General features: G+C 42.8%; 1 protein-coding gene across 1 annotated transcript; it reads right to left on the bottom strand.

Moving 5' to 3' along the window:
• Positions 1–46,100: 46,100 nt before the first annotated feature.
• Positions 46,101–70,104, bottom strand: LOC145352246 (prostaglandin D2 receptor-like). The gene is made up of 2 exons (XM_080201988.1): positions 68,940–70,104; positions 46,101–48,730 (listed from the first exon to the last, which is right to left on the bottom strand). The coding sequence occupies exons 1-2, from the start codon at positions 69,720–69,722 to the stop codon at positions 48,533–48,535; spliced, it is 981 nt and encodes a 326-aa protein (XP_080058114.1). The 5' UTR covers positions 69,723–70,104; the 3' UTR covers positions 46,101–48,532.
• Between the last annotated feature and the right edge of the window lie 576 nt (positions 70,105–70,680).

Below are 70,680 nucleotides of genomic sequence, written 5' to 3'. Positions count from 1 at the left end.
GCAATGATGGATTGGCAATAAATGCTGGCCTTACCAGGGATGCTCAAGGTCTTACAAACAAAACAAAATACGAAGCCCACAGTACTAGATTGGGAATAAAAGTTTTGAGGATGGAGCTAAGGTTAGTGAAGAACAAAAACAACAATGGACAATACTTAAAATATTTGTTTTCACTAATAAAAAAAACAAATTAACCAAAAATGAGGACCGTGGAGGAAAACGGAGTTTTAATGAAATAATATTTGCATAAACAGTAAAGAGGTGGATGGATAAGAAGGAATCTGACATTAGGAAAGACATAAAAAGACAATCAGCAAGGCAAAGGGGAAATATGAATTTACAGTACTAAAGAAAATTTAAGAATGTAAAGCAGTCCTTCACATTAAGTTGCAAAAGGAGAATTAACATAGGCTACTAATGGATAAGCAGGATAAGCTCACAGAATACAGAAATGATACTGAAATGGCAGAGGTAGCCAGGAGATAATTCAATTTTCACTGAAGATATTAATGAAGAAATGGCAATAGCCAAAAGAATAATATAGCAATTAAAATAGAAAGAAAGGAGATACCAGCCAACACATCACATAAAATACTGCAGATTCTGGAAAATTTGAATTAATAACATAAAATGCTGAACTACTCAACGGGTCTGCCAGCATCTGTGGAGAAAAACGAAATAAACAAAGATTCTGTTCCATTCTTCCAGCTTTGCATCCATTATAATGATCTTGAACCTAGAAGTAGGGCAGTCAAGAAAATTTGTAATTTCTTTGGAATCTGTAGTTGATTTTAAGAATGAAAATTACCTTTAAAGCATTTACAACAATTATAAATGATCAATTGTAATTTTGTGAATAATAAGAAATACTGGGCAATGTGACCCCTTGATATGAAAGCATCATTAACTGAAAGGAAGTTAATACACGAAAATCACGAGTTTGACTCAAAGAAGAGCTGGAGAAAGATGGCAATCAGCACACAGATGTAGGAGTTCTCGGAAGCACTGTGCCCATGGATTACAAAGGTCAAGACTTGGAAGGATAGCTTCCTTGTAGACAGCTCAGGAGCACTAGGGAACTGGGTATTTTTTCAGAAATGAACTGGAGTGTATGGATTGAAAAGGACTTGGGAAAGTTACACCATCAGGACTGTCATAACCTGAGGGAGAGAGGGTTTGGAAAAGTGTGCATTGATGATAATCATACCTGTGAAATCCTGGGAGTGAAAGTTGTTGTCAAATAGGACTCCAACCCTGTTGAATAAAGAACAACATATTGTAGAACTATGTAGCTACATAATGTCATAAAGGAGTGTGCTTGTGGTTGTGTAAGAAGCATCTTTGTTGTATTGACTATTTAAAGTGAAATTTACCTTTTTATTTGAAACATCACATGTTTTTTAACTACTGTTTAATTCATATTAGTTCTGATTCATATTCAAAAGCTACAAAAAGTGAATCTTGTTGGTAATTTCTCCATATCGGGGTCATTTGGTAATTCTGGTTGTTCTGATTTACAGTTTCCCCAGAGGGTTTGTAACACAATTGCATCTGTTCGTAGAAACGTATGATGTAGAGTAGAAGTAGCCTATTTGGCCGCTTGAATCTACTCCATAGAACAATCTTTTCGTGTACCAGTCCTTCAAATTTGTCTTTCTTTTCCAGACTGATTCCTGGGAAGGCAGGACTGACGTGTGAGGAGAGATTGAGTTGATTAGAATTATATTCTCTAGACTTAAGAAGAATGAGGGGAAATATTATAGAAACTTAGAAAATACTAACAGGATTAGACAGGGAAGGTTGGTGAACGCAGGAAGGATGTTCTCGATGGTGGGGAAGTCCAGATCCAGGGGTCATGGTAAACCTTTAGGACGGAAATGAAAAATTTACTTATCCAGAGAGTTCCAAGCCTGTGGAATTTACTACCACAGAAAGCAGTTTTGACCAGAACATTGTATGTTTTCAAGGAGTTGGGGCAAAGGGGATCAAAAGATATGGGGAGAAGACATCAGGCTATTTAGTTGGATGATGTTTCAGGTGTTTCTAATGTGTCGGTGTGGACTCGATAGGCTGAAGGGCCTCTTCTGTATTGTATGGCTGTATGATCCTGTGATCAAGCATGATCATGTTGAATGGCAGAGCAGGCTCGAAGGGCCAAATGACCTACTTCTGCTCCTATTTTCTATGTTTCATGTTTTTCCTCAATGTGTCCATTTACTTTCAACCCTCTCACCGCTAGAATCACCACCTCCCTTACCACCAACCTCTGTATTAAAAGGATCATCCTCTGTCATTTCTGCCATCCCTACCAAGATGCCACCAACAACTCATCTTCATGTGTTTTCCTCTTTCAGCATTCACAGACCCGGCACCCTCTCCCTTTCCAATGGCATTTTTCAATTGAAGCACGGAAAATGCAATTTCTGCCCTTTTACCTCCTTTCTTCTCACTGTCCAAAATTCCAACTACTATTTCCATGAGCAACAGTGATTTACTTGTAATTCATTCAATTTAATATACTATATTTGCTGCTCACAATCTGTCATCCTCTACTAGGGGAAAACAAATGCAAGCTTGGTGACTGACAATAGTTCAGCGTGACCCTGAGCCTCCTGTTGCTTACCATTTTAATTCTTTACCTTGCTCCCAATTTGCTCTTTCTGCTACTGTTCCCCAGTGAAGCTCAAAGTAAGCTCTGGGAACAGCACCTCTTCTTTTGACTTGACACTTTACGGTCTTCTGGACTCAACATTGAGTTCAACAATTTCAGATCATAATCTCTGCACCATTTTATTTGTTTTTTTGCTTGTTTGGTTTTTTCTTTTTCTTAATCCCCTTGCACCCAGATGGTGGCTGTCCTGCCATTCACACCTCAATTACACATTGTTTGTCTCTTTGGCATTCCTTTCGGTTTTGTATGATGAAACCTGTTGTGATTCAATTCATCCGGTCCTCCACCTTATGACAGACCTTTTTGTTCTTTCCACTCTCCCAACTTTCACCTGCTCAAAGCTCATTACATTTCTAACTTCCCTCAGTCCTGTCGAAAGTTTGCAGATCTGAACCTTTAACTCTGTTTCTCTCCACAAATGCTGCCAAACTTACTGAAGACTTCCAACTTTTTCTGTTCTTTATTTCAGATATCCAGCAACCACAGCATTTTGTTTTCATATTAGTTGCTAGTTTGTTCTTTTGTCTGCTCATTAATTTTGTATTTTTTTGGCCAATTGTCTAATTTCTCTAACTGTTTTTGGTTTTTAGAACAGTTTTAATTTAGCCATTGGTGGCTTGGCAAGACTGCCTTTGGAGCTGGAGTGTGAGGGGTAACAGCAAAGAAATCAACAATAGCAGCTGGGAGTAAGTGGAGTAGGACATTGGACTGAGAAACAATGTGTCAGTTGTTTTCAACCACAAAGGAAATTTTCAGTCCAACTTTATGGATGTTGCTGTCACTTAACTCCAAATATAAAAACCAACACGAAATGTTGAATAAAAGCAAACACATCCTATAACTCAGTCCCATTAGTCCAATACTTCATAGATATAATTAAAAATAACACATTTACCCAAAAGTAGTAACATGTGAAGGTCTTTGTCCGAGAAGCAGTAATAGTAATGAAAAGATTGTAGTTTAAAATGGTTAGGGAGTCGTTAATTGCATTTAAAGATGTTTGAAGAGGGCATTTAAAAGTTTGTATCACTTGTAAATAGATCAGTTGTAACTTTTGGATAATAAGAATGAAAAGAATATTTTAGGATACAAAGTCTATGAGAGACCATAAAAGTTCATAAAAAGTCCAGTATCAACGGGAAGGAAGTTACATATGGAAGCCGTGAGTCACAAAAGCAAAGTAGACAAGCTGGAGAGTGGAAAGTGATCAATGAACTGAGTCAGAGTCGGATTTCTGAGCTGTCAAAAGTATGCTGCTGATGTTTGTCTCACTTCCAAGCAATTGAATGCCTTGAATCAGTCACATGGTGTGAAGGTAAAGGTGGTCCTAGTGGATCCTCACTATCATGAGCGATGGAAGTGGAGAATGAAGACAATCAGGAAAGAAGTGCACCACACAGGGAAATTTGAAGAGATAGAAGCCTGCTTACACAGAAGCTGCTGCCTGTGGCAAATCAGCGAAGTCCTTGAAGGAAATGGACTGGAATTCAACTTGGATGAATTGTTTGGCTCAAAATGGTCCCTACAGACGTAGTAGACTGCCTACAAATCAGCAAGGTTGTCTCTGTTGTATTTTCTAATCCAAATGGTTCATAACCACTTTTAGTTTTCTTGGTTTATGTTTAATTTATGTTGATTCTGATTTACGTTAAAGTAAAACTTACAAAAAGTAAAATCTTGTTGGTAATTCCTTAATTTAGGGGTTGTTTGGTAAATTTGGTTCTTTTAGTTTAGTGCCCCAGACGATCATAACAGTTACACCTTGGAGCCTGCTGTTTATTTACCCTGTTCCTGCAATGTTTCCTCCGGACATGGAAAGTTGCTAGGTTTCCATTGAAGATGTTTCATACGACAGTGGTGGGAAACCTCAAGCAGCTTTGGACCTTCAGGGCTTGGCAGCATCTTGGTGTTGATCTGGGCAGCCTCCCCCAGCTTATTCTGCTGCATTAACAGGAGAATAGCAGTGGATGGCAGAGGAACAGGTAAACTGTTATCCTGAGAGAAAACGACAAGTGTTTGTTGGGGCCAAAACTACTGTCTTGGGACTGTGACTTAACATTTCTGTGTTTCTGCCTGAGACAAAGTGCAGGAGTGATTGTCACTCTGGAAGACTGGCTCCCTGAGCGAATGTGGTAGCTGTCTGAAAATCAGTTACCTTGGCAGCAGTTACCTTGAAATCTATCAAATCTATTGTTCGAGACCATTGCGTGCATATTTGCTGGCAGGCAACCTAGTGCACCTGGTATATACGTCAGCCTTCTTCAATAGACCGGGCCTATGAAGTGAAAATCTGAGCCTTGGATGAGATTTACTCACATTGTCTGTACCTTTAAGACTTGGTTACTTGTAAAGACTCGCATTCCAACCACCATTTTGTAAATTAAGTTTGTGTCTTTATATGCCCTGTTTGTGAACAGAACTCCCACTTACCTGTCAAAGGAGCAGCCCTCCACAAGCTAGTGGCTTTTGCTACCAAATAAACCTGTTGGACTTTAACCTGGTGTTGTGAGACTTCTCACTGTCTTTAGGACTTGAGCAGAGGTGGTGCTACCGAGCCATTCTTGGTGATGGACATTTAAGCCCCCACCCAGAGTACATTTTGTACCCTTGACACCCTCAGGGCACAAACAGGAGTGTGAGATGGGATACTGTCCATATTGGGCGGCAGTATGGCACAGTGGTTAGCAACTGCTGCATTGCAGCGTGAGAGACCCAGCTGCTTTTCCATGTGGTAGCAAACAGCAGGAGTGCACCAAAGAGTGAAAGCTTGGAGTTACATAAGTGGTGAGTTGGTTGAAGCAGGAGCTGTTTCCCTTCTGTTTTTCTATCCTTTAGGATTGGTCCGTGCTCTCTGACAGGGAAAGAAGTCAACTGTTTGGTGAGAATCTGGTAATAAGTAAGTTCTCCTCTTTTGCTTGGGTTTAAAACAGTGCATAACTTGGTGGTTATCTAACAAAATATATAAAAAGGCACCATAAGTAGTTAATTAAGTGATTATTTAAAACATTTTAAGGTAGCAGGGCAGGTGATCTGTCAAAGCTGCAACATGTGGAAGCTCCTAGATAACATCGTGATCCAGGGCAAACATGTCTACAGAGGATAATCCAAAATGTAAATTTTGAATACAGTATGGCCTATCAGCAGTTCAGTCGTGCAATTTTTAAATTAACCTTAATTGTAGTTTATTTTACAGTAAAATGCTTCCTCTGCATTTCCTCTCTTTTACTTAAAATATTTTACTTCAATTTAATCTTAAACACCTCTATTTAATAGATGGACTGGGACTGGCAGTGAGGGCAGAACAGAATAGAAATTAGTGGGGAAAGATTGTTCATACTGCAGTCAATTCTTGCAATGAAGACAGATGAAAGACATGACAGGAGAAGATGAGACAAATAGCTACTGAAAAGTCCAAGCTGTGCCAGTGCATTGTCACAATGTTTATAGAAAGTTCCATTCTGTAGCATGTTCCCATATGAATAAAACCTGAGTTACATGGAACTTCAGTGGAACCAGCTGTGTTTTAAAATAAGCTATCATAGGACAGCGAAAATTATTCAAATCTGAGTTCTGGAGTGGAGCTGGTCAAGGAAATGCAGAGGGTTATATTTTCCAAATCACAAAAATAACTGGAAGATATCAGTTTGACTAAATTGCATTAAATATGTTTACACTTTGCCAGAGCAACAGTTTATCATTCCCAAGGGAATGTTTATGATTTCCCCTAAGTTCCCAAACTTTATGGATGCCACACCCCAGAGCATTCATCTGATGGTGTAGGCCTATCAGCCTAAATTTCATTTTTGAATACTCTTAATGCCCAAACATTGTACAAAATGTGTAAAATATAATGTACAATGAATGGAATTTTCCATCCCCCCCCAGTAGTTGGTTTAATGGGCAGGGGATTGACAGGAGCTGAAAAATCAGTTTCCCACTGGAGTAAATGATGACAGGATCTTGCACTCCTCCTTACATGGCAGCTCACAATTCCCAGCTGAGGATTGTGTACAACTGATTTGTGTCCCATGAATGAGATGCAATGAAGACCTGATTGGAATGATGCCCCACTCCCAACCTATCCAATTGTCCATTTTTGCCATTGGAAAATCATGCTGGTCCAGAACATATCTGGATCAAGGTGGTATGTACATATTGGCGTGGGCAGCTCGAGGAGTTCTGAAGAGAGGATTGAGACCTCCAGCAACCAAACTGTGGAACACCATGTTGTTTCAAACAGATTTCATATTTGAATACTCTAATGCCCAAACATTGTACAAAATGTGCTGCAGCATCCAGGAGGTGGTTCCTCTTGGGCAGCAACTTCTAACAAGGATCCGATCTTCAAGCAGCACGTTCTTCCCCCAGGTGTGGATCTTTGAGCAGCAACTTACCGGAGAGGTGGATCTTCGAGCAGCAGCCTCCACCAAGGTGGCTATCTTTCAGCAGCAATTTCTCCTAGGGTGTGGGATCTTCCAGTAGCAGCTTTATGTCAGTGAACTAACATTGGGAAAACTTAATGATTTTGCATTTTGATTAATAGATTAATTGACAGCAGCTGAAACAACCTAAGTAGCAAACCTACTGTCCTATATAGTAGTTATACCATTCAACTCTTGGTAGGCAGAAATATTCCTGATGTCAAGTTACTGTCAGAGGTGACACTGCCTTCTGAGGTACAGTTTGAAATCATCAACTTTGGTGTTGTTGGTTTGCCTCCTTTGGTGAATATGAGTGAGCTATAAATTTTAAAGTATATTTAACTCATTTGGTTCTCATGAGATCCCATTTGGATTGAACTTATCAACTAATATAAACTATTTTGAAAAATATAATTCTAATAGCTTTTCTTGAATTTACCTTTCCAGGATATCTGTAACTGCACCTAGCACTTGCGGTAAAGCTGAGAACAGTTAACAATTCCAGACAAATCTGTAAAACCTGGAAGTTCAGTTTGTTGGCAGCTGATGACCTTTACTCCAATAGGAATTTTATCACATGTAAGTTTCATTAGGTTTCTTCAGTTGGATGAAGATTTCTGTTTTTCTTGAGAGATAAATCTATGTAATGAAGTGGCAAATAGTCATTACATTATATCATTTAGGAAATCTGTACAGCAATGACCATGATCACAAAATTGAGGGCAGAATCTATCTTGAGTGATGCTTCAATATAAACGTATAAAGAAAATAACAACGGTTTCAATTTGGACTCTAATTACTATCATTCCTCACACACTTAAATATAACAAAAATAATTTCCGCAGAATTACTGATATGGAGCTTCCCTGAAATAATTTTGAATGTATCTGCTTATTAATACAAGAATTGAGTGTTGGAGTTTGGGCTGTTTTGTTTCCTCTGTTTAACATTTAATTTCCTGGAATTCTCTGCTTCAAACAATGTCCACTCCTGACTGTTTGAAACAACAGACTAGCAGGGAGTCAATTCAATTTTAAATGTGAAAAATTGTTTCATGCCTGCTCAACATTGATGTCAGTCTTCCTCTCCTATCCATGGCAGTTTGAAGGATTCCCACTTGGGAAATCTATTGGTGTCAATAATGCTGCCAAAAATCAAAGTTGCATAATTAAGGACAACATGTACAAAGATTCATGAAAAAATTAGGAGGTTAAACGACAACAGCAACAAACACTTGTGTTTATATAGCATCTTCAGCAGAAATGTTACCAGAAAATATGAGCAGAAGAGCCAAAGAAGATGATATTAGGATTGGCAATTAAAAGCTCAATCTAAAAGGCTTTAAATGCATTTAGGAGAGGGGGGTGGCAAAGCAGTGAAGTTCAGAGAGACCATCTTAGAGTTTAGTGACCGGATGGCTGAAGACACACTACAAATGGTGGGATGAAAGGAGTGGGAAATGCACAAGAGTGCAGAGTTAAGAAAACTGATTTCTTAGAGGGCTGTTGGTTTGCAGGAGGTTACAGAAATCAAAAGTTAAAAAGGCCATAAAGGAATTTGAACACAACATAATTTTAAATTTGAGACTGGGAGTTCCTATTCAGTCTATGAGCTCAGGGATGATAGTTGAGTTTCTCTATGTGGGTTAGGATTCAGGAAGCATAGTTCTACATGATCTGAATTTTATGGAGGTTTTATGGAAGTTATGGAATACCAGTCTAAACAGGATCACATCAGCACAACTTTATTTGAAGGGGAAAAAGGCATATCTGTGAGATTTAGCAGTTGATGTGTCAAGGCATGAGTGGAGGTGGGTATAGTTACGATGTTGGACATGGGTAGGCTTTGTGATGGGATTTGGAAACCCAGGAAGGCTGCAGATGGTCTGATGCACCCTAACAATGGCCAAGGAAACTGGTGAAAGTAAGGTTACAAGATTTAGTTAAATAAATTTTTTTAAAATTTTCTTTAAAGGGTTTCACAGCAATTAAATACTCTTTAAATGTACCACTATTGTAGTGTGGTAAACACTTCTGCCAATTAGTGCACTGTCAGATCAAACAAACAGCAAGGAGATAATCTGTACAATAAATATTGAATGAGGGATAAATACTGGCCAGGAGACATAGAATTCCACTTGTCTTTGATCATACCATGAGTTCTACTGTATCCACCCGAGATTACAGACAGGGTCTCAGTTTATAATCTTATGTGAAAACTGGCATCTCTGATGCTGCAGTGCTGTCTCAGTATTGCAATAAAGTGCCAGCCTAGAAGTGTCCATTCAAGTCCTGGAGTGGGACTTAAACTGCAACTTTTTGAGTCAGATCTGAGAGTGCTACCACTGATCTGAGGCTGATACTGGAATATGTTCCCAGCTATTGTTCCAATGGTATATTTTGCAACGCTTATGTAACGAACAGTTTTTGCAACACTTTCTCAAAATAATTATATGATTTAAAAAAATACATATTTTTATTGGGATGTGAGTGTCACTGGTTAGGCCAGCATTTATTGCCCATCCCTAATAGCCCTTGAAAAAGTTGTGGTGAGCTGCCTTCTTGAACTGCTGCAGTCCATGTGGTGCAAGTACACCAAGAGTGCAGTTAGGACAGGAGTGTGAAGATTTTGACCCAGTGACAGTGAAGAAATGGCAATGTTGTTCCAAATCAGGATGGTGTGTACCTTGGAGGAGAAATTGTAGGCAGCGGTTTTCCTTTGCATCTTGATCTTCTAAATGATAGAGGTTGTGGGTTTGAAAAGTGCTGCCAAAGTGCGTCTTATAGATGGTGTTGGATTTCTTGAATTTTGTCGGAGCCGCAATCATCCAGGCAGTTGTAGAGTATTGAATCATACCTCTGACTTGTGCCTTGTAGATGGTGGAGGAGTCTGGAGGTAAGTTACTCACTGCAGAATTCCCAGCTTCTGATCTGTTCTTGTAGCAGCAGTATTTATATAGCTGGTCCAGTTCAGTTTCTGATCAATGGTAACATCCATGATATTGACAGTGGGGGATTCAGCGATTGTAATGTGATTGAATATCAAGATGAATGTTTCCCTGAGATTTTGCGGACCCAACTTGTTCAGCTTCAGCCACATGTGAGGCCTCATAATTATAGCCTTTGATCTGGTGTGAAAAATAAGTTGTAGTGAGACCTTAAGGTAAATCGGTGGTGTTCATGTAGGAATAATAAAACACTTGTGCAGCATTTTTGTGTGCAGGTCTAGCTAGTCTCAACCCATTAGCAATAAATAGGTTAAAACTTGCATAAAGATCAGATGATGCAATCATTTTATATAGGAACTTTGCAGATCAGTTGATCTTGCTGCAGCTGTACCATAAACTGGACCGTAGCACTGTGTTGTGCGCTGATTTATAATATGCTGAAATTATAAAATAAAAAATAAAAATTCTGCAGGTGCTGGGAATCAGAAACAAAAGAGGAAATGACATAAACACAGAAGAATTTAGGACCATCTAGGCAAAAAAATCCTAATATTTGAGGCGTAACCCTTCAGAAGAAAGAAAAAAATTGTGGGAAAATAGCTAATAAGACATAGAACAGGGAAAGGGCGAGGATCATATACACAAAGATGTTTTAAAACTAACATGCAAAGTGATTAAGATAGATGGCAAAGATGGTAATGATTGAAGTGATAAAGTAAGACAGAAGGAGTCATCATGAGAGAAATAAAAGATACTTGTAGCACTGTATGTGATAGTAATGTATAAATATTACAGAGAAATTATGTACGTGTGTAAAACCTCAGCACAGTAAACAGACAAATAAGCATGGGGAGCATGTTGATGTCAGCAGGTCTTACTTAATCTGCCTGCCTTTCAGTCTCTTCAGTGGTTTTTTGGTGGAAATCTCTGACTATACATATGACCCCTGTGACTTGCCTGGGCTTGCAAAATCTCACTAACAGTCCTGTCTGGAGACAACACACATCTCTTTAACCTGTGCTTAACCCTCTCTCCACTCACACTGTCTGTACCTTTAAGACTTGATTACCTGTAAAGACTCGCATTCCAATGATTATTTTGTAAATTGAGTTTGTGTCTTTATATGTCCTATTTGTGAACAGAACTCCCACTCACCTGGTGAAGGAGCAGCACTCCGAAAGCTTGTGGCTTGTGCTATCAAATAAATCTGTTGAACTTTAACCTGGTGTTGTGAGACTTATATATAAATATTTCCATAGTGATTGGACTCTTAGGCAATATTGTAAGATCTTAACCTCACTGTCTTTTAGAGTGCACTGTTGTTTTGGTACTGTGGAATTTCTCCCACGATATAAAGAAGATATTTCAAATCACTGGAATTCTTAGGAATTATTGCAGCACTGCTTATTGAAGGGACCATGGACTAAATTTTCATGGGAGATTCTCCTGCTTGTCCACCCTGCAGTTCTCTCTCATTGTAAATAGCTGAATGTTCAGAGAAGCAGTATTAGTGTGGATTTACAAAAGCATAGGACTTTGAATATACTATTTAGGTAATATTGCCAATGTTAGTTGCTGGGAAAACAGCTAACTTAATGCCTCCGAATGAGAAAGAGGAGGCCAACAACATTGCAGAATAGATCTGACTTAAAATGTTAAAATCAGGGCAAAAGAGCTCCTGTACCATTTTGTCTATGTTTTCTTTGTGTTTAGCAAGGTACCTGGGCTACTAGGTGAACAAGCCGTCCAGACTGACAGATGGCAGCAACTCTAGGTGAAACTGCAATGGTTTTGCTAAGATTGTTTCCTGGAAAGATAGGTCTTCCCAGCAGCTAACATAACTGAATCTTGGGGTTGTCTCCTGGTGTTAGGATTATTCACCAGAATTCTGTTTGTACTCTGCCCAAAGCAAAAGTGAAACTAAGCCTGGATCACTTAACACATTTCTCTTTTAACAATGTCATACTGTTATCCCTTAAAGGCATATTACATTGCCCCCTTAATGGGATTAAAGGCAGATCAGTCTCCAGGATCAGATGGCCTGCACCCTAGGGTATAAAAAGAGATGGCAGTGGAGATAGTGGATGCATTAGTTGTGAAAATTCAAAATTCCTTACATTCAGGTAAGGTCCCATTGAATTGGAAACTAATGTGATGCCTGTATTCAAAAAGGGTGAAAGGCAAAAAGTAGGAAACTATAGGCCAGTTTGCTTGACCTCTGTGATGGGGAAGCTGCTGGAATCAGTCATTAAGGAGGAGATGAATGAGCATTTAGAAAGACAAAGCTTAATCCACCTTTGTCAGGTTTTATGGTAAGTAAGTACCATGATGGTAAATCATGCTTGACAAGCTTGCTTGAGTTCTTTGTGGACATAACCAGCAAGGTGGATAGTTGGGGACTTGTGGATGTGATATATCTGCACTTTCAGAAAGTATTTGACAAGGTACTGCATAAAAGACTGATCCAGAAGGTGAGATCACAGACCATTGGGAATAGAATACTAGATTGGATTGTGGATTGGCTGACTGACAGAGAATCGGGATAAATGGGTCCATCTTTGACTGGTGAAGTGTAACCAGTAGGGTGCTGCAGAGGTCAGTCCTTAGACCTCAACTGTTTACAATCTATATAAATAATATACAAGCAGAGACCAAGTATCAGATACTAAAATAGGTTTGAGGACAGGCAGTGAAGAAGATATAAATATTTTGCAGACAGATATAGATAGGCTAAGAGAAGGTGCCAAAATTTGTCAGGTGGAGTTTAATGTGGATAAGCGTGAGGTTATCCATTTTGGCAGAAAAAATAGAAAGACAAATTAATTACTAAATGGAAAGTCGATTCAAAATGCATCTAGGCAGAGGGATCTGGGTGTCTGTGTTCATGAATCGCAGAAAGTCAGTATGCAGGTGCAGTGCATAATAAAAAAGGCAAATGGGATGTTGGCATTTATTGTAAAGGAATTGGAGTATAAGAGTAGAGAAGTGTGTTGCAATTGTATAGGGTATTGGTGAGACCGCATCTGGAGTATTATGTACAGTTTTGGTCCCCCTTTTTTGGGAAAGGATGTGGTAACATTGGAGACAGTTCAGAGGAGATTTGCCAGATTGATTCTGGGAATGAAAGAGTTGACCTATGAGGAGATATTAAATGTTTGGTCTTATACTTGGAGTTTAGAAGGATGAGAGGGGATCTAATCAAGGTATATAAAATTTTAAAAGGGATTGATAAAATAAATGTAGGCCAAATGTTTCCTCCTATGGAGCAATTTAGAACAAGAGGTCACAGGTGCAGGTTGAGAGGCAGTAGATTTAAAACTGAGATGAGGAGGGACTACATCCCAAAGAGGAGGATGCATTTGTGGAACTTGCTGCCCTATTGCACATTGGAATGTCAATTGTTGAAAAGTTTCAAGAAGGAAATAAATATATTTCCAATAAAAAAGGGATGAGAGGATTTGGGGAATAGGTAGGGAGAAGGATTTGAGACCAGGGAGAGGTCAGCTACAATCTAATTGAATGGCAGAGCAGATTTGAAGGGTTGAATTTGTCAATATCTGCTCCTTTTTCCTATGTTCCTTTCTTTTTAAAGATACCCACCCCCTCCCAAAAGAAGTGTAACTATTTACAAGATGTTTTCATTTTTAGTTGCCATTCTATAAGTGTGTGGAACTGGTGAATCTGAATTTCTAAAGTGTAATTGTAATTTACTGATACACCCAGATCTTGCAATGGTAATCTTGTCTGATATTTCTTTAATTGCTCACAGTGATCCTCGGACAAATCCGAGGATTTGTCATTCTTGGATATTGCTCCTGATTAAGAGCTTGTCTAGATGCAATAGGACTGTACAGTGTTTGAACAGCTGGAATTAATCAGATTTGTCCTTGGCTATGCCTCACCATTGAGTCTTAGTGTATAATGACTTCATAGGATCTCTGTTCTGAACAAATCCTTGTCCACTTGGCTGGATGCCATGTATTTTCTGTGGGATCCTGTATACAAACTTCTTGTTCCAATTGTAAACTTGGCAATTTCGTACCTGCATTTTTATCATGGATGTTGGTCTTCTTCTCTAGCAGATATGCTCTCTATCTTCTGAGAGAATATAATGGGTAAGAGCAAGTAAATAAGTGTGCACTAATTTGTCAAACATGAGTTCTGCCAGTATTGGACTTAGAGGTGTTGTTCTCAAGTATAACATTGCAATGTGTATATCTTGTTTGGTTTACCTACATATGAGGGACTTCACCGTGTGAGTCATTTGTTCAGCTTGGCCATTAGATCTAGTGTACTGAGGAGAACCAGTGGTGTGATCAATATTCCATTTTTCACATATATCTTGAAGTAGCTTGCCAATAAATTGCATACTGTTATCCATAATGATCTCTCTAGGCACATCAATTAATCTGAAAATAGGACTTGGAGTGTGCATGACAATTGTTCTTGATGTACTGTGTAAAACTGGGCAGAATTGTGAGTTGTGAAGAGGATGAAAAGAGGCTTCAAGGTGAATTAGACCAATTGAGTGAGTGGGCAAGCACATGGCAGATGCACTACAATGTGTCTAAATGTGAAGTAATACACTTTCTGTGTGAAAAACAGAAAGAATATTATCTAATTGGTGATATATTGGGAAGTATGAATGTACAAAGGGAACTTTGTACATTAATTTGTATAAGGACACAAAGGGTGTCCTTATACATCTGTCAGTGGAAGTGGAGAAACAAGAGTAGCAAGCAGTTAGGGAGGTAAATGGTATGTTGGTCTTCATCGCAAGAGGATTTGAGTTCAGAAGTAGAGATACCTTATTACACTTATACAGGACCTTGGTGAGACCACACCTGGAGTAGTGCATACAGTTTTGGCCTCCCTACTTAAAAAGGATATACTTGCCATAGAGGGAGTCCAGTGGATGTTCACTAAGCTGATACTTGGGTTTAGTGAGGCTGTACTATGAGAAGAGTTTGGTTCGACTGAGCTTGTATTCACTAAAGTTTAGAAGAGTGAGAGGAGATCGAATTGAAATTTATAAAATTTTAACATGGTTGGATAGGTTAGATGCAGGGAGGATGTTTTCCCTGATTGGGAATCTAGAACTGGGAGACACAGCCTCAGGATGCAGGGTAGACCACTTAGAACTGAGATTAGGAAAATTGCCCACAAATCACTGAATGTATTCAAGAAAGTGATAGATAATTTTTTAGGTTTTAATGGCATCAAGGGGTATGGGGAGAAAGTGGGAATATGGCATTGAGATAGGTGATCAACCATGTTCATATTGAAGGGCTGAATGGCCTGCTCCTGCTCCTAGTTTCTGTGTTTCTATGTCTAATAGTGGGGTATTTGGTAAAGTAGTTGATGATGATGAAGTCTGCCATGGACGTGAAAGGGGTCAGACGATATTTTGGATCAAAGATGGTAGAAACTTTGTGTGCAATCAATGGTGCTTTGTGATGACTTGTCATATGCTCTTTATATGCCCCGCACTTAGTGATAACTTCAATGCCATTGTTTATTCCCAAAAATAGACTGTTTATCTTGAGTCTTCTCGTGTGGCCTATGCCTATGTGCAAGTTTTATCTATTTGTTTATTATTAGTGTCACAAGTGGGCTTACATTAACTCTGCAATGAAGTTACTGTGAAAATCCCCTAGTCGCCACACTCCGGTACCTGTTCAGGTACGCTGAGGGAGAATTTAGCATGGCCAAGGCATCTAACCAGCACGTCTTTTGGACTGTGGGAGAAAACTGGAGCACCCGGAGGAAACCCATGCAGACATGGAGAGAATGTGCAAACTCCACACAGACAGTGACACAAGCTGGGAATTGAACCTGGGTCCCTGGCACTGTGAGGCAGCAGTGCTAACCACTGTGCCACCATGCTGCCTGTGATGAAGTTTGGTCAAGAATATCAGGTCGCAAAGATTCCGATAAGAGAAAATCGTCTCACATGTCTATGGACGTGCTGAATTGAACCAGGCCACCTCTGATGATGGTTTTCCAGTTTCTGTAGTGTATAATCTTTTACAGTTCCTTTCTGAAGCTGCTGGCATTTGTGTTGTGCAAAATCTACCAGATTGGAGAAAATCCTCAAGTTCGATGGCAATGAAGTCAATTTGTAGATCTAACGATACTCCTGTTGCTAATTAACTTCTGCTTTTGCTGGTTTAGGCAATCAACTAAGTGTATCTGATGTGACCATCAAGGTTTGTATCTAATCTCTCAATTGTAACTTTAAATCTTTATCAAGAGACCTTGCAATCTTGGTGGTACAATAATTTTTGCAAAATCATCTCCAGTGGCTTGTGGTTAGTCTCTACCACAAATGCATGGTAGCAAACACAAAGTTAATGTTTCCCTCTCGATTTTAGAGTAGTTGGATGGAGTTCTGTTCAGAGATTTTGAATAAAATGCAATTAGTTTTCTTTTTTGTCAGATGCATGCCCCCAAAGTTTTCTGTTGGGCATCTAACTCCAGAGCAGTTGTCTCCATAAAATCATAAAATTGCAATATCTATGCTTCTGATAATGACTGTTTCAGTGCTTTTGAAGAGGTGCTTCTGATGCCACAATGCATGGAGACAGAAAATAAATGAAACCTTATCTTGAATTGGCATGGATTTAATATCCTCTATTTTAATTGGACCAGGACATCTGCTAGCACTGGAATTATAGGCCGGTTAGTCTAACGTCGGTTGTAGGTAAAATGTTAGAATCCGTCATCAAGGAGGAAATAGCGAGGCATCTTGAGAGAAAGTGCTTGCTAGAGCAGATGCAGCACGGTTTCGTTAAAGGGAAGTCGTGTCTGACGAACTTACTGGAGTTCTATGAGGATGTGTCTAGGGCGGTGGATAGAGGAGAGCCGGTGGATGTGGTCTTTCTTGATTTTCAGAAGGCGTTTGACAAGGTACCTCACAAGAGGTTATTGCAGAAGGTCAGGGGACATGGAGTTGGGGGTAGGGTGTTAGCATGGATAGAGGATTGGTTGTCAAATAGGAGGCAGAGAGTGGGGGTCAATGGGTGCTATTCGGATTGGCGGATGGTGACTAGTGGAGTGCCCCAGGGGTCGGTGCTGGGGCCTCAGCTATTTACCATTTATATAGATCTGGAGGAGGGAACCGAGTGTATGGTGTCGAAATTTGCTGATGACACCAAGATTGGTGGAATGGCAAATTGTGCGGAGGGTGTGGAAAGTCTGCAGAAGGAACTAGATAGGCTGGGCGAATGGGCCAGGAACTGGCAAATGGAATTTAATGTTGGCAAGTGCGAGGTGGTCCACTTTGGTAGGAATAATGGTAGGAAGGACTATTACTTAAGTGGTGAAAAACTGCAGCAGGCGACAGTGCAGAGGGACCTCGGGGTCCTTGTGCATGAGTCGCAAAAACCCAGCTTGCAGGTGCAGCAGGTGGTCAGGAAGGCGAATGGGATGCTGGCCTTCATAGCAAGGGGGATTGAATATAAAAGTAGGGAGGTCTTGCTGCAGCTGTATAGGGCATTGGTGAGGCCGCAGCTGGAGTACTGTGTGCAGTTTTGGTTGCCGTACTTACGCAAGGATATTTTGGCCTTGGAGGGAGTGCAGAGGAGGTTTACTAGGCTGATGCCGGAGTTGAGGGGGTTGAGCTATGAGGAGAGGCTGAATAAATTAGGCTTGTACTCGTTAGAGTTTAGAAGAATGAGGGGAGATCTCATTGAGACATATAAGATGATGAATGGGATGGATAGGATAGAGGTGGAGAGACTCTTCCTGCTCAGAAAGGATAGTAGGACTAGGGGGCACAGCCTCAAGATAAAGGGGGGGCGGTTTAGAACGGAGTTGAGGAGGAACTTCTTCACTCAAAGGGTGGTGAATCTCTGGAATTCTCTGCCCATTGAAGTGGTGGAGGCTACCTCGCTAAATATTTTTAAGACGCGGGTTGATGGGTTTTTGATAAGCGAGGGGATTAAGGGTTATGGGGAGAGGGCAGGAATGTGGAACTGAGCCACGACAGATCAGCCATGATCTTATTGAATGGCGGGGCAGGCTCGAAGGGCTAGATGGCCTACTCCTGCTCCTATTTCTTATGTTCTTATGTTCTAAACCTCCTCTGCACTCCCTCCAAGGCCAAAATATCCTTGTGTAAGTGCGGCAACCAAAACTGCACACAGTACTCCAGCTGCAGCCTCACCAGTGCCCTGTACAGTTGCAGCAAGACCTCCCTACTTTTATATTCAATCCCCCTCGCTATGAAGGCCAGCATCCCATTTGCCTTCCTGACCACCTGCTGCACCTGCAGGCTGGGTTTTTGCGACTCATGCACAAGGACCCTGAGGTCCCTCTGCACCGTTGCATGCTGCAGTTTTTCGCCATTTAAGTAATAATCCTTCCTACCATTATTCCTACCAAAGTGGACAACTTCACACTTGCCAACATTAAATTCCATTTGCCAGTTCCTGGCCCATTTGCCCAGCCTATCTAGATCCTTCTGCAGACTTTCCACACCCTCCGCACAATTTGCCGTTCCACCAATCTTGGTGTCATCAGCAAATTTCGACACCATACACTCGGTTCCCTCCTCCAGATCATCTATATAAATGGTAAACAGCTGAGGCCCCAGCACCGATCCCTGGGGCACTCTACTAGTCACCAACCGCCAATCTGAATAGCACCCATTGACCCCCACTCTCTGCCTCCTATTTGACAGCCAATCCCCTCTCCATGCTAACACCCTACCCCCAACTCCATGCCCCCTAACCTTCTGTAATAACCTCTTGTGCGGCACCTTATCAATCACCTTCTGAAAATCAAGAAACACCACATCTACCGGCTCTCCTCTATCCACCGCCCTAGACACATCCTCATAGAACTCCAATAAATTCGTCAGACACGACTTCCCCTTAACGAAACCGTGCTGCGTCTGATCTATCAAACAATTCTCCTCAAGATGCCTCGCTATTTTCTCCTTGGTCACGGATTCCAGCATTTTACCTACAACAGACGTTAAACTAACCGGCCTGTAATTCCCTGCCTTTTGCCTGCCACCCTTCTTAAACAACGGCGTAACATTAGCTGTTTTCCAATTTTCCGGCACTTCCCCGGAATCCAGCGAGGTTTGGAAAATAATCATCAAGGCATCCACTATCACCTCCGCCATTTCTTTCAGAACCCTTGGATGCATTCCATCCGGTCCTGGGGACTTGTCCACAATCAGTCCCTCCAGTCTGTCGAGCACTGCCTCTCTAGTAACAATAATGTCATTCAGGCTCTCCAGTCCTACCATCTTTCCATCGCTCTTCTAATATGGGTATTTTGTAAGAACTGTGTTTCAAATCTGTACTTCCATTTAAATGTCATGGATCAAGACATAGTCCTTCTTTATGATACGTGTGATTGAGCTTCAGTAATTGGTGCGACCCTGTACTCTTCTAATGATTCTGCTTTCTCCATCTTGTCTAATTTGACTTTCAGTTTGTCTTGTATGTGGAATCTGCACTTCTGTGACAAATCAATTGATGCATTGTCTATTTGCATTGTTCTACAAATGTAATGTTGCAGCTCCCTTGAAATTGCAAATTTTGTCAAAACATTCTGGATAATTCAATGTTAGGTCATGAATTGAGGTGGTAGGGGTAGTTTCTGATGGTGAATCACCTAATGATGCCTTACTGATTTCATGGATTGTTACTAGTGTAAGGTTATGACATGCTGGCCAACCTGTAATTGCTAGGCCTTTCTAAGATGTAGGACATTTGTGACATCGAGTAGGGTTGATTGTGCAAGCATTTCAGGACTATGGATCCTGCACATGGAGCAAATGAACCATTGGATGCTGGATGTTTGGTAGTAGTGGGTTTCACCATGGCCTTCCACGTCAGTGGATACAGGTTTTTTAGAATTCAGAGGTAGTGTGATGGTACTTCACATCTTGTGTCAATCTTGACCAATACTGAATAGTTACCAACTTTGTTAGGGCACACATTTCAGACAGTATGATGGCATTCATGTTTTCCACGAGATTGACAGTGTGAAGCATGTGTTTAATGCTCTTCATCTTGTTGTGCACATCATCATTTTTCTTTGTCAGTCACCTCATGTATATGTTTCTGATGGGAGACTGGATGGCCATTCTTCTTGCTTGAAGGTACCCATTGCATATGGTCTGTTTGGATCAGTGCATGCCTTTTTTTAGCTGCATCAGCTTTTGCTCCACGGCTCAGCTGCTGCCAGTGTCACTCCGTGAGAGGTAATCAGAATTCAGCCTCAGAACTTCGATGAGATATGATGAGATCCTCAAATTGAAGCATCCGCTTCAATTTCCATAACACCTTATCCCTTTTTTCCCTGAGCCCCAATCCCAGTCTGAATTCCTCTTCCCGAACATCCGGTCCCAATATCTTTGTCCTCTATCTCCCCTTCAACTCTGCCACCATACCCCACCTCTGAGCTACAATTTCCTGACAACCCTTTCTGTCCATTTCCTGCTACTCCTTCTTCTCATTGAATCCCAATTTGCTGCCTGCCCTTCCCTCCCAGCAGCCTCTGCCACAGTTCTAATAACAGTCATTCCTGAGTGTTGGGGTGGAGGCAGAAGTAGGGATATGGATGTGGAGGTGTGGGAAGCTGCCTCTCCATGCTGACAGATAGGGTGCTTTTATCATGGAGTGGTGCATAATCTACAGCCACAAGTCTGTGAGGAGTGGCACCAGGCTGGTAGAATGGCTATACCTATTTGACAGACTAAATGAATGGAAACAAATAAATTAAATAAACTAACTATTGTTTCTAATTTATTATTTAGAATATATTGCTGATAGTTGGATTTTTTTAAACTGGGAGGGCAATTCCCCCAGCCTGCTGCACTGCTTTTGTAACATTAGTGGGCCAGGAGACGCTAGTGGAGTCCGTTTCACGGGCTTCCCTCTGGGCACCTTGGCCTCCACATATCTCTGGCAGCCGGATTTCTGGCAACATCAACTCCGTGCTGGAAATCAGCGTGAACTGCATAATAAATGCACATCTTGCATTAAATTTAAGTAGCATTAGCGGGCCTGGGACTGAAATCTCAACACTATGCTGCCAGCCTGTCTAGCAAGAAAGACCCCACCCACTAATTTTCAATGGGATTTATGTTAGTGCTCTCTGCAGTGCGCAGAGTATGGGAAATTAATTTTGAAAATCCCATTGAAAAAACCAGTGGGATTTTCTCCAGTTTTTATGAAAATTTGACACTTGGAATTATTTTGAGAGAATCGCCTCCTATATCAAGAATTAAGCATCTCCCCACCAAAATAATTGTAGAGATCAAACAGCATATGAATTACTACTAAAGATGACAACAAAGTGAATGGGAGATACCCCAAGAAAATACTATGGATTAAATTGGCTTTCCCAGCCAGTGAAACTTCATTCAATCTCAGTAACGTCAGAGGCCTAATTCACCAGAATATTACCAGAGTGCCCCAAGGGTTAGAATATGCATCTAGGATTAGAACCTAGGCTTGGATTTCCTGGAATATTGATGGTGGGGTTGGGGTTATTTAACTGGGGGGATTTTAGGCTTTTGAAAGGATTTGTCAGAGTAGACAAGGATAAAGCTTTTCTGCTTGCAGGAGATTCTAGAGATGTGGAGAAACATTGCTTCACAAGGGTGGGAAGAGAAATATGGAACTCTCCCACAAATTTCATTAATAATTTTAATTAAATTCTTCAAAGCTGCTGCATCTCACTGGTATCACTTGGCCAAAAGTATGCCAGAAACCCCATTTGTGGATTTCCATTGTCCTTCCAGCAGAATGATGCTGAACGAGGGAGACATCACCAACAAATTTCCCAGTCTACAACTTAGAAGCATAAATCTAAAGATTTCAAATTAAGGTTAATTCTGTGACTAGCAGGCACTCAAAGCATTTACTATAAAATATTAAAGAAGTTAAAATGGAATTAAAATTCCATATCTAGCTGGGCTATTTAAAGACATTTAATGGAAATGTTAAGAGCCCGATTGTCAGTTAGTTTGTTAAGATTTTCCAAAAAACGAAAATAAAGGAAATAAACAGTCTAATAAATTACTACTTACCATGTTTTCTAGCTTGTCAGTGACAAAAGTGGTATAAAAATGATAAAAGGCCAGGAAGGGAAAAGGTGTAATGTAAGAATATAAGAACTTAAGATACAATGGAGAGGCTTGGTTTAGGATGGGAATAGAGGGATATGGTCCCCAAAAAGGTAGGAGGTTTTAGTTCAGAAGGGACAGTAGGACTAGGAGGCACAGCCTCAAGATAAAGGGGGGGCGGTTTAGAACGGAGTTGAGGAGGAACTTCTTCACTCAAAGGGTGGTGAATCTCTGGAATTCTGTGCCCGTTGAGGTGGTGGAGGCTGCCTCGCTAAATATATTTAAGACACAGGTAGATAGGTTTTTGGTAGGCAAGAGAATTAAGGGTTATGGGGAGAAAGCAGGAAAGTGGAACTGAGCCTCGACAGATCAGCCATGATCTTATTGAATGGCGGGGTAGGCTCGAAGGGCTAGATGGCCTACTTCTGCTCCTATTTCTTATGTTCTTATGTTTACAACGTCGCAGAAAACATTTACACTCTAAAACTATCAGGTCATATTTCAAGGGCATTAGTACCACTTCAAACCAGCTCATACTGTATGATTGAAACATTTAAAATGTATCTGGGACATAAAATTGATTGGATGGTAAAATTGGCCTTAATGGAAAAGTGGGAGTGGCTGTATGATGTGGTGGGTTTCAATCCCACAGTGATGTTGGGTTTGGAGGCAGGCATGCTGACAAACTTGTGCAGCTGACTGGCATGCTGGTTTCCAAACATAGCCTCATTTCCTGCAATTTTGCTGGAGGCTTCTGAAGTTGTAGCAACTTGCCCAAAACTGGGAGGTCATCAATTGAGGCAGGCAATGAGTCACTTGAAAGCTTGTTGCTGGGCCGTGTGATACCAGTGAAGGTGACTCATGTGAAATATGCTGGCTCAGCAGTATTCTCAAGGTGAAGAGGCAGCTGCACAGCAGGGAACTAGTCAGAGAATTGTGAGTAATTCCTATTCTGTGTAAATGGTGGAAGGAGCAGAAAGGAATTCATGTTTTAGCACATTTTTTTCAATGTAGTTGGAGAGCACACATACTGTTTCAGGTGGAAGTACTGGGGCAATTGCAGGATAAGTGGCGGATCCACAGCCTTCCTGGGAAATGAGTGACAAGTGAAGTTGTCCTGAGACCATTCTTAAACCTGGGACTCAGCTACGCTGAGTTGACTACCTGTTGCAATGAGCAGCTGTGTAGCTGCAATACACACATTTGGAGCAGAGAGACACAGAGGTGATGCTTGAGGGGTAGGGAAGGCACAAAGATGAAATGCCCTCCATAGTGGATACTGCCAAAGAATAAACTCCCTGAACATACTGAAGCAGCAGTGCTTTCAGAGATGGTGACTGTGAAGGCAATTGTGCCCTTGTGGAGAAGGTTCTCAGACTTCACTGGTTGTCTACGCACACTTTGCCAGTAGCTGTGAAAGTTACAGTGGCGCTGAACACAGCGTACCCATGCCCACCACTCTGGTGTGATGATGTTGCAGGATATAGAAGGACTTTGGGGTGGGGGAGGGAAATGGAACATACATGCGTAGACACAGACCCCTAGCGACTGAACTGCCTGCTGATCAGGGCTTCTGTAGCCACACTTGTATGCCTCAGTGGAGCTACCAGCCTTCTAACATCTGGATGGTGTTGCTTGGTGTGCTCCTCTTCTTTTTCCTTCTCTTCCTCTTCCTCCTGCTGGGCGGTCCCCTCCCCAGTGACACCTGGCTGGTCGGCCTCCACATCCTCTTCACCTCTCTGCTGTGCCAGGTTGTTCTGGGCACAGCACACCACCATAATGCAGGAAGAGATCAGAGGGCTGTATTGTAGGGCCCCGCCAGAGTGGTCCAGGAAGCGGACTCACATTTTGAGGAACCCTATGCACCTCGCCATTATTAAGTGGATGGCTACATGGGCCTCATTATAGTGGGTCTCCACCTCAGTCACAGGCCTCCGTACAGCCATCATCAGCCATATCCAAAGCGCGTAACCCGTATTCCCCATGAGCTACCTCCGCAGCCTGGGCTCCTCCTCAAATGCGTTTGGTATGTCAGAGCTCCTGGCAATGAAGCTGTCACGTATGCTGCCAGGATGTCTCTCACAGCCATGCATAATGTTCATATTGTGGTCACATGTCACTTGCACATTCAGATCTGTTGACGAATCTTCATGGATTCTGCAGCAGGGCCTTGAGGGTGATGCAGGTGCAGTCAATGCACCCCCCCATACATTAGACATCCCTGCAATGGCCAAGAACCCTACAGCTGGGCTTCCTGGTGGGCCTGGTCCAGGGTAAATTTAATGTACTGCCCAGCCTGGGCATACAGGGCTCCTATGACCTACTTGACATGGGTGTGCACAGCTGACTGGGAAATGCCACATACTTCTCTGCCTGGGGTCTGGAAGGAGCCAGTTGCATAAAAGTTCAGATTGGCTGTCAATTTGACAGCCACCGAAAGAGGGTGCCCCCACCTCACAAAGAACCAGCAACATTGCAAATCAGGAATCAAAAAAACAGGCTCAATATTTGCCTGTTTGGCCTCTCTCTGCCCCGGGGCGTCAGGTCCTGCAACAGATGGCACGAGTGTTCCACTGCCATTGGTGGCACACAGTGTCCGACATCTGTTCAAATGACACTCGTGTTTGGAACTGCCAGGGACTCCACTCTCTCCTCCTCCCTCTGGCGAATGGTGACCACCTCGTACTTCTGATAATCATCTCCCTGTACTCGTGCAAGTGATAAGGCCTGGGCCTCCTGTGCCCGCAATTCTCCCTCCTGCTCCTTCCCAGCTCCAGCAGCAACCAAAGAACAGCAAATCAATTGGTTGTACTGCAAAAGCCATCTCATCTCTCTGAAAGGGGAGGGGTAGGTTGGAGATGGAGAGGAACACATATCGAGGCTAAGGAGCACTGCTTGCCCCTAGTCCAGTGACAGTCACTGTCCATACTGCCCATTCCCCCACCCACATGCTCCACAGAATCACAGACTCCCATTACTCCACCTACATACTCCCCAGAATGACAAACTCCCTCCATTCCCCAACTTAATGCTCCCCAGAATCACAGACCACCCCCCCCAGTCCTCCACATACATGCTCTCCAGAATCACAGACCCCCATTCCCCCATCCACATGCTCCCAGAAACACACATTCCCCATTCACCTACCCATATACTCCCCAGAAAAGTAGACTCCTCATTCCCCTAGCCACTTATTCCCCAGAATCACAGCTTCTTGAAAAGTTCAGAGGCTGCAGGAGTGCAATTTGCAAGGGCTTTGTGCACATCCTTCAGCAGAAAGAGTGCTGATACACTAGGACCCAGCAACATCCACAAGTCCCGAGGTCGGTGCTGAGACCTGGGTCCGTGCAGCAAATAGGACATTGGATGCCCTCTGACCAACAGCTCCCCACCCCCCAAACACTTGTAGAGCACCCCTCCCAATCCAAGAAACTAAATGGCTGCAACAAAAGGACCCCTGTAAGAAGCAGAGAGCCATTGGACACTAGTCATTTATCTCCTCACTAACCCTTCCTGATGGCGTGCCTGAATTGGGCTTTTATGGAGCATGTCTGTTTCACACCAATTCCGGGTTGGCAAATGCGGTGGTAAAGGGAGAAGTCCCGGTAAAGTTGGGCGTGCAGCTCATTAAGTCTATTGAAATGCATGCAAATACATTTTGGGCCTTGGTCAGCGGGGAATCAACACGGAGATGGGCACAGATTGCGCTATTTGCCTCATACCTGACTTTACCAAGTTTTTGCAAACAAATATGGGTGCAACTCGATGGTAAAATCGGGCCACTCGCTGTCTCACTCTCTCCTACACTTACTCATTTGCCCACACTCACTCACTTGTTCATTCTCTCACTCGCTGGCTCTCTACCTCATATTTGCTAGCTCGCTCACTTCTTCTCTAACTTCACTCACTCACTTTTCCACACTCATTTGTTCACTCTCTCTCGCACACTCACTCGCTTGCGTGTTCTCCTACACTCATTCATCTCTCTCCCACACTTAGTTGTTTGCTCTCACCCACGCTCATTCACTTGCAGTCTCCCACACTCAATTGCATGCTCTCATAGTCACTCGCTCGCATGCTCCACACACTGCTCTGGAGAGGGAATATGTAGGCTTACAGGACAAAAGGATATGGCAGTGTTGCAAGGCTGCTCTTTAGCTAATGATCTCCAGAGTGTGACAAGAAGGGATAGAGAGTACAAGCATTAAAAAAATGCAGTAAGTAAGGTCAAAAGGGGAAAAAATGGTAAAAAGGCAAAATTAATGATTCTTTACTTAAATGTACCTAGCATTCAGCACAACACAAATGAATTCAAGACACAAATTGAGGGTAATGGTATGTTCTAATAGCCAGTACAGAGACACCCCCTAACAGTAGCTACATTATGGGATAGAGGTTATATCAGGAGATAATGAAAGCATGTTCAAAAAGCAGTACATTAATCATGAGTGACTTTAATCTTTATGTGGATTGGGAAAATCAAATTGGGAAAACCAGACAGGGATCAGACTATTTTAGATCTGGTAATGTGCAATGAAACAGTTTTAATAAATCTCAGTGCAAAATATCCCTATGAGAAAATGACCTTGGTAGAATTTAACATTCAATTTGAGAGTGAGAAACTTGGGTCAGAAACAAATGTGTTAAACTTAAATAAGGGTAATGACTGAAGGCAGAGTTAGACTGAGAAAAGAGGTGAGCAGAATACATATATAAAGAGCAAGAGGGTAGCCAGAGAGAAGGTTGGCCCACTCAAGGACAGGGGAGGGAATCTATGTATGGAGAATGAGGTATTAAGTGAGCACTTTGCATCTGTATCTCCCAAAGAGAAGGACTCGGTGAATGTTGAGTCTGGGGAAGGAAGAGTGTGTAGATGGTTTGGGTCATGTTGAGCTCAAAAAGGAGAAGGTATTGGAGGTCTTGAGAAACATTAAGGTGGACAAGTCCCCAGGGCCTGATGGGATATATCTCAGAATACTGAGAGAGGGAAGGGAGGAAATTGCTGGGGCCTTGAGAGAAATCTTTGTATCCTCACTGGCAACAGGGGAGGTCCCAGAGGATTGGACTATAGTCAATGTCATTCCTTTGTTTAAGAAGGGTAGCAAGGATAATCCAGGTAATTACAGGCCGATGAGCCTTCATCAGTGGCGATGATTCTTCGAGTCAGGATTTACTCCCACTTGGAAATAAGTGAATGTATTAGCAAGAGGCAGTGTGGTTTTGCAAAGGGGAGGTCATGTCTGACTAACTTGATTGAGTTTTTTGAGGAAGTGATGAAGATGATTGATGAGGGTAGGGCAATTGATATTGTCTACTTTGACTTCAGTAAGGCCTTTGACACAATCCCTCGTGGCAGACTGGTACAGAAGGTAAAGTTGCATGGGATCAGAGGTGAGCTGGCAAGTTGGATACAGAAGTGGCTCGGTCATAGAAGACAGGGTAGCAGTGGAAGGGTGCGTTTCTGAATGGAGGGCTGTGACTAGTGGTGTTCCTCAGGGATCAGTGCTGGGACCTTTGCTGTTTGTATGACATATAAATGGAGCAAAATGGATCTGTTTTGATTAATAAGTTTGCAGACGACACAAAAGTTGGTGGAATTGCAGTTGGCAATGAGGACCATCAGAGGATACAGCAGGATGTGGATTGGTTGGAGACTTGGGTGTAGAGATGGCAGATAATTCAGACAAATGTGAGATAATGCATTTTGGAAGGTCTAATACAATAAATGGCAGAACCCCTTAAGAGTTACATAGGTTACTGAAAGTGACAGCGCAGTTGGAGAAGGTACTCAAGAAGGCATACGGCATGTTGGTCTTCATCAGCTGGGACATTGAGTTTAGAAATTGGCAAGTCATGTTGCAGTTTTTAGAACCTTAGTTAGGCTGGACTTGGAGTATAGAGTTCAATTCTGGTTGCCACACTACCAGAAGAATGTAGAGGCTTTGGCGAGGGTACAGAAAAGATTAACCAGGATGTTGCTTGATATGGAGGGCATTAGCTATGAGGAGAGGTTGGAGAACATAAGAATATAAGAAGTAGGAGCTGGAGTAGGCCATCTAGCCCTTCGAGCCTGCCCTGCCATTCAATACGATCATGGCTGATCTGAAGTGGCTCAGTTCCACTTTCCCGCTTTCTCCCCATAACCCTTAATTCTCTTGCCTACCAAAAACCTATCTACCCGTGTCTTAAATATATTTAGCGAGGTAGCCTCCACCACTTCAACGGGCAGAGAATTCCAGAGATTCACCACCCTCTGAGTGAAGAAGTTCCTTCTGAACTCCGTTCTAAACTGCTCCCCCCCCCCCCACTTATCTTGAGGCTGTGCCCTCTCGTCCTATTGTCCTTTCTGAGCGGGAAGAATCTCCCTACCTCTACCCTATCCATCCCCTTCTCCCCTGGAGAAACTTGGTCTGTTCTCAATGGAACGACGGAGTTGAGGGGCGACCTGATAGAAGTCTACAAGATTATGAGGGGCATATTCATAGTCGATAGAAGTTTTTTCCCAGGGTGGAAGAGTCAATTACTAGAGGGCATAGGTTTAAGGTGCGAGGGGCAATGTTTAAAAGAGGCGTACGAAGCAAGTTTTTTACACAGAGGGTGCTAGATGCCTGGAACTTGCTGCCAAGTGAGGTAGTGGAAGCAGATACAATAGTGACTTTTAAGGGGCATTTTGACAAATATATGATTAGGATAGGAAATAGTGGGATACAGTCCCTCAAAGGATAGGGAGTTTTAATTCAGTTGGGCAGCATGCTCGATGCAGGCTTGGAGGGCCAAAGGGCCTGTTCCAACTCTGTCATTCTCTTTGTTCTTTGTTCAGAAAAGACAGTTGATCAGCAAAGGCAGATATGTGTGAAAATAGTTCATGACTCACAACAAAGATATATCCCAGTGAGGAAGAAGGATTCCAGGAAGGGGATAAATCAGCTATGGTTAACCAAGAATGTTAAGGATAGTACTGAACTAGAAGAAAAACAATGTGGTAAAGATTAGTAGTAAGCCAGAGGATTGGGAAAGTTTTAAAAGCCAACAATGTGACCAAAAAAAAGACTGAGAAGATAAGCTTTTAAGATAAACTAACCAGTAACATAAAGATGGGCAAGTAAGAGCTTCTTTAAATATAAAAAGAGAGGCCAAAGTGAACATAAACTTCTTTGAGAATGATACTAGTGAAATAATAATGGGGAATCAGGAAATGGCATTGGCGTTAAATAAATTATTTGTGTCATGGTGGAAGATACTAATAACATTCCAAAAATACCAATAATCAAGTGTGTTGCCTTATAAATACTTTATACAGATACTTGGACCAGTTTATCATTCAAAACACTTTTACCCCGGTGCTCTCACTTCATGAGACGAATAAAAGATTGATTTGAACGTAGCTTTATTAAAAACACAGGTTAAAGAAACAATTCTTACACAATAAATTTATTTAACTTTTCCCCAAGTTAGGCTAATTGCCTGAGAAACAGGTACTATCCATTCTGGTGAAATTGATTGGGATGTTGGATTCAATTCACTGAGCTCGTGTCAACAGATGAACTCAGGGTTTTCTTCACATGAAGGTGAATCTTGTACACCCTTTTCTGTCGTGCCAGGTCGAGTCTTTGCCAGAGCTTGTTTTAAACTGGTTGTTTTGAGCCCCCTCTTCGAGCCCTTCTGGAATGTTCTCTAGCTTTTAGCTAATGGGGTGACAGGGTGGGGGTCACAGTATCCAATGAGGTTAGATCAGGTTACGTCCTAGTTATACATATCTTCATTCAGGATGTGGTTAATAGCAAGGAGTCTGGTTGAAATTATATAATACACAATCATAATCTATTTTTCTGTTCTTCTGCCTGATTTGATTTGATTTGGTTTATTATTGTCACATATTGGTATACAGTGAAAAATATTGTTTCTTGCGCACTATACAGACAAAGCATACTGTTCGTAGAGTACATGAGGAGAAGGGAAGGAGAGGGTGTAGAATATAGAGTTACAGTCATAGCTGAGTACCTCCTGATGGGTTTTGGGCTGTAATGACTCTCCCATTGTTAAGGTCAAGCACTTCTACTCAATGTGCAAGACAGCTCTGGATTGGTCCCTGTTGGCTTTTGACTTGTGGAAACCTTGTCTGTTTATAGAAGAAGTTTAGCTGTATATTAATTTGAAATGTTCAATTTTATGTTGGGCCTCATTGCTCAGGCCATTGTCCATTTGACCGTAAGTGCAAAAGGTGGGGAGGAAATACATACAGTAGCCATCACTAGAGGAATGGGTACCAGGGAAGCTAATGAGGCTAAAAACCAATAAGTCCTCTGGGTCTGATAGGCTGCATTCTAGGATATTGGAGGAAGTATCTCAGAAAGAGCACTGCTGGATGCACTGGTAGCAATCTGCTGAGAATCATTAACTTCATTTGTGAATTAGTACTCAGATATAGTGTGTGAAAGAAATGCAATTACGCCAACCATTTATAATAGAATGTAAAATATACAAACAAAAGTGGAACATTCACATTGACAGGCATGAAATAGGCTCCTTGCTTTAAGTCCAACATGTAGTTGGATGTGAAACGAAATCACTAAGATAAAAGCAAAATATTGTGGCTACTGGAATCTGAAATAAAAACAGAAAATGCAGGAAAATCTCAGCAGGCCTGACAGCATCTGTGAAGAGGGAATAGAGCCAACGTTTTGAGTCTGGATGATCGCTCCACAGATGTTGTCAGACCTGCTGAGATTTTCCAGCATTTTCTGTTTTTGTTGTTGAAGTGAAATCACTGAGGAATTTGGTTCCAGTCAGAATGTTTACATTCAATCCAATTACATAAATGCAGAGTTGATGGACTGACTTGCCTGCGTTCTATGATGAAAAAGCCCAGGTCAACACTGAATTGAAGCACATTCCTCTCACAGAATCCTGGCTACTCATCAGCTCTTGGAATTCTGATCAATCTTGTAACTTTAACCTAACGTGACAAGGCAATTACTATCTAGCTGTGATCAGCTATGATGTGGAGATGCTAGCTTTGGACAGGGGCAAACACAGTAAGAAGTCTCACAACACCAGGTTAAAGTCCAACAGGTTTATTTGGTAGCACAAGCCACTAGGTTTCGGAGCGCTGTTCCTTCATCAGGTGAGGAAGGAGCAGCACTCCAAAAGCTAGTGGCTTGTGCTACCAAATGAACCTGTTGGACTTTAACCTGGTGATGTGAGACTTCTTGCTGTGATCAACTAACACAGCACATGCTGGGAAATTACTAGTATTGTGGGCTCAAGTAACTATTGCTTGTTAGTTCCGCTACCAAAATACTGATTATCATCATCTAGGCATGAGTGGCAAAATAGACAAAATAAAGATTTTGAATGGAATTATGGTAGTAATATAAAAATACTTGTCTTAGATGAAACTGCATCAAGTATAGAAATCACAGAACAATTTGACAACAGGCCAAGCAGTTCTTTTCTATATCAGTAAGTGAGCTGGTTATTTTGTCCTGTATGTTGTGAAATAGTAAGAAGCTGAGAGTTGGAAATAGTAAGGATATATTCCCACTATGAAATGAACCACAAATTAGGTTGACTGTCAGTTTACAGAATCCTGCCGTTCCCTCAGTGACAGTAAAGCCTTGTGAGAGATGAAGGGCAAGGATTTCGAGCTCTCCCTGGGGTCAAGCAGAAGTACCGGGGACCAGACGTATCTTTCTCAGTCGGTGTGTTCATTTCCCGTTTCTGTTCCCACCATTAGACACTTCAGCACAGGCTGTCAGTATTCCCTTCCTCCAATACATGGCTAGCCAATCGTGCTCAAAGAGCCTTATTAATTCCAATTAAATTTAAGATGTCTGAAAGCGAGCACTTTTTGCTGGGCTGGGGGCCAACATTCCAGGCAGCTCTAGAGTCCCACCTGCCTGCTTGGATGGATGAGAGATCAACCACATGCCATCTTGGTGATGGACTTCCCCATTGACTTCCACCCAACCTCCCCACCAGCATTTGGGCTTAGTGCAAGAATTTTTTTTATTGAAGTCTTGTGTTAAATTGGTGAGAGGACAGCTCCATGTTGAAGCACATCTCTCTTCTACTTATCTGTCACCACAGCCTTTAACTCCTGCCAAGCTGGTCAACCAACCTCTGATTGGCCTTTCAGCTTTGAAAATCCATCCGCTGCACTTAATTGGATAGGGGGTTCTTCTGTGAAAATCCCTGGGGAGGCAGGCTCAGGCCCCAAAATCAGTTCCAATTCCTGTTTCCCCTCAAGGAAAAATCCAGTGCCAAGTCTCTGCCAACTCCAAACCAGCCTGCAATAATATAGACTGAGGCGTGTCTGGTAGAGGAATGGTACGTTGGAACACTGAGACAAGGCCTGAGCAGAGCCATCTAATAGAGGTGTATAAGATAATGAAGGGTATAGATAGAGTAAACCGTAGCAGGCTTTTTCCTAGATTGGAGACAAATATCACGAGGGGCCACGGGCTTAAGGTGAGGGGGGAGAGGTATAATTTGGATGTGAGAGGGAGGTTTTTCACACAGAGGGTCTTGGGGATATGGAATGCACTGCCAAATAAGGAGGTGGAGGCAGGCACGCTGGACTTGTTTAAGGTTTACTTAGATAGACACATGAGCGAAATAGGGATGGAGGGTTATAGGAGACTGTTTTAAGTAAGGATCAGAGCCTCAGGACGTTCCTGGAAATCAACTGTTACATGTGTTGATGTTTTTCTCTTTTACTCCACAGGTGCGTCGGTCCACCTTGTTGTCTAATGAGGGGCATATACACGGTGGATCGTGCGTGGGCTGCACTTGGATGTTTCGAGAGTAGCCTAGTACTTCGCGTCGTTTGTGTATGTTTAAAACTGGACCAGCAGATGGGCACCACGACAGCTCAGTGACTATCACTGTTTGCTGTGCAGATACATGGATTTGGGCCAGTGTCTGGGGGAGTTTGCGCATTCTCCCTGTGGTTGCGTGGGTTTCCTCCAGGTGCTCCGGTTTCCTCCCACACCCCAAAGATGTGCTCTTAGGCTGATTGGTGTAACAAATTGTCCCTAAATTATTCTCCCCTTAATCTGGTTTCCAATGGGGGTACCATAAGCATAGACATGGGTCAAGGATGGAGGAGGAAAAGCACATTGTTAAGATGGTGGCGCGGGCTCGTTGGGCTGAAGGGCCTGTTTTCCGTGCTGTGTTGTTCTCTTTGTTCTATGTTGTGGTTAAGTATGAATTTTGGCTAAGACGTTAAATGTGTCAGATAATTATTTTTACATCCTCTTGTCTCTTTTACAAAAGATGCATTGTACACTTTGTTAGGGCAGGGTTCAGCACTTTCTCTCAGAACTGGTATTCCCCTGTTCCCTGGCACACTGTCATCTTTCATGGCCTTAAGATGTACCTTTCAGAAACTTGGCATTCCCTGTAGACATTTAATTTTGGTGACATCCCAGAAACCCACAACCAGATGCTGGTGGCATATTGGCAGGTACACAGTGGAATTCTGGGACTGGGGATTTTCCATCTCTGCGTATTTGTACAAAAGGAAATTCATACTTATCTCAGCATAGCATTAGTGGTGCTGAACAGGCAGAGTGCTGGTTGTTCAAATACTAAAATATTCCCACAGCCCACAAAGAATTTGAATGTTTGATGTATTTTGGCAAAACAGGCTGCTTGATTGAACCATTTTAATCTCCACTAAGCCAGCACAAAAATTGAAAGCAGACATATAAGTGATGCTGAGTAAGGAGATTTTCACCATAACAGCATTCTTCCACACCCTCTAGAGGCCATATCTGGCATAATGAACTAATTTCTAGAATAAATAAAAACCTTTGGAACAAGTTTGTAGATTTGTAATCCAGTGTACCAGGGGTAGCAATCTTCATCAATTTAGGTCAACTTTCTAAGTATTTTTTTCAATCAACTATTTAGCTTCACCATAATTTATTTTTCTTTATGGTAGATTTTATAGGTGGGAATTACTACTGAGAAAAGAAATCCGAGTGATGGTGTTAGTTGAAAAATACAATTATGGAGTCAATGATCTTCGAAGTTCATAAATCTCCTCTTTAAAAATGGCAAACAAAGGAAATGCAATAACTTGAGAGAGATCACAAAGCTGCCTCTTGGTCTGAAATCCTCCCTCAAATCCCAAAAGAATTGGATCATGGGCGCTGTCGCTTCTTTGCAGCTCCCTTCTTGCTTCTACTTTTACCACATCACTACCTTTCTTGACTTGTCCAGTGCCTGCTCACTGACAAATTCCTTGTCCGACATCTAGTCCTGGATGAGCCAGTTATGTACGATGGGAACATCAAAGCCATTGTCTTCAGCACCACAAATTACATGTTCTCACCATCAGCTCCATCCATCTCTTTAGCCACCCCCTCAAGTTAAAACACAGGGGGAGACTTTACCACTTCGCCCCACCCGTCGATATATGGGGTGAGGTGTTAAAATTGTGAAAGAGCAGCAAAATCAGATTCTCGCCCGATTTGTTGCCTGTTGTGAATATCCAGTGCATTCAGCCTCCCGCTCATTTCCAGCTAGAGGCTGAATAAATTATTTAAATATATGGTAAACCAAGTTTAAATGAAATTAGGAAGTCTAGGATGCAATTGTCTGAGCTCACTTGCTTTTGTGGCATCGCCAGGAGAGGAAAGCACCTGGTGCCCACGAACGGGGACTAGTTGTGATGGCCTCATTGGTTGAACCAGAGGCCATCGAGGCCCCACAAGAGTTCGAGGGCAACGGGAGTGCCTACTGGTGCTTGAGGGTTGGACCTGAGGGGGAGGGGCCTTTTAGGGACTGGGCCTGAATGGGGAGGGACCTGAAGGGGCAGGGCCTGAAGGAGGTGGGGCCTATGGGGCGAGCTGATCGGGTAAGGTGTGGGGACCCACTGCCACTCTGCATGCAATCAGTATCAGTGGGGTGAGTCAATTGATCTGGGCAATGGGAAGGGACAATATTTCCAGGCAGGAGGACGCTCACGATTGGCACTGGCCTCAAGATAATTGTCGAGACCAGCTGCAGCAGCAGAGAGCTAATGGATCTCTCTCTCAGATTTGTCAGCTCTCTGCTGGTTGTCATTGCGCCTGTGCAGCCACATAAAAACAATTGGGATTAAAGGCAGGCAAGTCCCTGATGGCCTATATCCTAGGGTCTTAATGAAAGTGGCATTGGACATAGCGGATCCATTGGTTACAATATTCCAAAATTCCCAGGATGCAGTAAAGCTTCCAGTGGATTGCAAAAATGCTAATATAATGCTCTTATTCAGAAAGAGAGGGAGGCAGAAAGCAGGAAACTATAAACTGATTAGTTTAACATCTGATGTTGGGAAATTGTTAAGAATCCATTATTAAATAAGTAACAACAGGACTTTTGGTAAATCAAGATACAATCCATCAGAATCAGTGTGGTTATATGAAGGGTTAATTGTGTTTGACTTATTTTATAGAGTTCTCCGGGAGCAGGCACGAGGGGCTGAATTGCTTATTCCTGCTCCTAGTTCTTATGTTCTTGTGAAAGGGACAAAGGTCAGGATAGGGTGGAGTAATGGCTTGTAATCCTGTTGTACAGCATTGTTGCTCCTCTTTGCTCCACCTTAAGAAACGTAAAAAAAAAGCCTGATTTTTTTGTCAGCTGCCTCCAGGAATCCTTTTATGAGTCACTGTTGGTCTGCAGTAGACGTGGAAAAGCTGGTTGTCGGTTTCTGGTGAATCTGGGTATGGGGCCATAACGCAGAAGTGAAACCTCTGATAAGCATAATCAAACATCGTAAAACCTGTTTCAAACAAGTGCTCTGGAAATCTGAAAGTTGTTTCCAATTTGATTGTGGTAATAGGTTTGCTAGGTTATATTTAGGGTAGTAACTCCACTAAGAGGATGCTGTTGGAGGTGACAGAGGAAGAGCATTGTGCAGGGTTCCTGGATTCCTAAGCAGAACAGGAGAAACTGTTGCACCTTCACCTGTGTCCTTCTGTGTGCATCACCCTACCCTGTCACTCAGGCTAGACAAGCCCACTCCAGCACATCACTCCTCAACCCCACTTACCTTGTCTTATGCATTTTCTCACATCCCCAACTATCCATCTACCATTTCCCCCTTGTGGAAGATGGTGCTCAGCACAAGGAAGAGAAAGAGAATTGGAGGTAGGCTTCCTCAAATTACACAGTTGATGAGGAAGTGCTGAGATCAGAAGCATGTCAGTATCCCTGATCATCATCGATGGGAAGATGAGACCTGACATGTTACACATACCTGTCACATAACATTTAGTCAGCAGGGAGTGAAATATGGTGATTATCTTCATGATGGTGATTTACATTCCTACCTTGTCAGTAGTAATTAACATATTTTGTTCCTGCTAGGGCCTTCACATGCTGCAGGAGTAGATGGACCCTCTGGATAACAAAGCTTCAGAGGAGCTGATGCTTTCTGAGGATGCACCATCGCAGGACTCTAGCTTACCATGCAACAGTTCAGATACTTGTACTTCAGTGGGTCCAGTTGGACAGATGGTTGGGTTTTTGCCTGGAGTCTCTCAGATCTCAAATGAGAAAGAACAACGTAATGGTTGTAGGGACAGTTTGGAGGGTCCACTTTGTAGGGCCCAGCCCTCTCTACAAGTTCTGCTCAGGCGGACACATGTACTGTACCCCAAGAATTATTAATGAAAAGTGTAATCATTGAGAAGCAGCAGTGCTGCTCACCAGTGTACTGCTCACAGTGGAAGTGTGGCTGGCCCAGGAGAGATGGCAAAGTGAGACATAGAAGTTGGAACTCCACTTAAAGAGCTTCCACTCAGTAATCAACTTGTCACCTCCAGTTCTTGATCTGCCCCTGCACAATTTCAAGTCTTCCAAAATGTAGAAAGTAAACTTCCAACCAAAGTTCTGTGAACAAAGGGCAGCTATAGGCAGCATGGTGTAACGGTTAGCACTGCTGGCTCACAGTGCCAGGGACCCAGGTTCAATCCTGGACTTGGGTGACTGTGGAGTTTGCGCATTCTCCCCACGTCTGCGTGGGTTTCCTTCGGGTACTCCAGTTTCCTCCCACAATCCAAAGATGTATAGGTTGGGTAGATTGGCCATGGTAAATTATCCCTTAGTGTCCCAAGATGTGTAGATGGATTAGCCATGGGAAATATGTGAGGTTATGGGAATATAGTGGGGAGATGACCTGGGTAAGTATCTCTGTCAGAGTGTCAATGCAGACTTGATGGACTGAATGGCCTCTTCTGCACTGAAGGGATTCTATGAAACCACTTCCCACTAGCAGGTACAAAAAAAGAGCAATGATTTGGAACTGAGCCACGACAGATCAGCCATGATCTTATTGAATGGCGGGGCAGACTAGAAGGGCTAGATGGCCTACTCCTGCTCCTCTTTCTTATGTTCTTATGTTCTTATTTGTTATTGTAGCGTTTCCATGACTACTAATCAGCTCTCTGATTTGCTGATGTGCTGACACCTTATTCTCTCTGAAAGTTTCAGGAAACTTGGAAAATCTGTGGATACACATTAAATTTGAAAGTCATTTGAAATATTTCAATTGAGAGAGAGATATATATAAATTTACCCATGTACCCAAGTTAAACACATTGGAAGCAACTTCCTAATGCAATCACATTTTTGTCATGTTAAAATCCAAACACTTCTACAGGTTAAAATTTTTCCCTAAATTCCAAATAGGAATAAACAAGCAGCAATAGCCAGATGTTGAATAAAAATTCAATTTTAGTCTTATTCCCTATTGTCAGTCTAGCCATTAATTTGCTATGTCTTAATCTCCCTTCACAAAGTTTAGTTTATTCCTGCATTGAGAATTTCAGCCTCTTTGGCCTCTCACCTTCTCAACTCTACATTAGCTTTCTCTTGGAACACCCTCCCAAATCTTTGTGCCTAGTATGCAGATTCAGCCTGCTTCTTGCATTTATTAACAGATCTTTGGCTGCTTTGTGAAATGCATCCAACTGTCACCTACCTCATGACCAAGTGCCCCCCACCCTCCTGCTCATCTTTTCAGCTTTCACAATGAAAACTGGCTGTCTGTGCAGCTGGTGACGGAGCTGTGTGCAATGCTGGAGGAGAACTTGAGGGCATAGGGAAATGGTGGGCTGTGATGGTGAATCACAATGGCTTCCAACCTTTATACTCAGGATTATTCCAGGAATCCTCTAGGGGCAATTGTGTGATCTCCCAGTCAGAAGCCCATCTCTCTATCAAGCTGGTCACTGATGACTTATACCTGAGGCAGACCAATACACAACACTTTCAGACAGGACAAGCCAGTCAGGTTGAGAGACGGGTGGATTCAAAGACCCTCTCCCCTCCAGGTTGCCAGGAAATTATCATGACTCTTACAACCTGAGACTGGATGTTTTGGGCCACCCTCTGTCACCACAACTTCATGAAGCATTGATAACTCTGCCAAAGGGCTGAAGATCCACCATCAATGCCAAGAGCTCCCTGAAAGGAACCTCCATAAGCTCTGGCAGCCATTCCTCCATCCTTTCAAGGCTGGCCTATACTTCCCGAGGCCTCTGTTGTGAGTAAGCCCCTTGCGAGGAGTCCAGGTATTTTGGCCTATCTTGCCCACTCATTATTTCACACTGTTCATAGATAAGGTGATGGTGGAAGGTCAGTGCCTACCTCCTTCATCCATTGTGCATGGTGTTCTCCAAGACGATGGCCACAGTGAAGTACATCATGTGCTCATAAGGCAGAAACATGACTTCTCTCTTAACATGTATGGACTCCTCCATCACCTGCACATTGGTGCAAACAGTTTCTGGGAACTCTGACAAATACCCTCACATTTCATGCTGCAGCTCCAGCATCTGCCACTTTGTGATTTCCAGTACTGTGAGCTAAGTCTAAAGAGACCTAGCCACTTTGCCAGTTCTTAGCAGGTAATTGATGACTGTATCACAACCATATTCGTGTGACCATCCAGTGGTTGCTTTGCTCATTTGCAAAATCAAGCCACTCCTTCCTGGTGAGGCCTACCAGCTTCTTCCTCCTATTCCACTGTCCTCTTGCCACCTGAATGCCAACTTCCAGGAAAGCATCAACAAACCTGGCAGCCATTCGTGCTGTAAGTGCAGCCATTTCTTGCTTTCAAATTTTATTTATTCTTCCTTATAAGTGTTTGTAATAACTCCAAGGAGGCCAAAGTCCCGTTACCAAGTTACTTTATTTATACCATACATCTGTACACAGCCAACTCTCCAGTTGCTCTGTGCTGAAATGCTGGGAGTCTGACACATCTGCTTTAAATAGGGAGCATGAGGCTCCCTGATTTAGCCATCAATTAGTTCATATCATAGCCAACCTCATTAGCCTGGCTGAGGTCATCACAGTGTTAATGGGACACAAGAAACAATATTTCCCGGTTTATTATAACTACCAATATAACTTAAATTTAATTTAATCCAACACTTAAGTGTGCATTACTTAAGAAAATATTATAGAGATGGAATGTTGTAATGTTTTATTTTACATATAGCAAATGTAGTTTTTCTCCAGTTGTATACAAGGTAATATAAACAATATTATTTTGAACTTTCCTGTTATGTGAAGTGAGCTTAACCTCACACTGATCAACCTTAACTAGGTCAAGTCAAGAGATATGTATATACATTTAAAAAGGAAGTGGTTCATAAACAGTTCATGTCAACTTAGAGATATTATTGATATCATTTCTGTGATTATGGTAAAAGATAATTGAATCTACTTTTGGGCGTTGTGGTATCCAGTATGTAAAATTTTATGTTAATTTTAAAGTTTAGGAATTCATAGTAAAACTAAATGTCTGAATTCAACATTGATGCACACATCTTTAAGATGTGAAACAGACTTAGCAAGATGGCTAACAGGATGAGAGCCATACCTGAGCTACATGGATTGTTAGCTCATTGCCAAATTAGTCATGACCTTACATTTCACAGTTTCCAGAAACAAGCATGGGCCTCAGTTCACTGGTCAGTGGTTTTACCGAGCAAAGAATGACAACTAGCTCTTGGAAAACCTGTGAAAGTGTTTAAGTTGACGGGCAGAATTTAATGTTTTCAGCTGTGCCAGACTTTGTGGTAAGGGAACATTTAATAAGGCAGAAAGGTGATATGTGGGGACCCCACCATCCTTCTGCTTCCTCCTCAGTTAAGCCCATGTTGAGAAGGCCCATGGGCAACTTTCTTACACCATCACTAATTGAGGGACTCAAGGGGAAATTAATGCTAATTCTAGGGCCTCATCCCTCTTTAGTGGAGGCAGTGGGCATGGAGCCAGACCATGCAGGATGCATGACAAGAAATCCCAGGGACTCCCTCGGGGAAAGGCACTCCATGCCTGAGCCAGGGATTGTGTATCAGGTAGGAGGGGGCCGCTGAAAGCTATCTTCTGCCCTTGCTGCCAATCCCCTAATCCCTCCTTCACAAAATCCACCCTGCAAATTCTCTTCTGTCATCATTCATCTGTGACCTGCATCTGTTCACGATTCTGGGCCTCGGGTGAGTATTGTAGTGCAGCAGCCATCACTTGCCCGGTGGCCCTGCTGATCAATAGAGCTGCCGGCTTCAGATTGACTGGCAAGTCTTGATGGATGGGATACCCCCTCCCCCCGGGCCCCTAATCCTTGCTGTTTTGTCAAGTGGCATTTGATTTGATTTGATTTGATTTGATCTGATTTATTATTGTCGCATGTATTACTTTACAGTAAAAAATATTGTTTTTTGCGTGCTAGACAGACAAAGCATACCATACATTGAGAAGGAAGGGAGAGAATGCAGAATGTAGTATTACAGAACATTCTGCACTCTCTCCTTTCCTTGTATGTGGAAACAGTCGTAGTAGCCAAATCTGTAAGAGATTGAATTAAAGCATTATTGCAGAGTTGAAAAGCGAGTACAGTTTTAAAAGTATAGAACAAGATTTAAAGATAGAATTAAAAGGTATGCTGGACAAGCTTGTAAGAAGTTGCCACGCTCCGGCGTCATCTGTGACAAGTCTTCTCTAAAAGCAGCAATGTGGCTCTTGCCAGGGGTCCAGTTGATCGGCATGACCCCCATTGCTCAAAGCACCTATTTTAGCATTGTTAGCTACTACTTTAAAAACCCTTAGTAAACTCATTTGATACTGAAATAATCTCCTAAACTGTAACAGTCCCTAGGATAGTTTTCAGATCATGAGAACCTTCTGCAATGTGTTGAATGTACCAGTGCTGAATTCCTCCCACTTATCTACCAATTCATGAACATAAATTACATTTATGGGCAAAATGTCACTCATTGCCTGTCCAATGATTCAGGGGTGACATTTACTCAGAGTTTCTGAAGTGGGTCTTTGTGTGAGAAGGCTGATTCTTGTAATCAGTGATCTTTGGACACATGGGGCAGGTTGTCCAATGGCACCCTGGAATCCAGAGTACAGGTTTGTTTATTTTCCTTCTCTGCTGTCTGCCTCATCTTTACAATGTTGCGACTCAAGGCCATGGTGCAGCTTGAACGATTTTGAACAATTGCTAGCAAGCTTCTCCCAATCGTTAATGTCAAAGCACTTCAAGAAGAGCTTTAGAATGTGTTTTGTTTATCCCCTGGAATGTTGGCTATCTTAGAGTTGAGAAACTAGGACCTGATTGGAGGGATGCTTTTGGGCTATCTGGATACAGTGTCCAGGCCATCAAATTCAATTTTGTAACGATTTTGTCTGAATACTTGGGGAGCAGGTTTCAGGTAGGACTGTAGTGTTTGACACTTTTCCACTGAATCAAAAGGATGTAGTAGTGACACTGCTTTTGGAATTTCTCTAGCTCATAAGATCATACGAAATAGGATCAGGAATAGGCCATCCAGCCCATCTAACCCGTTCCACCATTTAGTAAGATCATGGATGATCTAATACTCATTAAATTCACTTTCCTATCTTATCTCTGTAATCATTAATCTCTGTAATCAGGCAGCATAGTGGCATGAGGTTAGCACTGCTGCCTCACAGTGCCAGGGACCCAAGTTCAATTTCTGCTTGGGTCACAGTCTGTGTGGAGTTTGCACGTTCTCTTGTCTATGCTGGTTTCCTCTGGGTGCTCTGGTTTCCACCCACAATCTGAAAGAAGTGCTTATTAGGTGCATTGACCCGAACAGGCACTGGAGTGTGGTGACTAGGGGAATTTCACAGCAACTCCATAGCAGTGTTAATGTAAGCCTTACTTGTGACTAATAAATAAACTTTACTTTAATTCTCCTACTGATTAAAAACCTATCAATCTCAGACTTGAAAATGTTCAAGGACTAGACCTCCACAGTTCCTTGGGGTAAATAATTCCTAAGATTCATCACTCTTTGAGAGAAAAATTCTTCCTCAAATTCACCTGAAATGAGCATCCCCCTTTTTCTGCGACTATTCTTTCCGGTCCTAAACTTTCCCATGAGTGGAAATATCCTCTCAACATTTACCTTGTCCAACCCCCTTAGTACCTTATGTTCCAATCATATTACCTCTTGCTCTTCTGAACTCCAAGAATACAGACACAACCTATTCAATCTCGCATCATATGGCTGTCCCTCCATACCCAAGATCATCCGAGTAAACCCCTTTGTACTGCCTCCAATGATAATAGACCTTTCCCTAAATAGGGGGACAAAAACTGTATTCTATATATGGCCTCACTAGTTCAGTTACAGCAAAACCTTTTTACCAGCCTCCTTGAAATAAAAGCCAGCATTCCATTTGCTTTCGCTATTGCCTTCTGTATGCTAATTTTCTGTATTTCATGAACAAATAGACCCAACTATCTTTGTGCTACAGCTTTCTGCAGTCTTTCTCTATTTAAATAATAATCCACCTTCTCATTCTTTCATCTAAAATGAACAATCTTACATTTTCCCACATTGAATGCTATTTGCCAATTTTCTGCCCTTTTCTCAATTAACCTCTTAATATCTCTCTGTAAGCTATTTATATCCTCCTTATAACCTTCCTTCCCGCTTACTTTTGTATCATCCGTAAATTTGGCCAGACTACACTCTGTTCCTTCTACCAAATCATAAATATATATTATGAGGAGCTGTGATCCCAGCACTGATCCCTGTGACATTCCACTGGTTACCACTCTCCAACCTGAGAAAAACCCTCTTATTGCTACTCACTGCTTCCTGCTAGTTAGCCAATCCTCTATCCATGCCAGACTATTACCTCCAACATCTTGCATAGTTGCCTTTTATGTGGCTCCTTATCACGTGCCTTTTGAAAACCAGTGTGTCGCTGAAATACAGTCCAGCTCTAACTGCAATATAAGAGTGTGGTGGCGACAACTCTGTACATTTGGACTTTGTTGATTGGTGAATATCTTTGTTATCAAACTCCTGCTGCTACAAATTTGTAGAAGGTTGAACTGGATCTCTTCAACAATGGTGGCTTTTTGGAAGAGGTGGCTACCAGGGTATGAGGAGAGCTCAATGTTTTGTAGAGCGTCTCACCATATTTGGGAGGTAGAATATTTGGCTGACTGGTGTGGGTTGATATTTAAGTTTTGTTTTGACAACATTCAAGTACAGGCTGAATCTCTTGTGCACAGAATTGAAGAGATCGAAAGCGGTTTGCAGAACTGGTGCAGAGTAAACTGCAACACTGCAGTCATTCATAAATTGTAGGTCATGTATGCCTATGGTGGTCATGTATACCTGTTGTGGTTGGTTTATTTTTGATTTGGAGGTAACTGAGGTTAAAAAGTTTTCCATCTATGGGGTATTTAATACTGACACCAGAGAGTAGATGATCTTTGAGGTGAATAGTCACTCTCAAGTAGATTGTAAATAGTATGAGGATTATCACACAGTCTTGGTTGGTCCTGGTCCAGATTTTTAAGGCATCTGTTTTAGATCTCCCACTCAAGGCAGTAGCAGTCATATCATTGTGAAGGTATTTCATTATTATGATGAAGTTTGTTGAACATCTGAATCTTTGGAGCACAATCCACAGAGTGTCATGAGTTACGGAGACAAATGCTTAGGGCGCACTGGATTTCAGCGACACATTGGTATTTCAGCAACACATTGGAATGCAAAGTTCCTGGTGTTTTCTGACATTTTTCTTGGATTTTTCTGTCAACAGAGACCATGGCGAGGATTTTAGGGAGCTCACAGGAGTAAGGAATGTGGCATGCAAGGTGACATATTTGGATGAGATGTGAAATCTCTTGGTGTTTGAGAAGTAGTGATAAAGTCTGCAGTGTGTTTGCGACATGTCAGTTGTCACACTGGCCAGTGGTGGTTTCATATAACATATTTCATGTCATGAATTCTCATTAGCATAAGAGAATTTTAAAATTATGCCCTATCTTCAAGATAAGGTTGGGGTGCGTGAGAATCTGATCACACCTGGACAAGGTTGATTTGGAAATGGTATGCACCAGTTGGCCAAGTGTGGTTGTGTCTTAGGTCAGTGATTTTCCTTGTTTAACTTTATGGCACAAGGGAGGGAAGCAGAAGAACAGCAGCTTGCAAGGAGGCTTGGGGCCAGTGGACTTAAGAGTCAGGGGTTGGGAGCAGTGGAATAGAGGTCCAAAGGAGGACAAAGGTGTCAGGGCATGGAGGAGTGTATTTTCAAGGCAAAGTTGACCATACCTATCATTTTGAGTTTTTGGTAGGGTTCCAAAGAATCATAGGAACCCTACAGTGCAGAAAGAGGCCATTCGGCCTATCGAGTCTGCACTGACCATAATCTCACCCAGGCCCTACTTATCATTACATATTTAGCCACAAATCCCTCTAACCTATGCATCTCGGGACACTAAGGGGCAATTTTAGCATGGCCAATCAACCTAACCTGCACATCTTTGGACTGTGGGAGGAAACCAGAGCACCTGGAGAAAACCCACACAGACATGAGGAGAATGTGCAAACTCCACATAGACAGTGACCCAATCTGGAATCAAACCCAGGTAGGTCCCTGGAGCTGTGAAGCAGCTAACCACTGTGCTACCGTGCCACCCTGTGGGTACAAAGGGGCCTGTAAAGGCAATTCTGTAGCAGGAAGGTGCTAGTGTGAATAAGATACTGCATATGATTGAGCTTTGGATGAGCTGCTGGATCAGGGTTTCCTCTCCTTGTGTTTTCTTTCGTCTCTGATCTGCAATTACTTTTGCGGGAGGCCACACCATTTTTTAATTTGGTTTTGCCTGATTCTGCAATCATGGGCTAGCTACTCCCAGGACCCAAGGTTCCTATCAAAAGCAAAAATTTCAGTTTCCTTGTAGCACTTCTGACTGTCATGAGAGAATATCCCATAAAAATATTTGCTTTGCTAAGCGAGTATCAGATGTTCTGGCTACATGAACAGCCTAACTCAGTTGTGACTGTCTCAATACAGTGCACGCCAGTTCAGGTGAACACCTCAGTCTCATATTTTGTCTTGCTGTCTGTTTTCAGAATTTTCCCAAGACAGCTCAACTGGAAGTGGTTGAGCTGCTTGGATGTTGGTGTATAGTCTAAGTCTCTGTAGACTTGCAGTTTGGTAGGCAGCCTTGCTTCTATTCATTCCCAGACTGATGTCTGAAGCCTGCAGAAGGTCTGCACCCTCTCCTTTCCATCTCTATGCATGATATGCTTTGTCTGTATAGCATGCAAGAAACAATATTTTTCACTGTATACTAATACATGTTGTGGGGATGCCGGCGTTGGACTGGGGTAAACACAGTAAGGAGTCTCACAACACCAGGTTAAAATCCAACAAGTTTATTTGATAGTAAACCCACAAGCTTTAGGAACACTGTTCCTTCATCAGGTGAGTGGAAGATGAGTGGAGGAACAGCGTTCCGAAAGCTTGTGGGTTTACTATCAGATAAACTTGTTGGACTTTACCTGGTGTTGTGAGACTCCTTACTACTAATACATGTGACAATAATGAATCAAGTCAAATCAAACATTTGCTTTGGCAAATGTCACATCTGACTTATCATCCAACGCCACTCAAGAGAGTGTACTGTCAAGGTAAATGAACTTATTTGCTGCTGACAGGTTTTAGTCATGGACTAAACCTTGGACTCAAGATGGGTCCTTCCTGGAGCAGGCTGCTGCATTACTTCAGTTTCAGTGCTAATTGTAAGGCTGTAGTTGTCACATGCATTATTAGCCTAACATCCATCATAGGGAACATGTTAAAAGATATTATTAAAGATGTTATAGCAGGGCCTTGAAAAATTCAAGGCAATCAGGCAGAGTGATCACAGTCTGGTGAAAGAGAAATCATACTTAACCTATTTATTGTGCTCAGCAGGTGGTTGAGTTAAAATGGGTTTTATACCACACCTCAAGTTTACACACAAGTTATTTGAATGTGAATGTGCTTTTATTCATGTTCATAATTATACATTTGTTTGTTCAGCAAATCTGATTATTCAATTTACCAGCTAATTTAGTTCTGAATCATAGATTGCCTATATTACAAAGTTCATGTAACATGCAATAAACATGCATATTATTGTACATATGAAACGTAAACCTTGAAGTAACCCCGCGGGAGAGTATACTGTTCACTCTCTAAAGCATTTTCAAAGGTTGGAAAACACGTATCTCCTGTGCAGAAAGGTGGCATGTTCACATCAAAACCTTTCTTCCCAACCAATGTTGTAAGCGTCTTAGGAGTGAACACATTGTGCTTTCTGACCAGGTTTCACATTTTCTACCACATTACAAATGCCACAAAATCATTGTGGTCACTCAAAGCATTCTGTCAGATTTAAATCTATTAGCCTAGCAGCCTCTCAGATGCCTGGTCTAAATTTACCACATTCTAGTCAGGTGTTCAGTCCTTGGTCTTGTGTCCAGATAGGCTATCTCAGCTGGAGCAATGAAAGGAAATCTCTAATGCTCCTCTGTGCCCAAGCTCAGCAAGGAAAATAAACCATCCCAGGTTCATTCTTTTATCCGCGAAATAGTGTTCAGTGTTGGAAAATGTGAATGTTTGAGGATGGGTTTGCCTTCTGCTGCAATCCCCCAGAATCAATGCGACTCAGACACATGAAGAATGTCTACTTTGGTAAGATACTGGAAAGTTATTGGTACCCAATTTTACCCCAGCATGACTCAAATAATTCAGAAAGGAATGATAAGGGTAGAGAAATTGGAGACAGAAAACAAAAGTGTAAGCATAGTGCATGCAATGCATAATACTGGCAAATGTTTTGCAGAAATTTGGAATGCTTTGAGAAAAGATATAATGGGATCTTTAATTCACATGCCAAAAAGTTCATTGTTATTAATTCACAGAATGTCATGTTCATAGATTTGTCTAAATGAACAATGCAAACATCAGTCAACATTAAATGCATTCGATAATAAAGTAACTGGTGCAAGTAGTTTGAACATTGGGAAGATTGAAGATATCTGACTATGACCACTGAAAATTGATGTTTTTGTGACAGAGGATAACAATGCCAAGAAGCTGTGCTTTATTCTCTTTGCACCATGATTTGGGGTCCTACAATAAAGGGCTGAGAAATTTTTCTGAAACCTGTTTTGCTGAATTCCCACTGCTCTTGGTCTCCAATGAATCTTCTCAATGGGTAGATAAAACTGCTGTGAGTTAGGCAGTGCCTTGGGATTGAGGGTGACATGCTTCCACTCTGCTTCAATGGGATAAATGATAAATCCAATGTGCAACCTGCAGAATCTACCACATATGTGGCAGGCAGTGCTTGGTGGTTCGGGTTACTGGGAGGTTCTCCCAAATTCACCTCTGTGTGTTCCTGACCAAGTCTCTCCTTGTGTTCAGTGTCTTCTCAAATGAACCTTCTACATTTTGCTCGGTCAGAAGCCAGTTGATTGGGATGTTTGGCTTCTTGTGAGGACATCCCTGAAGTGTTGAAGTCTGTTGCCCTGACTGATTTGAGCAGAACAATTCCTTCAGGAGTTAGAAGCAGGCAAGAGCTGTCATTATGTAAATAAATAGACCAGGAAATTTGAGTACTATTTGAATTTGAGATTCTGACTGACTTACAGCAATACTAACAGATTTGGAGCTGACTTTGGAACTGAAGACAAATTCAGCTCCTAGTTTATCCTGGTCAGAACTTATACAACTCTGTGCATATGATGGCAACAATCATTCACTCAAGATGCATATAAACGTATCAGAAAGTATAACATAGTTTTTAATTTCTGAGCCACGAGGAAATAAATAAATCTGCATCTTATGTTTCTCTGCTCCAGTTCCAACAGGGAAAAATACTATTCAGAATGAAGAGCACTTTTTTTTAAATGTTATCCTGAACTTCTTGAAACAACTTCAAAAGCAATGCCCATCACCACTGAGTTTTGTCATTCATCTTTTGATTGGTAGAAATCACGGGAAGGACCAGACAATAAAATATTTCAGCTATTACTGAAATAATACCAAAATAAATCAGCCATTAGTTTTCAACAGACCAAGCTTCCAAGTCTGGTATTGGGGCAGAGTCTTTTGCAACACATCAAAATTAATTTTCGAAATACAGAGGTTCTGAGAATTATGAAAACCCATGGGTCAATAATTGAATTCACCGACGCAAGTCTTAGAGCATTCAAATCTTGATTATCTTGGTTGTCGGGAGAAAGTGCACCGATATATGCACGGATCTAAAAATATAAAAAAAGGTATTATTTAAGATAATTTTCAGATTTTCAGTATATTTTGCATCAAATTTAAATATGTTTGCTCGGAGAAAATACCTCTGATATTGCCACTTTTTAGATAATTTGGAACAGTTGGATTCAGAAACACTCTTCTGTAAATAACTGAGCAAAATGCAACTCATGGTCATAAATAGGGAAAAGTCACAGATTCAGAGCATGCTCACAGTGATTTAGGGTCAGAGCAGGATTGAGAATAGTGCTTTTTAATTAACTAGCCTTAAAGTAGCTCTCCATTCTATCAGTGTAACAAGGCCAACAAGGCTCGTTGACTTTCTAGAACAATTCTAGAATTTATTAACTGTCCCCCTCCTTGGGGGAAGAGAGATCCAGATTTCTAGTATCCTTTGTGTGAGGAAGGTCTTCCTGATATAACCTTTGAGTTTTTCCCTATTTCCCCCATTAATTGTCTTCAGGAACTCCATTAGATCACCCCTGACAGAGAACACAAACCTAGTCTATGTTACCTTTTTAACCAGTTATCATGCTAGTGAACTTACACTACACTCCCTCCAAGACTTTCTAAATATGCTATCCAGGATTAATGCAGGACTCTGTGTGGGATCTAATCAGTGCTTTATATGACTGCAATAAAACATTCATTCTTTTGAGGCAAAGACAAATATTCTATTATATTTTAAAATTAATTTGTACCTGTCCCTTAGCTTTTAGTGATTTCTGTACTTGAATCCTAAAATTTTTGTTCCATCACAGATTCTACTGTTTCACGAATTATAAAATACATTGATTTATCTTGCTTGTTCTATGTTCTGTAGGTAGGTTCTTTACTCAGAGAATAGTAAGAGCGTGGAATGCCCTGTCTGCAGCAGTAGTGGATTCGCCAACATTAAGGGTATTTAAATGGTCGTTAGATAAACATATGGATGATATTGGAATAGTGTAGGTCAGATGGGCTTTAGATTGGTTTCACAGGTCAGTGCAACATTGAGGGAAGGGCCTGTACTGCGTTGTAATGTTCTATGCTGTTTGTTTATGCCTTTCTTTTTCTCCCCTATTATGCAAATTGTTTGCAGCCTGGAGAGGGAGCATGCGCAATTGATGCCTTCCACGCTTGTTGGCACCACAGGGGCTGGAGTGCATTATAGATCCCGATAATCACATTTTGATGCAATGTTTTAAGTTTCCTTTGTACTTCTGTTCAGGCTGTCCCCCCTCCTTTTGGGGAGCTGCCACTTTTACTTCATCCCTGAGTTAATTTGAGTTGGTTTATTTGGTTTGCCCTAAAAGAGGCCTATTGAGCAAATGAGTTAACCAAATGTTACTTAAAAATGAGACTTTGGTTAGCCCACACTTCAAATACCACATCCAAATGGATGCCATTGAGGCTTTGGACAAAGTTTTGAGGAGGGCTACAAATATACAAGCTCCACTTAGAAAATCCTTAGTTTTGACCTTAGTCATTTACTTCAGAACTGCATAGACGTCAATAGAGATTAGGTTTGATGGAGACATATAAAGGACTAAATTACGTTCAGATTGATAGAATATTTCAATTTAATAGATTGGGAATGATCAGGAAATCAAGTTACACAAGGGTAGTGCTAGGTTAGATATTTGGCAGTAGAAGGGATGCCATACTTGCCTGTGCTTCAGAATAGTACCATGGAATTTTTTACATTTCCCTGAGAAGCAGACGGGTTATATTTAATTGAATGAATGAATGAGTGCTGCTCTCCCTCAGTACTGCATTAGAACCTGAGCTCAGTTGTGGGCCTGACTTTCCTCCAGTCAGAAAACTGCAAGTCCCAATATGGCTACAGGAAGTGGCCACAACCCCTGGTTTTCAAGGGGGCTGATTATTAATTGGCTGGGGGTGGGTTTAATAGGCATGAGAACAAAGGTTTGCAGATACTCAACTTTGGAACAAGTTCCAGCTTGTGTAACGAGTGCTGCAACTCTACAAATGAGGATTGAATCATTTACTGTATGAGATTTGATTTGAGCAAAGTATGTTTTTAGGTTATAGTTCCCTAATTTCCTGTTCATAGTTCCCTCATTTCCTGGTTCATAAGTTTCAGTGCTGCATCATCAAAACAGGCTGGTTAGAATACAACATGTTGTTTAAAGTTTGAAGCACAAACATACTCTTTCCATTTAAAGTGATAATGCAGCCATTAATGTCAGCAAACTATTGTTCAACTTTGCAGTTGCTCCAATGATTAGCCAACCATGCTATTTGGAGCTTACTTGAAATGCCACTGCTACCCAGCTAATAAATACTTGGAGTAAAATAACCATGTGCATGTACTTTGAAAATCAATTTGAAATACAATGCAATACCTTTGACAAGGTACCATATGGTAGGTTGTTGCATAAAGTTAAATCTCCCAGGATCCAGGGTGAGGTATCTAAATGGATACAAAATTGGCTTCTTGACAGAAGCCAGAGGGTGGCTGTAGAGAGTTGTTTTTCAATCTGGAGGCCTGTGACCAGCAGTGTGCCTCAGGGATCAGTGCTCGACCCACTGTTATTTGTCATTTATATTAATGATTTGGATGACAATATAAGAGGCATCGTTAGTAAGTTTGCAGATGATACCAAGATTGGCGGCATGGTGGACAGTGAGGAAGGTTATCTCCAATTGCAGTGGGATCTTGATCAATTGGGCCAGTGGGTAGACGAATGGCAGATGGAGTTTAATTTAGACAAATGCGAAGTGATGCATTTTGGTAGATTGAACCAGGGCAGCACCTACTCAGTTATTGGTAAGGCACTGGGGAGAGTTACAGAACAAAGAGATCTAGGGGTACAGATTCACAACTCCTTTGAAGTGGAGTCACAGGTGGACAGAATGATAAAGAAGGCATTCGGCATGCTTGGTTTCATCAATTAGAACATTGAATACAGGAGTTGGGACATCTTGTCGAAGTTGTACAAGACATTGGTAAGGCCGCACTTGGAATACTGTGTGCAATTCTGGTCACCCTATTGTAGAAAGGATATTATTAAACTAGAAAGAGTGAAGAAAAGATTTACTAGGATGCTACTGGGACTTGATGGATTGAGTTATAAGAAAAGACTGAATAGGCTGGGACTTTTTTCTCTGGAGCGTAGGTGGTTGAGGGGTGATCTTATAGAGGTCTATAAAATAATGAGGGGCATAGACAAGATAGATAGTCAATATCTTTTCCCAAAGGTGGGGGAGTCTAAAACTAGACAGCATAGGTTTAAGGTGAGAGGGGAGAGATACAAAAGTGTCAAAGGGGAAATTTTTTCTCACAGAGGGTGGTGAGTGTCTGGAACAAGCTGCCAGAGGTAGCAGTAAAGGCGGGTACAATTTTATCTTTTAAAAAGCAGTTAGATAGTTCCATGGGTACGATGGGTATAGAGGGATATGGGCCAAATGTGGGCAATTGGGATTATTTTAGGGGTTTAAAAAAAAAACTAAGGGCGGCATGGACAAGTTGGGCCAGAGGGCCTATTTCCATGCTGTAAACCTCTTTGACTCTGACTCTATTAAGCTGTGAATTGTACAAGAAGAGGAACTCCCAGATCAAAAGCGGCAACTGCAGGAGCATGTTCAGGGCAAATTATGGGGCTTGAACACTAATACTGCCTGGTACTATATTCAACAGGTCCTAGGACATAGATCCCAATATACCTGATTGGAATATCTGTCAAAATGCTTTATACCCACTGACGCATAACTAAATACTATTTGCAAGCATCAGGGGGGCATTCCAATGTGGTTCCTGATATTCACCTATATCCTGGCTATTTCCTGCCCTTACATAGAAAAACTTTTAGGAATACAGTTTGAAACCTATTAGACTAGCCACTCTATTATTAGCTAAACATGTAAACATACTCAAAAAAGAAAGCCTTTTGTTTAGTGCCTTCCATAGCCTCAGATGTCTCAAAGCACTTTACAGTCAATAAGTGCAACCACTGTTATAATGGTGGAAGTTACAGAGACTAATTTGCATTCAGCAGGTCCCACAAGCACAGATGTATTAGTGGCCAGATAATCCATTTTGTATTAGTTAAGGGATAGATACTGGCCTGGACAAGAACTTGCCTGTACTTCAGAATAGTACCATGGTATCTTTTACATCTCCCTGAGAAGCAGACAGGTTATGTTTAACTGAATGAATGAGTGTTGCTGTCCCTCAGTACTGCACTGGAACCTGAGCTCAGTCGTGGGCCTGACTTTCATAGAACATAGAACTTAGAACACTACAGCACAAACAAGCCCTTTGGCCCACAACTTGCGCCGATCATATCCCTACCTATCAGGCCTATCTATAACCCTCAATCCCATTAAATCCCATGTACTCATCCAGAAGTCTCTTAAAAGACCCCAACGATTCGCCTCCACCACCACCGACGGCAGCCAATTCCACTCACTCACCACCACCTGAGTGAAAAACGTACCCCTGACATCTCTTCTGTACCTACTCCCCAGCACCTTAAACCTGTGTCCCCTCATAGCGACCATTTCAGCCCTGGGAAATAGTCTCTGAGAATCCACCCGATCTATACCTCTCAACATCTTATAAACCTCTATCAGGTCACCTCTCAACCTTCGTATCTCCAGGGAGAAAAGACCAAGCTCCCTCAACCTATCCTCATAAGGCATGCCACCCAATCCAGGCAACATCCTTGTAAATCTCCTCTGCACCCTTTCAATAGCTTCCACATCCTTTTTGTAATGAGGCGACCAGAACTGTGCACAGTACTCCAAGTGGAGTCTGACAAGGGTCTTATAAAGCTGCAGCATTATCTCCCGACTCCTAAACTCAATTCCTCAATTAATGAAGGCTAGTACACCATACGCTTTCTTGACCACATCCTCCACCTGCGAAGCCAATTTAAGAGTCCTACGGACCCGGACCCCAATGACCTTCTGATCCTCTACATTGCTAAGAGTCCTACCCTTGATATTATACTCCTGATGTCCCAAAGCATGGTACACTGGGGAGACCATGCAGACGCTACGACAACGGATGAATGAACATCGCTCGACAATCACCAGGCAAGACGATTCCCTTCCTGTTGGTGAACACTTCAGCGGTCATGGGCACTCAGTCTCTGATCTTCGGGTAAGCGTTCTCCAAGGCGGCCTTCATGACACACAACAGCGCAGAGTTGCTGAGCAGAAACTGATAGCCAAGTTCTGCACCCACGAGGACAGCCTCAACTGGGATCCTGGGTTCGCGTCACACCACCTGCAACCCCCCATGACCCGCCTGAACCAGCAACATCCCACCAACCGCCCTGCCCGGAGACAACACACACCCTCCCAACCCATGCTCAACAATATCTCCACTCACACTGTCTGCAACTCCCGAACAGCAGGCCAGCTGTAAAGCCTCCAGGTCAGAAAACTGCAGGTCCCAATATGGCCACAGGAAATGACCACAGCCCCTGGTTTTCATGGGGGCTGATTATTAATTGGTTGGGGATGGGTTTTGTAGGCATAAGAACAGAGGCAGGACCGAAAGAGAGCAAGCACTATTTAAACAGAGCACCAGAGTTATTACTGTGGCTGCCATTTTACTAATTGAATTCCCATGTAGGCATGGAGCAGCCAGAGCTGCCAACACTTTGTGGATGCCAACCTGGAAATGCCTCCACGAGGTTGTAAGGGACAGGAGGGAAGGTCTCTTTCCAGAAGGTGGAAGGAGAAGGCCACCCTTCCAAACCAAGCAAGCTTGGATCGAGCTGACAGAGGCACTGAGCTGGCAGTGGGCAGGAGGAACTGGCCAGTGCAGGAAGGGGTTCAATCAATCAGGGTAAGTGCAATGACAGATCCTTTCAAACTTCAACAGACACACTGCTCTTTAACACATCATTAATGTTCACCTTATAAGGCTGTCCTGGAAACATTTTTGGTTGCTGGTGGAGTACTGATACATTACTGAAAATATTGTCACTAACCTGTTTTACCTGAATAGGTTGACAATCTAGATAATTTCTGTTAACTTTGCATCAGTTTTGAGTGCTTTTAATTCATTTGGTTAAAATATAAATATGCATTGAAAAGCCCTCAAGATCTATATTCTCTGAGCCATCAAAATTGTTCGAGGTTATTACAGAAACAGATCTTGAACTTGAAGGATCTTAAGGATATGATTTCTCTATCAATAAGCTCACTACAGTGCCTTTCCAGTGAGATATATCAAAAAATCACAAATATTTAGCTCTAAAGATTAATGGACTGAAAATACTTCTTTGTGATTTTCAGAGCTATTATTCCATAAATTTCCAACTGAGTGAAATTCCATGCTGGGGGAATTTCAGGTCCTTTGACCTCTACAGAGATTGCAGATCCTTGGCTAAAATCACTGGATATAATGTTAATGCAGATGAATGTAAAAGATGAACATGCAATCGTATGCAATAATACAGTACATACATTCAACTCATTGTGCCTGTGCCAGCTTGTTGAACTGTCCAATCTATCCCATTCCTCTTTCTTCATAATTTAAACCTTTTCCTTTTCAAATATATATCAAATTCCCTTTTGAAACTTATTGCTGAATCTGATTCCACTACTCATCCAGGCAGTCCAGATCATAACAACTTATTGCATCAAGAAATCTCATCTCTCTTAAATCCTTTGTCAATTTTCCTAAATCTATGATCCTTGGTTAATGCCGCTGCCTCTACCACCTGCCCACCCCCCCAGCTCCCCCTCCCCCTCCCCCCAACCCCAGCCAATGAAGACAGTATCCCCTTAGTTACTGTTTTAAAAAAGAACTTCATAACCCTTCATCCCCACCTTTGTTAAACTTCCCCTTAACGTTCTCTTCTTTGAAAAGAAAATTATGAGGCATATAGATAGGATAGAAATTAAGAAGCATTTAGATGAGCACTTGAAATACTGTAACATACAAAATTATGGACCAAGTGCTGGAAAATGAGATTAGAATAGATAGGTGCTTGATGGCTGGTGCAGACACGATAGGCAAAGGGCCAGACTCAAATTCCAGTTCCTCTAGTCTTGCCACATAGCTGATGTCCCCATGTGGTCTATGGCTTCATAGTTGAGATGAATTAGGATGGCCCCTAGAATACACTTACAATGAAAATTGGGCACATCCTTGTGATGTTTTCCTGTGATTCTCTGTCTTGCTTTTGTTTTGATGCAGACATGTAAAGAAGCTCAATCCTTTTCTGTTCTGACAGAAGATCTTTTGCCCAAAACATTTGGCTATATTTTCTCTCATGATAGGAGCTGAAACCGGAACATTACCTTGTGTGTGTCACATGTGCAGTCATGTATTTGTATGAAAATAACTCTGACCTAATCAATTTGTTGTTTTCTTCTTAGAATTCCACACCTACATTAAGTAAACATAATTAATTTGTAATCATTCAATATATACAAGAAAAACCAGTTCCAAGCTGAATTACATTTGCTGTTCTGTTTGTAAATTCACACTATTAACTCATTTGTCTTCCAGTCTCAGAAGCAGAATCAAAGGCTGCAAAACAACTCTGTCACTGCTGGTTTCAGTATTGCAGGAACTGGGAGATGAAGGTCCTCTGTCAACAACTTCCAACAAGGAAGAGCAATAGCACGGGCATCCCATGCACATGAAGGAAGTATGCTGGGTGGGCAAATTGTGATGGTATTCAGCATTTAGCACAAAATTGGTGCACACCTTGCCATTTTGGACCTCACAGGTCATGTTGATGCTCTCTCAATCATGCACAGCTGAACACATGGTCATCAGGGCTCTGTGGTCATCCTAACTCAAAAAGTTGGCTCTATTCTCGCTCCACAGATGCTGTCAGACCTGCAGAGATTTTCCAGCATTTTCAGTTCTTGTTTCAGATTCCAACATCCTCAATATTTTACTTTTATCAACTTTGACTAGGATCAGATGAGCCAGAGATCTTCGCCTTCGCCCACCTAGCAGGGATGCGCCAGGTGCAAGGTTGAATGGACCGCACCTACGTGCCTCTTAAGTCACCATGGCAACATGTAGCACCATTCAGGAACCATTCAGCCCTGCAATACAGCTCCCAGAGGGTCTCCCGCATTATTATGGTCTGCTGCACTCTCTGCAATGTAGGGAAGACAAACTAGACATGGCTGAGCACAAGATCTCCACAGATCAGGAGGATGTTGAGAAGGATGGTGGACCTGATGATGCTAAGGAGAAGGATGAAGAAAACTGGGCAGTCGGCAAGGCCAGAATTGATCTCTGAGCAAGGGATGCCCTAAATGCCTCCTTTCAGAGACGAGCAGGAATAGTAAGTGGTGAGGTCTCCCACAGTGGTGTAAGGTCAAGTAAATGATGTAGTGCCACCATTATCTAACCACTTGGTTGCACGTTTTCAATGGCAAAGGGGTTGCCGCTATTGACCTGATTCAGCAGGAGAATGATGATGATTTGCAGTAAGGACAAAGTGACGCTTCTCTCATCCTTAGCAATATGTCTCACTCCTGCCTAACAGAGAACTGCTTGTGCTGTGCCAATGAATGGGCACATCATGAGGTTCATCAAAACTGGAATAATAGTGTCAGGCATTAGATCCATCTAAGTATGTGGCCAGGTTTTCACTTTCATCTTACTCCCAAGGTGGCCAAGCAATCAGCACCTCAACAGCCCCTTGACCTCTGGCGCTCAAATGAAGAGATACAAAATTGAAATGCTTTAATCCTGATTGAGGGAAGGGGAAGGTTTGCTTCTCCCATGAATGTGGTCCCAGGAAGGGTGGCCAGGTGTTGGGGGCACAGGGTTGCCTGCATGCAGGGCTTCTTTATTCTGTCCTCATAATGGGAGAGACATAGCACAGCCATTCTCACACTCCACAGGAATGAAGTGTTGGATGTGTGCCTGGGTTCGTTCAGCTTGGCAGCGTGAAATGACAGGGTGGAGGCTCAGTAAGTGAACAGAGTGATTTATTTCAACTCCTTACACTTGTGCCTACTTTCACCCATGCCAACAAGGTACTTATCACTTCTTACTCTCCCTCACCCTCCCACTACATTTAGGTACTTCCCCAGAATCCACAGCTGTGTTTGGAGAGGCCTGTTGACTTCCATGACCTGTTGCCTGAGATGACTTTGGCAGCGTCTCCTGGGAGGCCTGAACCTTAGGACTCTGGCCTGCTTTCAGGCAGCATGGATATTTCAGTGTTACCCTTCTCAGTCTGTGGGGCTGGAGGGGTGTCATTCACAGGAAGGGGGTACTCAGATAGGCTGAACAACCCATGGTCTCTGGGGTGGAAAACCCCGGGCTATGCACCAGACGATCCTCATCTCTTCGAGTTCCTGGGGTCCTCCGTGCTCCTCCCAGGGGTAGAGAGGCAGCTGGAGTGAGGTACAGAAGTGCTGATATCCCCTGGCGCAGACTCTCGCAGATTCCCACAGGTGTCTGCACCATGCAGTTGAAACCCTGCACCATTGAGTTCATGCCCTCATACATGGAGTTCATGAGCTGAACCAGGGTACAGAAATCTCTTGCCACAGAGTGCATGTCCTGCACCAAGGTCTCCACTGCAGACACCACCCTTGCAGTGTTGGCGTCATTGTGCTGGAGGGATAGCAACATCTCCTCGGATAGAAGGAAATGGGGCATCCCTTCCTGTTGCTCATGACTCAGTCTTTGCCCTGGCCTCTGGCATCCTTCTATGTGCTAGTTCCCTGGGACGTCCCTGCCTCTGCTGCTTTGGATCTTCAGCTGGGAGGTTCTACTTAATGAACCGAGGTGTGAGTATCTGCACTGGTGCCAGATGTGGGTGACAGCTGTGACACCTCTTCAATGGTGGAGTCAGAGAAATCTCCCTCATAGGGTTTTGTTAGATCCAGGGGATGTGAAGAAAGTCCAGCCTGCTTATCTGATTTGCCTGCAAGAGAAGGGAGATGGCATTTGTGCATTACAGGGGATGAAGGAGGAAGTTGATTATTCACATGAGACTTGGAGAATTACTGTGTTTCTCACATTTCTCTGCCCTCACTTCACCATCGCTGCAGGCACACTCTTCCTACACCCCAGCCAGCTCAAGGCTCTCTCCTCAAATGGCATCAGGATTCTGAGCTGCACTGGGCGGCATGCTAGCACAGTGGTTAGCACTGCTGCTTCACAGCTCCAGGGTCCTGGTTTTGATTCTTGGCTTGGGTCACTGTCTGTGTGGAGTTTGCACATTCTCCTCATGTCTGTCTGGGTTTCCTCCGGTTACTCTGGTTTCCTCCCACAGTCCAAAGATGTGCGGGTTAGCTTGATTGGCCATGCTAAGAAATTGCCCCTTAGTGTCCAGGGTAGCAGAAGTTAGAGGGATTAGTAAGTATAATATGTAGGGATATAGGGGTAGGGTCTGGGTGGGATTGTGTTCAGTGCAGACTTGATGGGCCAAAGGGCCTCTTTCTGCATTGTAGGGTTCTATGATCTATGATCTATGGGTGTGCTTGCTCATACTTGTTGTGGTTGAATTTGTGCTGACACAGATCAGGAGAGTTTAGGTGGCAGTATTGACATTTAAGATGGTGATGAGGTGTGGCAGGCTTTGGTCTTGAATGGGAGCTGGAGTGTGAGGAGCTTGGCAGTGAGTAGGGGGTATACGGTGACTGGGGGAGAGGGGAGAGGGGAGGGGGGAGGACAGCCTCTTTACAGGCATTGGAAAAGCCCAAAATGGCTGGGTGAGAGATGAAGATAGAGGTGGGAGGGGTGTGCGAGGGGGTCCAGAAAAAGACTGCATGTGGCTGACTTACCCTGGCTGAGTAAAGAGGATCGTTCATCTTCTTGTGACACTGTTGTCCCATCCTCTTTTGCAGTGAGCTGGCATTCACCAGGTCTTCCACTGCATCCCAGGTGGGAGGTGGTGACCTTGGTGGAAGACCTTCTGGACAGACAAGATTCTGCTTCTGCTGAGGGCTCCCCTCTGAGAATCGTAGTGCGGACTTCCTGGTTGCCATCCCCTTCATTTGATCTGGAACAAGTGCTGTGGAGCTTTTTATATGCAGCTCCCAGTGATTATCTTGATTAAGTTGAGCGGCAAGCAAATCAGAGGGAAGCTGCCATAGGCACGGTGTTATTCTTGTGGCCATAAAACCTTTTGTTCATGAGCTTCAAAATTTGGTCAAAAATTATGCCGGAGTCGTCGGCAAGATTCACTCTATTTTTTTCACCAGAACCGACACTTTACCAAATTCTGGTAAGCTCATACTCGCACGTTATTTATTTTTTAAATAATTGTTTGGTAGCACAGATCTTCAGTATTGCTAAGAAAAGAAACACAGCAAAGCTTTTCAGCTTGCACTCATCAGGGCACTTTGCAAGAATACCAGAGCAAAACATAACTGTACTCTCTTCTTACACATGATACATTCATGATCCCCATAAAAAGGACATACTAGATCCAAGCTGACAAGAACAAGCAGTATACTTGATTCTACGCTTGATCTTAGCCACATGTGTAGGTGAAAATAAGAATAGCTGTTAACTTCAATATTCCTACAGCAAGGAGATTGTGCCCAGAGCTTTGTTCTGGTTTTGGGCAATCTGGATATTCCCTGAGGCTGGAATAATAAAGAACCTGAGAAACAAGGATGCTGTGGCAGAGGAAAATGCAACATTCCTCTGGTTTAGCTGATTACAAATTCCTACTGAATACCTTTAAGTTGGTCTGCCCATCAGTCACAGCACCTGTATTCACCATCACTCCAGATACTCACTAAACATCGATTGCACAATGATGAAATTCTTCCCCATTTAGCAAATAAACTGCCATTTCAAGTATGTTATACGATTATCTCTGATTGAATCTGTCAATTTATCTGTATCATTTTATTTTTTAAAGTAAAGTTTATTTATTTGTCACAAGTAGGTTTACATTCACACAGCAATGAAGTTACACCAGTCTTTTCTGTCATAAAACATTGTTCTATAAAACAAAGAACTTATTGCCTTGGTGTCTGTCTGCGTAGAGTTTGCACATTCTCACCGTGTTGGTGTGGCTTTCCTCTAGGTGTTCCGTTTCCCATATTCCAAAGATGTACTGGTTAGGTGGATTGGTCATGCTAAATTGTCTCTTAGTGTCCCCCAGACATGTAAGTTAGGAGGATTAGTGGACTAAATGCGTGGAGTTATGGGGATAGGTTAGGTGTGTGGACCTGAGTAAGATGCTATGTCAAAGAGTTGGTGCAGACTCAATGGGCCAAATGACTTCCTTCTGCACTGTAGGGATTCTATGAAAGTGCCGAAGACTATTTCTATGGATGAAGTTTCAGTGGAAACCCTCCCACCCAAGTTTCCTTTGTGTCCTACTACTGGATCATTCATTTTGTGTATAATAACAAAGAAGAAAATCGCTCCCAACAAACCTACCCCTTATTCTTGTTTCCTTGTGTCTATTTGTTTTTCTCCCCTGAACTGAATTCAGAAGGTTTTTGACGAGTGAGCGCAGAACCAGATAAGTGAGTGCATGCTTTCACAAAAAAAATTCACCACTGCCACTGCCTTGCCTTTCTCAGTACCTGATCAGACTGGCTTATTTATTCAAGTTTGTATCAAAACACAAGCAATAGGGTGCAAAAAAGATGAAATTAAGTAATATCTTCTTTCCTAAGCAAGTTCTTATCTATAAACTTTTGGTATCCATTCTTGGAACGTGGATGTCTCTGGGATGGCTGCATCAGTTGCCCTTATCCTGTTGTCCTGACTTGAGTTACTTATTAAATCTTTTAACTGATAGTTCAGATACAATCACATTGGGGTGAGACTGCAATCCTGGGTAAGAAAAGCAGGTTTCTTTCTCCATATATGGGCTTCTGTGAACCAGTTTAGTTTTTACAACAGTGATAGCTTCATAGTTACTTTTTCTTTAGGATTGCAGGGTTGGTCAGGTTGGGCCAAGGGGTGGTAGGATCTTTGGAGGGGTGGTGTGGGGGGGTTGTCAGATAGGGCCTAGTGAGGAGTTTGGGCCTGGAAGAGATATCAGGTCGGGTCTGGGAGGGAGGATGGGAGTGGTAGGCATGTCAGGTCGAGTCTGGGGTCCGGGGAGACAGATTAGGCCTGTGGAGGGTGAGGAGTGGGTCTGGTTGGGCCACTGGTGGGAGGGTAAGGCCAGGCAATAATGGAGGTGGGTGTGCATATCAGGTTAGGAGGTGTTGGGTTGTCTGTCTATGGAGGTGGTGGGGTAGTGGGGGGCTCAAGGGAATTCCATCGGGATTGGGAGGATAGTTGCAGTTTGGAAAGTGGGTACAGAGTGGGGGTCCCATGAGAGGTTAGAGGGGTGGAGTCCCATTGGGGTTCAGTGGGGTGGTCAGAGGGGTTGTAGGCGAGTGGAGGGAGTCCTGTGGGGGTTGTGGGTAGTCAGAGGATGGCTTACATGCCACAGGAAGGGGGGTGGTCAGAGTGGGTCAGTACTACAGTTACCCAGGAGCTAGAAGTAGTTTTAATTCTTCTGGCAAATCTGGAGGAGGCAAACCCACCCTAGAGCTTATTGAAGCCCTTAAGTTGTTTTATTCTTTCACAGGATGTGGGCATTGCTGGATGTCCAGCATTTGTTTCGCAACCCCAACTGCTTTGGAGAAATTTTTTATGAATAAAGTAGATTTTTGGAAAAAAAACTGCTTTGGAGAAGGTGGTGGTGAGCTGCCTTCTTGAAGCTCTGCAGTCCATGTGGTATGGATACACCCACAATGCTGTTCTAGGATTTTGCACCCAGAAGAATGGCAATGCAGTTCCAAATCTGGATGACAAGTGACTTGGATGGGAGCATGCAGATAATGGTATTCCCATCTACTGCCCTTGTTCATCTAGATGGTAGAGATCATGGGTTTGGAAGGTGCTATCAAGAGAGCCTTGGTGAGTTGCCACAGTGCATCTTGTAGACGATACACACTGCTACCATTGCAATAGTGGAAGGAATGAATGTTTAAAATGATGGAGGAGGTGCCAATCAAGTGGGCTGGTTGGTCCTGGACAGTGTCAAAGTTTGTGCATGTTCTTGGAGCTGCACACACCCAGGCAAATGGAGAGTATTCCATCACAGGCCTTGTAGATGATGGATAGATTTTAAGGAGTCAGGTGGTGAGTTACCCACTGAAGATTTCCCAGCCTCTGATCTGCCCTTGTAGCAATCGCATTTACTTGGCTGGTTCAGTAAACTTTCTTGCCAATGGTAGCCCATAGGGTAGTGGTGGATTCAGCAATGGTAATGGAATTGATCATTAAAAAAGTGAGTTAGATTCTTCTTGTTGGAGATGGTCATTACCTGACACATTTGTGGCATGAATGTTCCTACCATTTATCAGCCCAAGCCCAATATTGTCTGGGTCTTGTACATGGACACTGGCTACTTCAGTGCCTGAGGATTCATAAATAGTGCTGAACGTTATGAAGTCATCCATGGACATTCCCATTCCTGACCTTACGATGGAGGAAAGGTCATTGATGAATCAGCTGAAGATGGTTGGGCCTGGGAATTCCTGCAGTCATTCATCTCCTACCACCTTAAGCATCCTCCTTTGTGCTGGGTAAAACACACCCAATAGAGAGATTTCCTCTGAGTCCCACAGACATCAGTTTTGCTGCAACCTTGATGCCACACTTGGCCAAATGTTGATGTCAAGGGAAGTATGTCACTTACCTCACCAATTGACAGCTACATAAGGGCCTCATCTCCTCACCATTGGTATTTTACTGAATGGCCTCCTTCTGCACTGTAGGATTCTATGATTCTATGGCAGCATCCCCAGCAGAACTGACACGTGAAAGAGGAAGAAAAAATTATATGTGGGTTATACATTCTAGGAATATATGATGACATGTTAATTTTTTCCCACTTGTCATATATCTTGGATAAGTTCGTGAAGTCCAAATTAACATGTCATCATATATGCCTAGAATGTATAACCCACATATAGGGCCCAATTTTGCCATTGTGTTGCGCCCGTTTTCGATTGCAAAAGCTTGGTAAAATCCGGCATGAGGCAAATAGCGCAATCTGTGCCCTCTCTGATTTCCCCTTTACCAAGGCCCGAAAATGGACATTTGCATGCATTTAAATTGACTTAATGGGCTGATTGCCCACACTTACCTGCATTTCCCCCTTTACCATCGTGTTTGCCTGTCCAGATTTGGCGCAAAATGAATGTGGTCAGCAAAGGTCTGTTTTGGGGGCTCTGGCTTCTCAAGAGGCAAGTTCAGAGCTTCCGGCAGCTTTCTAACTCAGATTGGTGGTGGTGGTGGGGGGGCAGGGCAGGGGAGGGGGTAGTGGGTTGGCGATGTGGAAGGGAGGAGGGAGACCAGATCATTCTCTGGTGGGGAGGAGGGGAGGCCAGATCATTCTGAGAAACAGGGTTTACAAGTTGGATCTGAATCACGCCCAGATTTAGCACTTAGAATCAAAATGGTAAAATTGGGCCCTCAGACTGCGATTCTTCCATGGCGACCCACAGTCTTTCTGGCTGGTTAAGATGGGAGATGTGCATTGTTGGTCTTGAATCGAGATTTGTGCACATGCCGGGAACGCATGCGTATCTCCCACAGCCAGCGAACAGACCACGCTGAAAACTGGCAGGAAGGCGGATAAGTAATTTAAATCTTTTAAACATATTTTAAATATGTTTATCAGTTCATTATCGGGAACTTTGAGGTCCTGACTGAATCTCCCACCCTGCGAGTAGTACTTCAATCCAATGGGGTTCAGACTAGCTTCCCATGTTCGGGGAACTAGCTGGAGACTCTGCTGGAATGAAGAGTGGTCAATTGGGGTCCCCTGGGGGTCAGGCGGTGGGCAGGTGATGCCCACAGCGCACAGAGTGGGGAGATTCAGGTGAGAAGCTGAACTGACAAAATAGTTGGGATTTAGAACAGTTTTCCTGCCAATTCAGCACTTTTGAGAGAATTGCCCCATAATTTTTTTCTTCCTCTTTTATGTGTCAGTTCTGCTGGTGATGCTGTCATAGAATCATAGAATCCTACAATGCAGAAGGAGGCCATTTGGCCCATCAAGTCTGCACTGACCACAATCTCATCCAGGCCCTATCCCCGGAAACCCCTCTTTTACCCTGCTAGTCCCCCTGACACCAAGAACCAATTTAGTATGGCCAATCCATCTAACCTCTACAGCTTTGGACTGTGGGAGGAAACTGGAGCACCCAGAGGAAACCCATGCAGACATGGGGAGAATGTGCAGACTCTGCACAGACAGTGACCCAAGGCAGGAATCGAACCTGTGCCGCCACGATGCTGATTTATACTGAGGTATGGTTCTCAGTGTGCAGAACCTATTCCATTATCTCAATCAAATGTTTATGGTCTGGGTAGTGCACATCATCACTTGTCAACCCCAAAAAAACTGCAGGAAGCATGACCAGTCATCACCCAACAGGAATTCTATGATTCACACACTCATTCACTTTCAGGAAGGGTCGCTGAGCATCTTCAAGAGCAGGAAAATCTATCAGTCTTCTCCTTAGGAGAAACTGAGCCCAACTGTCCTGTAGACCGTTAAAGTAAACTAATTAAGTGTGGATCAAAAATCAAAACTATAATCCTCTGGACAGTATAGCTGAGCCATTCAAAGCTTTAGCCAGCTGAGTAACCCAGAAAACTATATACCGTCTCGCAGTCTCAGCTTTCAGGTTTGGTGTTATAATTAGGTTTCTAAAATCATTCTGATGCTGATAACTAATAGGAATGTCAATTTCTTCTCAGATTTGTTTTCTAAAACAAATAGGTCAATATCAGCCAGATTTTTAAAAATATATATAAATGCAGCATCGTCAATCACTGAAGCAGTCTATGTTCAAATGCACAATATTCAGGCTTGGCCTGACAAGTAACATTCGCGCCACGCAAATGCCAGGCAATGACCATACTAATAAGAGACAATCTAACCACTATTCCTTGACATTCAGTGGTGTTACCATCGCTGAATGCCCCATACTCAACATCCTTGGGGTTACCATTAACCAGAAACTCAACTGGTCTTGCCACATAAACACAGTCGCTACAGGAGCAGTCAGAGGCTTGGAATGCTGTCTCCTGACTCCCCAAAGCCTGCCCACCATCTACAAGGCACAAGTGTGAGGGAATACTTCCCATTTGCCTGGATGGGTGCAGCTCCAACAACACTCAGGAAGCTTGACACCATCCAGGACAAAGCAGCCGTTTGATTGGCACCACATTCACAAACATCCACTCCCTCCACCACCGGCGCTCAGTAGCAGCAGTGTGTATTATCAACAAGATGCACTGCAGTAACTCACCAATGATCCTTAGATAGCACCTTCCAAATCCATGACCACTTCCACCTGGAAGGAGAAGGGCAGATACATGGGAACACCAGCACCTGCAAGTTCCCCTCCAAACCATGACGATCTTGACCTGGGAATATATCACCATTCCTTCACAGCTGCTGGATCAAAATCCTGGAATTCCCTTCCTAACAGCTTTGTGGGTCAACTCACAGCCTTGGACCACAGTGTTTCAAAAAGGCAGCTCATCACCACCCTCTCAAGGGCAACTAGGGATGGGTGATAAAAGCTGGCCATCCAACAATGCCCATGTCCCACGACTGAATATAAAAAAAACATGGGAGTGTCAATATATCGTGGTATATATCATATATCATACTTGATATGGGATTAACATGAATATACAAACATAAGAACAAGGGTAGGCTATTCAGCTCCTTGTGCCTGTTGCATCATTCAGTCAAATCATGGTTAACCTATTTCTTCACTCTATCTAATTACCTACTTTGCATAACTTTTAATACACTTGTCTAATAGAATGCTATCAAACTCAGGATTGAAATGATTTAATTGATCCAGATTTTTTGGGGGGGGGAGGAAGAGTGTTCCAGATTTTCACTACTCTGCATGAGGAGTCTTTTCTAGCTTCACCCCTGAATGATCTAGCACTAATTTTAAGCTCATGCTCCAGTGTTCTGGAGTACCTTACCAAAAAAAAATTATCTCATCAATTCCTATAATCATCTTAAACAGCACAATTTGATAACTCTTTAATCTTCAAAATTCAAATGATTACAATCTTAGTTTATGCAACCTGTCCCCATAATTTAACCTTTAAGCACCTTTCCTGAGATGCTATACCTCAAAGTGATTGCAGTACTTGAGATAGCGTCTGTGTTCAGCTCCTTCTACACCACTTCTTTCTAATATATTCTCCAATGTAACTTGATATCTTCAGCAAGCTTGGATGTACAGTTGTCTATTCCTTCAAAGTATTTATAAACATGGCGAACAGCTGGTATTTCAGATTCTTAGGGAACATCAGTTTGAGTACATACCCATTCTCCTGATTCCCAGCCAATTCCCTATTCAAGCTAAAAATGTTTCCTCATGTTCAATGTGCTCTTAATATTGTTAACTGACTGTTACGTGGAACCTTGTCAAATGTCTGTTGGCAATTCATATAAATAACGTCCAGAGGTACTCCTTGATCGCTCTCTTATCTATCATGTGTGTTACTTCATTAAACAATTGCATCAGCTTCATTATACGTATCTACCGTTTACAGATCCATGCTGCGTCTCTCTCTGCTCAATTCATATTTATCCAAATTTTCAGCCAAACTATCCCTAAAAAATTCCAGTAACTCTTCCATAACAAATGTTAGACAATAGACTTGTAAGTTCCTTGTCCATCGTTTCTACTCTGAGTAAGAAAGGGATCCACGTTTACAACACATTCGTTTCTGAAAGCGCACAATCAGTGCCGCCAGGCTACTGATAAGCAGTGAAGTATGAATATGCACAGCTAGGACAGCTAGTATCAATCTAAAATAACTATAGCGCTGAACAAAAATTGGACGCTGTGTCCTCATGGTGGGTAACATAGGAAATGTTCAAAGGAATGCCACTAGCTTAAACCCCTCCATTAGACAGATAAAGCTTGCATTCAATGCATTTGTTGGGTAGACTATTTTGAATAATTATAAGATTCGTACCATTAGGTTTGAAAGTCTGACCTGCACTTCACAAGTGGCTTACTTATGTTTCTGATAGTTATAATGCCTATAAGCGAGGCAGGCATCAGAATAGATTAAGTATCGACAGTTTTGTTTTATCCAGAGATGTTTAGGCTAAATGATGCTTATGGATTCACGCTAATAATGCACTGGGTGGATTTGTGGCTGTGGTTAATATTGCTACGTATCCGAGGTATCTCATGGCCATCGTAACCTCTCGGAGCTTGTTTTTGATCACCTTACCAGGTTGGAGAGGAATATCACATCCTGTTTTAGGATGGGAGGCTGGTAACTTAGTGATTCGATGGAGCTACCATTTCCGTTTTTGTTTCAGACTGTCAACATTTGCCATACTTTGCTTTAAACCAATAAATACATTGACCAATCGACAGGGCAATGCGACATATTAGCACGCACTACTAATACTAATGTTCTTGTTTCAAATTCCAGCATCCTCAGAATTTTGCTTTTTTTGCTTTCCCCTTAACCTACCCTGCTTTAAGGAAGATAGATAATCCATATGTGTCGGAATTTAATTGCCTGCCCGCCCGAGGCCAACGGAGAATGCCGTTCTGCGAGCCTCGCCGCCTAGATTCTGGTCTTTAGTCTTTCCACGTTAACTGGGATATTTAATCCCTGGTACTATCCTATTAAATCCGCTCCTTACCTGCTCCAAAGTCTTGGCATCTTTCTAAAAGCACGATGCCCGTAACTGCCCACAATATTCCATCTGGGATTTTACCCAGAGTTTTATAAAGGTTTAACATAACTCGCTTTTGTAAACTGCATCTATTAGAACACCAAGGATCCCCTTACACCTTTTTAAAAAAGAATTTGCTTCAAAGATGTGTCGGTACGGACTCGAAACGAAATAAGAGATCCAGATCTCCCTTTTCTTGCAGTTACCTTAAAATTTCACCATTGGGTTCATACATTTCTCGCCGTCATTCTACCCCTCTGTGAAAATGTAGCTGGGCCTTCTTCTGAAGTCTCTTACTGTCATCCTCACTGTTTCCAAGTTTCTGCACGTCTCAACAGTTTGAAATTGTGCTTCGCCAAACTCACTGCATTTCCAAAATGTATATTTCAGAGTCTGATGTGGGACAAGCGAGCTGACCGCGCGTTGGGCAATGATTAGCTAGACCCAAAGCAGTAGCAGGCAGGAAGCTTTCTTGTTTTTACCTAAAAACACAACAGACAAACTGGACCCCCCAAAAAAGAAAAAGAGAACTTACTGTGAGAGGCAGGGAACAAATCAGGAAGAGAATACTCATTAGAATCAGCAGGATGAGATGTTCCACCTCTGTTAAGTGAGTGAAGCGCTTGCGGGTGCGGGCTCCCACACTGGGGTTCATGCTGCTCATCCGCCTCTGCCTCCGGTACATTCTGGCCAAGTTCAGGGCGACAGAACCATTGCACAGCATCACAGCGAAGACCAGAATGGCCATCAGAGTGGCGTAGAGCACCGAGAAGGACAGGATCCCCTCCTCGCTTGCCATGTCAAGGAAGCACCAAGTCCCCGGGCAGTACTGCTTGTTCCTCCCAAAGCCCATCAGGGGCATGGAGCAGAACAAGAGGCAGCAAGTGTAAACGGCGGGGAAGAGCAGGACCACCCGGCGCTTGGTGAAGTGTTCCTGATAAAAGAAAGGGTGGCTGATTGATAGCCAGCACTCCAGGCCCATGGCGAGCAGGATACACATCGAGGCTAAACCGAAGAAGGTCATGGAGAAGGAGAAGCAGTCACACAGGGTGTTGTTTTCCGCCAGGGCCGTCAGGCTGCGGTTGGAGGCATAAGATACGAAGACGACTGGGCTGATGAGGCATTTCCCGAAGAGATCAGTCAGCACCAGTCCGGTGACTAAAACGTAAAAGACAGATGGGTGCTTGGTGTGCTGCTTGTGTTTGCCCAGAATGAACAGGGCGATGAAGTTACCGAGCAGCCCAGCGGTGAAGAGTAAGGTGCTGATCAGCACGCTGCCATTCTGATGGACATAGGTCAGGTTTTCACAAGATGTCATCCTCTTAACCCTGTCTTATTTAGCTGGGCAGAAATTAGGAAATGCCCCAGGTAAGCTATTTAAAACACGAACTGATCCGGGCAGCAGTGAGGAGAGCTTTCGCTGCGACGTTTCGGCACTTTGCCGGTTCCAATCTCCCTGGTTGCATCCAACTACGCTCCGCCGCCCCAACCTTTTATATATTGACTCGGCGCTCAGCCGCACGTCAATTCCGCCAGGCAGAGCCAGCACACACTGTGATTAAGTGACAAGATGTTGGTGTCTGCGGAGGAATCTGAGTCTCCCGGGATCCGTTCCCCTGGATGGGGAGAACACTCTTGCCAGTTACTGTTGGCACACTGGAGTGAACGGAGCAACGCGCAGCACTCAGTCCTATGATGTCCTGTCCTGCTCCGAGCTATCAGATAAAGCGCCTCGGAGTTTCGGGTTTCAGTTCATTTACGGGATGTGGGTGTGGCCCCTTTTGCTAATTGCTTGCTGGTTTAATTCAGAGGATACGTAGAAAGCTACGCCACTTTGTTGTGGAATGAAAGCAGAAAACGCTGGGTAAACTCAGCAGGTCGGTCAGCATCTGTGGCGAGAGAAACCAGAGTGACGTTTCCAGTCTGTATGACAGGGTAAAAGCAAATTATTGCAGATCATCATAGAAATCATCACAGAAATCCTACATGCAGAAAGAGACCATTTGGTCCATCGAACCTGCACCGACCACAATACCACCCAGGCTCTACCCCCATGTCCCTACACATTTACCCGCTAATCCCTCTAACCTACTCACCTCAGGACACTAAGGGACAATTTTAGCATGGCCAATCAACCTAACCCCGAAGCTGGAATCTGAAACCAAAAGAGAAAATGCTGGAAAATCTCAGCAGGTTTGGCAGCAGAGATAAGGAGAGAAAAGAGCTGACGTTTCGAGTCTAGATGACTCTTTGTCAAAGCTGTGTCAGATGCTTTG

This window comes from Carcharhinus amblyrhynchos, chromosome 14 (assembly GCF_965287045.1).
Source record: "Carcharhinus amblyrhynchos chromosome 14, sCarAmb.v2.hapA, whole genome shotgun sequence".
NCBI classification, from domain to species: Eukaryota; Metazoa; Chordata; class Chondrichthyes; order Carcharhiniformes; family Carcharhinidae; genus Carcharhinus; species Carcharhinus amblyrhynchos.
Note: the sequence above shows the minus strand (reverse complement) of the source record. Positions and strands in the feature narration are given on the sequence as shown.

Bases quoted from the DNA above. Each gene is read 5' to 3' on its own strand.
- LOC145352246 (XM_080201988.1), bottom strand. From the start codon at position 69,722: ATGACATCTTGTGAAAACCTGACCTATGTCCATCAGAATGGCAGCGTG. The intron at 48,731-68,939 runs GTAAGTTCTCTT...TTATATTTTTAG, and splicing joins TTTGTTCCCTGCCTCTCACA to ATCCGTGCATATATCGGTGC.